Source organism: Somniosus microcephalus, unplaced genomic scaffold (assembly GCF_052327205.1).
Source record: "Somniosus microcephalus isolate GS21.2 unplaced genomic scaffold, FLI_Smic_1.0 unresolved_chr1, whole genome shotgun sequence".
Classification (NCBI taxonomy): Eukaryota; Metazoa; Chordata; class Chondrichthyes; order Squaliformes; family Somniosidae; genus Somniosus; species Somniosus microcephalus.
This window is the reverse complement of record NW_028225179.1, coordinates 127,692,946-127,749,866: the sequence shown is the minus strand read 5'-3', so window position 1 is coordinate 127,749,866 and position 56,921 is coordinate 127,692,946. Positions and strand designations below refer to the sequence as shown.

The 56,921-nt window shown below is 50.6% G+C and overlaps 1 protein-coding gene across 1 annotated transcript; it reads right to left on the bottom strand.

The window, feature by feature from the left end:
* Nucleotides 1-25,249: 25,249 nt before the first annotated feature.
* Nucleotides 25,250-55,555, bottom strand: LOC147095836 (zinc-binding protein A33-like). Its single transcript, XM_085974840.1, has 7 exons — nucleotides 55,410-55,555; nucleotides 52,874-53,320; nucleotides 42,094-42,189; nucleotides 37,587-37,820; nucleotides 31,540-31,562; nucleotides 29,933-30,048; nucleotides 25,250-29,126 (listed from the first exon to the last, which is right to left on the bottom strand). The coding sequence occupies exons 2-7, from the start codon at nucleotides 53,261-53,263 to the stop codon at nucleotides 28,585-28,587; spliced, it is 1,401 nt and encodes a 466-aa protein (XP_085830966.1). The 5' UTR covers nucleotides 53,264-53,320; nucleotides 55,410-55,555; the 3' UTR covers nucleotides 25,250-28,584.
* Nucleotides 55,556-56,921: the final 1,366 nt, after the last annotated feature.

Sequence of the window (56,921 nt, the reverse complement as noted above, 5' to 3'; positions counted from 1 at the left end):
GACCGATTGCGCCCCCTACGGGAGCTGCCCCTGCCCAACACTCCCAAAGCCCTGAAAAGGTGCCTGGGGTTATTTTCTTATTATGCCCAATGGGTCCCCAACTACTCCGACAAAGCCCGCCCCCTCTTGAAAGCATCCTCTTTCCCGCTCTTTGCTGAGGCCCACGCCGCCTTCAAAAGCATTAAGCAGGATATTGAGCGGGCCACGCTACAGGCAGTGGACGAGAACACTCCATTTCAAGTGGAAAGTGATGCGTCTGACTTCGCCTTGGCGGCCACCCTCAACCAGGCGGGGCGGCCCGTAGCTTTCTTCTCGAGGACCCTCCAAGGGCCCGAGATCAGACACTCCTCCGTGGAAAAGGAGGCCCAAGCCATCGTGGAGGCAGTGCGCCACTGGCGCCACTACCTAGCCGGCAAACGCTTCACCCTACTTACCGACCAGCGGTCGGTAGCGTTTATGTTCAATAATAAACAGAGGGGGAAGATTAAAAATGATAAGATTCTTAGGTGGCGGATCGAGCTCTCCACCTTCGAGTACGACATCATTTACCGGCCAGGGGCCCTTAACGAATCCCCTGACGCCCTCTCACGAGGGATGTGTGCCAGCGCCACCGGGGATCGGCTACAGACCCTCCACAACGACCTCTGCCACCCAGGGGTCACGCGGCTGTTCCACTTCATAAAGTCCCGTAACTTACCCTACTCGATTGAGGAAGTTCGGTCCCTGACCAGGAACTGCCGCACTTGCGCTGAGTGCAAGCCTCGGTTCTACCGCCCAGATAGAGCCCACTTAATCAAAGCTACACGGCCCTTTGAGCAGCTCAGCTTAGATTTCAAGGGCCCCCTCCCGTCCGTCGACCGCAATGTTTACTTCCTGAACATTGTGGACGAATACTCCCGGTTCCCATTCGCCTTCCCCTGCCCAGACATGACCAGCGCCACGGTCATTAAATGCCTCAACAGCCTGTTCTGCCTGTTCGGTATGCCGAGCTACATCCATACGGATAGGGGGGCGTCCTTCTTAAGTGAAGAGCTACGCCAGTACATGCTGTCCAGGGGGATCGCCACGAGCCGTACCACCAGCTACAACCCCCGGGGTAACGGCCAAGTGGAGCGAGAGAACGGGACAGTATGGAAAGCAGTCACTCTAGCTCTAAGGACCAAGGGCCTCCCTATCTCCCACTGGCAGGAAGTCCTCTCGGATGTGCTCCATTCGATACGGTCGCTATTGTGTACGGCCACTAATACCACGCCTCATGAACGAATGTTTGTCTTTCCCCGGAAATCCACCTCAGGCGTATCCATGCCGTCATGGCTCTCCACCCCAGGTCCGGTACTCGTGCGAAGGCATGTGAGGGGCCACAAGACGGACCCTCTCGTGGAGCCAGTACACCTACTCCACGCCAACCCCCAATATGCATATGTCCGGCACGCCGACGGAAGGGAGGACACCGTGTCCATAAAAGACGTCACCCCAGCCGGCATCGACAACAACCACGGCAATAGCGGCAACGACGATCACAGCAACTCTTACCCACCCACTACTCTTTCATCACCCCCGGAAGAACACTGACCAACGGCACCCCCACCAACTACCCCTTCAACAACCCTGGCGGCACCCCCGGCAGAGACCCAGGAGGCTACCGGGGACACCCAGCCGACACCGCAACAGCCACGTCGGTCGCAGAGGACTATCAAACCCCCGAACAGACTAAATCTATAGAAGGGGTGAATGTGATGAAATATTTCCATTCATCACTGCCTGTGACTGAGATCGGTTTCAGTGTCATTTCCCTTCCCCCAGACCTCATTGTATTGTGTACTGGAATGTGCTGTATTGTATACTGGAATGTGCTGTGTGTAGGGCTCCGCCCATACCTGGCCCCGTTTGTAAGCTAGCTTCAGTCTAGCCACAGTCTCCAGAAGGACGACATCTCTCTCGCTTACGTGTTTCGTTCTAAGTTAATAAAAGCCTTGTTTTGTTCTGCTACCTTCGAGTCTCGGAATTATTGAGGCACATCAGAAGGGCGGCCATTTTGTGAGGTCGGCGGGAAGTTTGAATCGCGGCGGCCGAAGGAAGGAAGAAGGCGAGATTGTGGGTTTAAAATTGCAAAAAAAGGATCCAGCGAGGAGATGCACGTGAAGCTGGAGGTTCTCATCGCTCGGGCTGTGTGTGCGTGGTGTGAGGAGACGGAGACTCCTTCCCCGCGCTCCTTTTCTCCCTCCCTCTCCCACCCCCTCACTCTTTCCCTCCCTCACCCTCCCTCTCCCTGCCCCTCTCTCCCTCCCTGCCCCTCTCTCCCTCTCCCCGCTCCGCCCCGAGCCCCCGTGCGCGGCCTAGCGCCTCAGGCCCGGCCCGACTCACCTCAGCTGAGCTCCCACTCTGACCCGAGCCCCCGTGCACGGCCTAGCGCCTCAGGCCCGGCCCGACTCACCTCAGCTGAGCTCCTGCTCCGACCCGAGCCCCCGTGCTCTGTCTCTGTGTCCCTGCAGGATTAGCCCCCGCCCACACACGCCATGAAACACCCCCCGTGACGCACCGCGCTTCCCCCGTAGGATTGGTCAACCATCACGTCACTCAACGCTAATGAGCCGTAGGATTGGTCAACCATCACGTCACTCAACGCTAATGAGCGGATACGTCACTCAACGCTAATGAGCGGATTTTTACCATTTTTTGAAGGTTTTTCCAAAAAGTAAATATGCCTACGACACTCCCCTAATCATAAGCTTTCTTTTGATATAACATATGTGTAGGTACGCTCTATAACTTTTGAGTTAAGCGCGGACATACAGACAGACAGACACCACCATCCATTTAGTATATAGATTATTAAGAGCAAGAAGATAACTAAATAAAGATGAGGGTCTATTGGAGACCATGAAGGTAATCTATGTATGGAGGCGGAAGACATGGGTATGGTCCTTAATTAATACTTTGCGTCTGTTTTCACAAAAGAGAGGGACGATGCAGTCATTGCAATCAGGGAGGAGTGTGAAATATTAGATGAAAAATACACATAATAAGAGAGGAAGTATTAAAGGGTTTAGCATCTTTTCAAGTGGCTAAATCTCCAGGCCCAGATCAAAAATGTATCCCAGGCTGTTAAGAGAAGCAAGAGAGGAAATAGCAGAGGCTCTGACCATCGTTTTCCAATCCTCTCTGGCTACAGGTGTGAAACTGGAGGACTGCTAACATCGTACCATTGTTTAAAAAAGGAGAAAGGGATAGACCGAGTAATTACAGGCCAGTCAGCCTAATCTCGGTGGTGGGAAAATTATTGGAAAAAATTCCAAGGGACAGGATGAATCTTCATTTTGAAAAACACAGATTAATCAAGGACAGTCAGCATGGTTTTGTTAAGGGGAGGTCGTGTCTGACTAACATGATTGAATTTTGAGGAGGTAACAAGGAGGGTCGATGAGGGTAGTGCATTTGATGTAGTGTATATGGATTTTAGCAAGGCTTTTGATAAGGCCCCACATGGCAGACTGGTCATGAAAGTAAAGGCCCATGAGATCCAAGGCAAAGTGGCAAGTTAGATCCAAAATTGGCTCAGAAGTAGGAAGCAAGGTGTTATGATCGAAGGGTGTTTTTTTGACTGGAAGGCTGTTTCCAGTGGGGTTCCGCAGGGCTCAGTACTAGGTCCCTTGCTTTTTGTGATATGTATCAATGATTTAAACTGGAATGTAGGATGTATGATTAAGAAGTTTGCAGATGATACAAAAATTGGCCGTGTGGAAGAAGAAAGCTATAGACTGCAGGAAGATATCAATGGACTGGTCAGGTGGGCAGAACAGTGGCAAATGGAATTCAAACTGGACAAGTACGAGGTAATGTATTTGGGGAGGGCTAACAAGGCAAGGGAATACACAATAAATGGTAGGACACTGAGAAGTGCAGAAGATCAGAGGGACCTTGGAGTGCATGTCCACAGATCCCTGAAAGTAGCAGGACAGGTAGATAAGGTGGTTAAGATGGCATACGGGATACTTGCCTTTATTAGTCGAGGCATAGAATGTAAGAGCAGGGAGGTTATGCTTGAACTGTATAAAACACTAGTTAGGCCTCAGCTAGAGTACTGCTTGCAGTTCTGGTCACCACATTACAGGAAAGATGTGATTGCACTAGAGAGGGTGCAGAGGAGATTTACGAGGATTTTGCCAGGACAGGAGAATTTTAGCTACGAGGAAAGATTGGATAGGCTGGAGTTGTTTTCTTTGGAGCAGAGTAGGCTGAGGGGAGACCCAATTGAGCTGTATAAAATTATGAGGGGCCTAGATAGAGTGGATAGGAAGGAGCTGTTTCCCTTAGCAGAGGGGCCAACAACCAGGAGGCATAAATTTAAAGTAAGTGGTAGGAGATTTGAGGGGAACTTTTTTCACCCAGATGGAGGTGGGGGTCTGGAACTCACTGTCTGAAAGGGTGGTAGAGGCAGAAACTCTCAGCACACTGAAAAAGAACTTGGATGTGCACTTAAGGTGCCGTGGCCTAAAGGCTATAGACCAAGACCTGAAATGTGGGATCAGTCTGGATAGCTCTTTGTCGACCGGCGTGGACACGATGGGCCGAATGGCCTCCTTCCGTGCTGTAAATTTCTATGATTCTATCAAAGAGGCTTATAATGTTGCCAAAAAGAGTAGTAAGCCTAAGGATTTTATAATTCAGCAAAGGAGGACCAAGAAATTGATAAGGAAAGAGAAAAAAGAATGAGAGTAAATTAGCAAGAGACATAAAAACAGATTGTAAATGTTTCTATAGATACGTAAATAGGAAGAGATTAGTGAAAGTAAACGTGGGCCCATTAGAGGCAGAGACAGGAGAAATTATATTGGGCAATAAAAAAATGGCAGACATTAAAGAAATACTTTGGGCTGGATTTTCCAAGCCCTGTGGAGGCGGGTTTGGAGGCGGGAGTGTGGGGAAAATTGCAGAATTGGGGGGCACGAACCCTTCCCGCCCCCATGCCCATTTCCCAGGAGGCGGGTACCCGACTTGCACTGGGAGCCGCCTCTCTGAGGCGGGAAGGGGATTAGTGCTAATTAACTGCCTGTTAACAGGTAGTTAACAGGCAGTTTTTGACCTAATCCCTATTTTTAGCCCTGAAGTGTGGGTTGCCCGATGGCTCCAAACCATGCCAAGTTAGCGAGGTGGACCGTCAGGCTGAAAGGCTTGGAGGGTTCGAGATGTCCGGTGTTCAGGTGCATGATGGGTGCGTGAGTGCAGAGGTAAGTGTGTTTGGTGTGTGTAAAGTGTTTAAATAAGTTTTACTTACCTTTACTTACTAATGCAGGCTTCTTTCCTTCAGGTCTCGGGAGTCCCTCATCTCACCGGCACAGAAAGCAGAATGGCCACGAGCTGTCAAAAGTTGCAGCATTCTGCTTTCTGTTCTGGAGAGATTTCTAACTGAGTCTGTGGAGAAGGACTCAAGTTGGAAGTCAGATTGTCAGTGTTTGACAGCTTCGCAGAGCTGTCAAGTCAAAAGCTCTTGACAGATGAAATGTCAATCCCTGATGTCACCTGTAACCGGGTGCCCCTTAATTGGCCTGCTGAGTCCGCTGGGCGGGCTCAACAAGGTCAATCAAGGGAAAGTCGCGTGGGTTGGCCACAAATCGATGGAGGCGGGACTACAACCCAAAAAGTGGGAGTCCCGCCTCCATCACGTCCCCATTGACAAAATCCCGCCCATTGTATCTGTCTTCACGGTAGAAGACACAAAAAATATTCTAGAAATAATGGGAACCAAGGGTCCAGAGAGAATGGGGAACTTAAAGAAATCAATATAAGTAAAGACATAGTACTGGAGAAATTAATGGGACTAAGTGGCGATGAATCCCCTGGACCTCACGACCTGCATCCTAGGATTTTAAAAAGAGGTTGCTGCAGAGATATGGATGCACTGGTATTAATCTTCTAGAATTCCCTAGATTCTAGAACAATCCCCAAGGATTGGAAGGTAGCAAACATAATCCCGCTATTTAAGAAAGGAGGAAGAGAAAAAATGAGAAACTATAGGCCAGTTAGCCTGACGTCAGTAGCAGGCAAAATGCTAGAATCTATTATTAGGGACGTGGTAACAGGGCAACTAGAAAATCGTAATATGATTAGGCAGAGTCAACATGGTCTTATGAAAGGGAAATCGTGTTTGCCAAATCTGTTCAGAGTTTTTTGAAGGTGTAACTGTTAGGATGGATAAGGGCAACCCAGTGGATGTAGCGTATTTGGATTTTCAAACAGCATTCGTTAAGGTGGCACACAAGAGGTTATTACAGAAAATTAGGACTCATGGGACTGGGGGTAGCATATTAGCATGGATTGAGGATTGGTTAATGGACAGAAAAGAGAGAGTAGGAGTAAACGGGACTTTTTCGGGTTGGCAGGCTATAACTAGTGGGGTACCGCAAGGATCAGTGCTTGGGCCTCAGCTATTTACAATCTATATATTAATGACATGGATGAAGGGACTGAGTGTAATGTATCCAAGTTTACTTACGATACAAAGCTAGGTGGGACAGTAATCTGCGAGGAGGACACAAAGGGGGAGAAATACAGTAGGTTGCGCCTTAAGAGGGCGCTAAGTGGGTCGCAAGCCAACTGGCGCCCGGGCGCAGCACTGCCCACGCCTCCCGCTAAATTCCGCAGGACGTTAGTGGTGGCACTAACCGTTATCGCAGCGCCGCTGCTGTCATCGGTGTGCGCAGCGCCCCGCTGACACCCCGGCTGCGATATTTGGCAGCGCCCCTTGATTTACCGCCGGACGCTATGTCCGACGGGTTCGGGGGGGCCTACCTGTGGCCGGGGAGGTGCAAATTAAAGGCGAGGTGCGGGGAGACCATTTTTGTTGTTGGCTGCCTGCCAGCACCTGCCTGCGCTCCCGTCCCTGGCCTCCTGAACCCCCCCCCCCCCGCGGAGTGCCGGCTGCGCTCAAAGAGCCCGGCACTTCTCCTCGGTGCCGGGCTCTTTTGCCTGCACTCCCGATCCTCGGGGGGCCCAGCTGGGCCCCAGATCGCGCTGCACAAGGCCCCTCCCCTTTAAGGGGAGGAAAGCCTGCAATACCGCAGCGTGACGTGCCGCAGCGTGTGGCGCTGCGACACGTAGCGCCACGATATTCACTCGCAGCGCCCCAAGAGGGATGAGGGGCGCCTCCAGTAACGCCGCGCTTCCCTTTGGGGCGCAACAACTCAATTTCCGGTGCGGGGGCGCAAATGTTTCCGGGGCGCTGCTTTTAGCGCCCTGGCGAGGCTGGCGCCCCAAACGGGGCTATACTCAATTTCTCTCCCAAAGAGCCCACAAAGGGATATGATAGACTAAGTGAGTGGGCAGTAAGGTGGCAGATGGAGTATAATGTGGGAAATGTGACACAAAGTTAGGTGGGAAAGTAAGCTGTGAGGAGAACGCAAAGAGGCTGCAGAGAAATAAAGACAGGTTGACTGAGTGGGCAAGAACATGATAAATGGAACACAATGTGAGGAAGTGTGAAGTTACCCACTTTGGTAGGAAAAACAAAGAAGCAGAATATTTTTTGAATGGTGAGAGACTGGGAAATGTTTGCATTCAGAGGGACCTGGGTGTCCTTGTACATGAATCACAGATAGTTAACATGCAGGTATAGCAAGTAATTAAGAATGGAAATATTATGTTAGCTTTTGTTACAAAGGGATTAGAGTATATAAGAGTAAAGAAGTCTTACTACAATTATACAGGGCATTGAGGAGGCCACACCTGGAGTACTGTGTACAGTTCTGGTCTCCTTACCTAAGGAAAGACATTCTTGCTTTAGAGAGAGAGCAACAAAGGTTCACTAGACTGGTTCCTGGGATGAGGCGATTGCCCTATGAGGAGAGATTGAGTAGTCTAGCCCGATATTCACTAGAGTTTCGAAGAATGAGAGGTGATCAAATTGAAAGGGGCTTGACAAGGTTAATGCTGGGAAAATGTTTCCCCTGGCTGGGGAATCTAGAACTAGGGGTCACGGTCTCAGAATAAGGGGTCGACCATTTAGGACTGAGATGAGGAGAAATTTCTTCAAAGGTTTGTGGATCTTTGGAATTCTCTACCCCAGAGAGCTGTGGATGCTCAGTCGATGAGTATATTCAAGACAGAGGTCGATAAGTTTTTTGGGAACTAAAGGATATGGTGATAGTGCGGGAAGGTGGAGTTGAGGTATAAGATCAGCCATGAGCAGGCTCGAAGGGCTGAATGGCCTACTTCAGCTCCTATTTCTTCTGTTCTTATGAACAAAGACTGGCAATGTCTCTTGTGGTGCAGAGTTAATAAAATAGCTAAAGAGGTTATCACGAATTCCCTCGTACCTCAGACTCGGAGCTTTATGTTCATGGCCATGTGCTTCTCTGATACACAGATAGGCCTAGACTGGGCACTCCTGTCCTTTGAGATACTGCCGACTATTTGTGAAAGTGTTGGGGAGGAGGAAGGAGGGGAGCTGCCTTTGTCACTGAAGGATATCTGGCGATGAGGTCGGGTGGGTAAAGTCGCTTTTTTTAAAATGAGTTTTTATGGGATGTGGGCGTCGCTGACAAGGCCAGCAGTTATTGCCCATCCCTAATTGCCCTTGAGAAGGTGGTGCTGAGCTGCCGCCTTGAACCGCTGCAGTCCGTGTGGCGAAGGTGCTCCCACAGTGCTGTTAGGGAGGGAGTTCCAGGATTTTGACCCAGTGATGATGAAGGATCGGCGATATACTTCTAAGTCAGGATGGTGTGTGATTTGGAGGGGAACTTGGAGGTGGTGGTGTTCCCATGTGCCTGCTGCCCTTGTCCTTCTAGGTGGAAGAGTTCGCGGGTTTGGGAGATGCTGCCGAAGGAGCCTTGGTGAGTTGCTGCAGTGCATCTTGTAGATGGTACACACTGCAGCCACGGTACGGCGGTGGTGGAGGGAGTGAATGTCTAAGGTGGTGGATGGGGTGCCAATCAAGCGGACTGCTTTGTCCTGGATGATGTTGAGCTTCTTGAGTGTTGTTGGAGCTGCATTCATCCAGGCAAGTGGAGAGTATTCCATCACACTCCTTCCTTGTGCCCTGTAGATGGCAGAAATGCTTTGGGGAGTCAGGTGAGAGACTCACCGCAGAATACCTAGCCTCTGACCTGCTCTTGTCGCCACAGTATTTATGTGGCTGGTCCAGTTAAGTTTCTGGTCAATGGTGACCCCCAGGATGTTGATGGTGGGGGATTCGGCGATGGTAATGCCATTGAATGTCAAGCAGGCGGTGTTTAGACTCTCGCTTGTTGGAGATAGTCATTGCCTGGCACTTCTGTGGTGCGAATGTTACCTGCCACTTATCAGCCCAAGCCTGAACGTCGTCCAGGTCTTGTTGCATGTGGGCATGGACTGCTTCATTATCTGAGGAGTTGTGAATGGCACTGAACACTGTGCAATCATCAGCGAACATCCCCATTTCTGACCTTATGTTGGAGGGAAGGTCATTGATGAAGCAGCTGAAGATGGTTGGGCCTAGGACACTGCCCTGAGGAACTCCTGCAGTGATGTCCTCGGGCTGTGATGATTGACCTTCAATCACCACAACCATCTTCCTTTGTGCTAGGAATGACTCCAGCCAGTGGAGAGTTTTCCCCCCAGATTCCCATTGACTTCAGTTTTGCTAGGGTTCCTTCATGTCACACTTGGTCAAATGCTGCCTTGATGTCAAGAGCAGTCACTGTCACCTCACCTCTGGAATTCAGATCCTTGTAATGAGGTCTGGAGCCGAGTGGTCCTGACGGAACCCAAACCGGACACCAGTGAGCAGTTGTTGGTGAGTAAGTGCCGCTTATTTAGATAAAAAGAAAGAAGTGGATCGTGCCCATTACTATAAGGCACAGTAGGGATGGGAGGGGAAGACTTGTCCTCCTCACCCGACGGGCTTGCGAGATATATGATCCTGACAGCTGGAAGTGCATTCAACACAGAACTCCTGTCTGCTCACACCCTAGTGAGATAGATTTGGGGACACTGTACAATTTGGCTTTAGTTACTCTACATCCACGAAAGGAAAGGAAACCATGCCCTGAAATCTCGAAGGTCTGGTAAATGCAATCGAGAATATATAGCAGACAGTTTTCCTTCTAGAAATGACCATTTCACTCCCAGTGTTTAAGCGAGGCGACGTATTCCACCACCGTAATAGCCACTGCCCGTAATAGCGGGACCCTGCAAGAGGAAGTGCTCATAGAGCACACCTGACCTGTTGGTCTATAGCCTGGAAGAACGAGAATGGTTTGAACATGATAGAGGCCGGAATTTTATCTTGGGAGGCGGGGGTTCGGGCTGCAATGCGGTCAGAAAACCCGGGAGAATGGGTTTCCCTCAGGCCCTGCTGAATAAAACAGCAGAGCCTGATTAACTTTTTATAAAATCTGTTTCCCGCCTGCAGCCAGCCAGATGGAGAGGCTGGCCGTCTGTCTGGTGGGTAGGCATGGGGAGCAGAGAGGAGGAAGGATGGGATGGTCGGAAGATGAGGAAGGCCTGGATCGTCAGAGGATGAGGAAGACTAGGATCATCTGAGGAGGAGGAAAGCCAGGATCTTCGGAATAGGAGGAAGGCTGGGATCTTCGGTGGAGGAGGAAGACCGAAATCTCAGAGCTCGAGCTGCTGTAGCTGGCGACACTTCCCGCACACGTGGTTGTCCAGGGCACGAGAAGCGTCCAGGACTTCCCACAGGGCTGAGCTGCCCTTTCCTGCCTCTATTTAATAGACTATTAACTAACTTAGCAGTTAATAGTCTAATACTATCTTTAACTTCTCTTGTTAGACACGGTTGGACCACTTTTCCTGTGGGATTTTTGTGCCTTAAAAGGAATGTATATTTGTTGTAAATTATGTATTAATTCTTTAAATGCTAGCTTTTAATGTAGTTTCCCAATCTACCTTAGCCAACTCGCCCCTCGTAGTTTGCTTTGTTTAGATTTAAGACCCTAGTTTTGGACTTAACTAAATCACTTTCAAACGCAATATAAAACACTTTCAAACTCAATATAAAATTCTATCATATTATGGTCACCCTTCCCGAAAGACCCCATTACTACTACTTAATTAACCCTTTCTCATCGCACAATACTAGATCTGTTCCCAGTTTGTTCCTCAACACACTGATCTAGAAAACTAACTTGTATACATTCCAAGAACTTGACCTCCACACTATTACTACAAATTTGGTTTGCCCAGTCTATATGTAGATTAAAGTCCCCCATGTTCACTGTATTACCCTTGTTACATGCGACTCTCATTTCCTGATTTATGCTCTGCCCTATATTACAACTACTGTTTGGGGGCCTATGGACAACTCCCACCAATGTTTTCTGCCCTTTGCTGTTTCTTAGCTCCATCCAAACTGATTCTACTTCTTGATTTTCTGAGCGAAGATCCTTTCAAATGATGGCAAAGTCTCTTTTCTTCCCCCTCCTCCTCCTGGAGTGTCAGCTGTGGCTCAGTTGGTAGCGCACTCGCCTTGGAGTCAGAAGGTTGTGGGTTCAAGTCCCACTCCAGGGACTTGAGCACATGAAGCTAGGCTGACACTCCAGTGCAGTGCTGAGCGAGTGCTGCACTGTCAGAGGTGCCGTCTTTCGGATGAGTCGTTAAACCAAGGCCCTGTCTGCTCTCAGGTGGATGTAAAAAATCCCATGGCACTATTTTTAAGAGCAGGGGAGTTCTCCCCGGTGTCCTGGGCCAATATTTATCCCTCAACCAACAAAACCAAAACAGATTATCTGGTCATCATCACAATGCTGTTTGTGGGAGCTTGCTGTGCGTAAATTGGCTGCTGCGTTTCCCCTCATTGCAACAGTGACTCCACTTCAAAAAGTACTTAATTGGCTGTAAAGCCCTTTGAGGCATCGGTTGGTCGTGAAAGGCGCTATATAAATACAACTCTTTCTCACCCCTCACTAACGCACTCTCCCCGACGGTGCTCTTCTCCAACGCGCACTGCCTCCACTGACGACACTCCTCTCCAACGCGCGCGCGCGCACTCTCTCCACTGACGGCGCTTTTCTCCAACGTGCGCACGCGCACTGCCTCCGCACTCTCTCCACCGACGGCGCTTTTCTCCAACGCGCGCACGCGCACTGCCTCCGCACTCTCCACCGACGGCGCTTTTCTCCAACGCGCGCACGCGCACTGCATCCACTGACGCCGCTTTTCTCCAACGCGCGTGCGCGCACTCGCTCCACTGACGCCGCTTTTCCCCAACGCGCGCACGTGCTCTCTGCACTGACGGCGCTTTTCTCCAACGCGCGCACGCGCACTCTCTCCACTGACGGCGCTCTTCTCCAACGCGCGTGCGCGGCTTCCACCCGCCGCCGGGCAGCTGGGCACGAGGCGAAGGTCGGGCTTGCGCTTCCCCACCCCGACTCCGGCCTGAATCCCCCCCTTTCACCTTCCCCTGGAAGAGAAGCTAGAAATCCCACTATTTTACTTAACAGTTAAAAAGCCCACTTACTTCTATAAATACTCTGAAAGCCGTTCACACGCGCGAAGAGACTTGTCCGAGCGGTCACATGGCGACCGACGCGAAGAGGCCTGACTGCGCATGCCCAGTCTCGGGAGCGCTGGGACTATTCCCCACTCGCCTCAATCTGCAGGGGGGACCGCTGACGTCATGCCAGTATCACCGGCCGTCCCCTGTATACTGATGGGAGAAACCAACTAGCGGCCCCCCCTTGAACTCTTCTCCCCGGCCCCTAGGGAACCTCGAACCCCCGCTTGGGATGCCCTTGAGCAGAGCGTCATTGAATCTTATTTGCAGCACAACCACTTTGACCACTTTCACTCACGCTGTGCAATAAATGTCCCATAAAGAAACCATGTTTCCTGTCAACCCACAGATCATTTCCCTTCAGGACTTAATCCTCATTGCATTAACATTACCGCTTAACTTATCGAAACCATTATGTACTTCTCTAAAAGGTTCCTCAACATTGTGCATGTTTTGCACTCTCAAAATCTCTTGTACTGCAAGTTCTCTAATTCCATCAATCCAGCCACACTCAAGAAGCTCAACACCATCCAGGACAAAGCAGCCAACTTGATTGGCACCCCATCCACCACCTTAAACATTCACTCCCTCCACCACCAGCGCACCATGGCTGCAGTGTGTACCAGCTACAAGATGCACTGTAGCAACTAGCCAAGGCTAAGTCATAGAGGCACAGAAGGAGGCCATTCAGCCCATCAAGTCTATGCCGGCTCTCTGGATTGCTCTGCAGTCAGTCCCATTCCCCTGCTCTATCCCCGTAGCCCTGCAACTTTATTTCCCTCAAGTGCCTATCCAGTCTCCCTTGAAAACATTGAGTGTGTCTGCTTCCACCACTTCCATCGGCAGTGAATTCCAGGTCCTCACCACTCGCCGCGTAAAAACATTTTTCTTCACATCCCCCCGTATCTTTTGCCCAAAACCTTAAATCTGTGTCCCCTAGTCCTTGTACTATCAACTAGTGGGAACAGCCTTTCCCCGTCTAGCCTATCTAAACCCATCATAATCTTGTACACCTCTATCAAATCAGCCCTCAACCTCCTTTGCTCTAATGAAAACAAATCCAGCTTCTCCAACCTGTCCTTGTAGCCAAGATTCCCCCCAATCCCCAGAACCATTCTGGTAAATCTCCTCTGCACCCTCTCAAAGGCCTTCACATCCTTCCTAAAGTGTGGTGACCAGAACTGGACGCAATACTCCAGTTGTGGCCTAACCAGCGCTTTATAAAGGTTCAGCATAACTTCTCTACTTTTGTACTCAATACCTCTATTTATGAAGCCCAGGATCCCATATGCTTTGTTAACCACTCTCACTATATCCTGACACCTTCAGGGTCCCTGCACACTCTTTAAAACTGTGCCATTAAGAGTATATTGCCTCTCCCTGTTCCTTCTGTCAAAATGCTTCACCTCACACTTCTCTGTATTAAATTCCATCTGCCACTTGTCTGCCCATTCAGCTAGCCATTCTATGTCCTGTTGCAGTCGATTGATATCATCACTTTGCCACACCCCCAAGTTTGATGTCATCGATAAATTTAGAAATTCTACTCTGTATTCCAATAGCCAGGTCATTTATATATATCAAAAAAAGCAGTGGCCCCAGCACTGACCCTTGGGAAACACCACTCTCTACCAGCCTCCAATCCAAAAAACAGCCATTTACCACAACTCGCTGTTTTCTGTCCTTAAGCCAATTCCTTATCCAAGCTGCCACTGACCCACCTATTCTATGAGCCTCAATTTTGTTAACGAGCCTTCTATGTGCTACTTTGTCAAACACCTTCCCAAAATCCAGCTAGACAACACCCATTGCATTCCCTTCATCAATCCTGTTTAATTAGATTAGTCAAACACGATCTGCCTTTTACAAATCCGTGTTGGCTCTCCTTAATTAGCTTAAACCTCTCCAAGTGCCCGTTAATTTTTTCCTTGATTTTCGTTGATTATTGCTTCTTCATCAGCACCTGCCAAACCCACGACTTCTACCACCTAGGACGAGGGCAGCAGGTGCATGGGAACACCAGCACCTGCAAGTTCCCCTCCAAGTCACACACCATCCCGACTTGGAAATATATCGCCGTTCCTTCATCATCGTTGGATCAAAATCCTGGAATTCCCTCCCTAACAGCGCTGTGGGAGTACCTTCACACAGACTGCAGCGGTTCACGGCGGCGGCTCACCACCACCTTCTCAAGGGTAACTAAGGATGGGCAATAAATGTTGGCCTTGCGAGCAACACCCACATCCCAGGAACGAATAAAAAAAAATCATGGGTATATCTCTCACACCTGCCTTTTCTCTAATAGGGCGAAATTCCCCTTTCTTTGTTCTGTATCATACCTGTTCCAAAAGGCAGTTCCTGCTCCAATCCCTCCAAGGTCACTCCCCACTTTTCCATGACCTGTCCCTGTGATCTCTGTGGTGAACTAGTCTGAGTCAACAAAGGTATATAATGCATGCAAATCAAATTCTTCTAGAACCTTATGCATTTCATATTCTAAATTACTAACAATCAGTAGTGTTCTTACAATAATCATAGGACTGAACGTCCCATTCTGACAGATTAATTCTTACAGCAACATCTACATATTGGATCATTGTTCACAAACTCCTGGGGTCTCCGAGGCAACAATTTCGCTCGGGGTCCATCTTCAAGGGTTGGGCAACCAGTTCCTCCTCTTGTCCAAAGGGTCACAGTCAGGAGGTTCAGCAGTGTCTGCTTCCACATTTTGGATTACTGATCTGGAATAGAACCAGAATCCCCCTTGAACAGTTTGAGCTGGTTTGTGTGAAAGTGTCTCTCAGTGGGTCTCTTTCCACCAGTAACACAAATCTTACACACCGACGAACTGATTTTATCTGCGATATAATAGGGACGCTGCCATTTAGAGGAAAGTCCATGTTCCCTCAGCAAGGAACTGAAGTGACATCATCTTGTTTCCCACTTGCCAATCATTTTCTTGGATCACTTTATCAAAGCGGAGTTAGGATTTCTGTTCCGCCACCCAGAGTTGATTTGCCACCCACAATATTGAGTCTCTTACACTATCGTTCCATGTACCTAGTCACCGTAACTCTTTCTATCATTGGTCCTGGAATGTCTACCTTGAGATGTTCGGACAATTTCATGGTTTTCCCAGTGATCGCCTCTAGTGGGGAGCACTTTGTGGAGGTGGCTGCCATCAGCACTAAGGGCAGTTTACTGGTATAACTCGGAGGTCTATCGGCATGCAGGGGAATTTCCTGGTGTGGCTCTGAGAGCCACCAGCACCAAGGGGAGTTTACTGCCCGTCTTTCCCATTATTGGTCAAAAATTTCTGCAGCATGGTTTTCAGTGTGCGATTTGCCCTTTTTTTTTTTTTAAATGAGTGGCGAAGGCAGTATGCCATGGATTCTAATTCTATCTGGTCTGGATATCTCTTGAGAACATCCACCATCTTTTAAAAAAAAACAAAGCCACTGCATCAGCTAACACCGTAACCTCCTCCCTCATCTTTCAGCAATTGATTAGTAAGATGAATCTGTAATGTATATACCTTTAAGGGGGGAACTATGTTTTACAGCTCATGTATACTGCAGTACCGGCAGTGACCACACCTGTATATAGCACTGAGTAGTAATCTGTACAGATCAGTTGCAGTGAGCCACGTTGAGTAAACACCTGTTGTACAGTTCTCCGCAGTCTGTGTCTTATTATACACGGACGCAACATTGGCGACGAGGCAGGTTCGAACCTACCTGCAACTCTGCATCACCTCCCGGGGATTCGTTCCTGGAGATCAGTGGATTGGAGGTCAAGGCCAGAGACTCGGGCGTCGACCACGGGCAACCGCCCAGTCATCCAGCAGAGACTCGAGAATTGCGGGGGAGGCTGTTGAGAGCCAGGCTTGGCTTTCCAGTCGAGGTGGTCCAGCGAAATGGGCTGGCAACAGGTAGTGTGCAGACCCTTCCCGGACAGCGGCGGGCTAGAGCCCGACCGAGCGGCACAGCAAAGGGCCGAGCAGCGTCGACGGGGGAGAGAGAGAGGGCAGAGCGCACAGGGTGCAGCCGGTGTTCAGGGGCCGAGCAGTGTCGGAGAGAGGGAGAGAGAGACGCGCAGAAACCCGCGAGGCGCCGCCATTGCCACGAGGACCGCCGAGAGCGGCGTTGGCAGCAGCGCAGGAGAAGCGCGCGAAACCTACAGGGCACTGCCATTGCAACGAGAACCGCCGGGAGCGGCATTGGCAGCAGCGGGGGAGGAAGGAAAGCGCGGGAGACACCATTTTAAACCACACCCAAAATGCCGAAGAGTGGCAGTATCACCGCATTTGACAATGAAGTCGAAGATTGGACTACAAGGCAAATGAGGTGTCAGATGACAAGAAAGCGTCGGTATTGTTAAATTTAATGGGTGCAAAGACGTATGGTTTATTACGAAATCTAGTAACCCCAACGAAGCCAATGGAAAAGAGTTTTGAAGACATAGTAACGATACTAAAGGAACATTTAAACCCCACACCGCTGCTGATAGCAGAAAGATTCAAGTTTCACAAACGGAACCAGTATAAGGATGAAAGCAATGCTGATTATTTAACAGAACTGCGCAAACTATCGAAACACTGCCAGTTTGGAGCGGGACTGGCAGATACCTTAAGGGACAAATTTGTGTGTGGGCTTCAAAGTGAAGGAACCCAGAAATGGCTTTTATCTGAAAAGGACCTTACGCTGGAAAAGGCTTTCAGCATTGCAGTATCATATGAAGCAGCAGCACGGGGCGCTGCAGAGATACAACAGAGACCGCAAGAATATGGCACAAACGAAATGTCATATGGAACAGAGAAGTGCTATCGCTGCGGCAGAACAACACACGACCAGAATGATTGCTGGTTCAAAGAAAGTGTGCAGACAGTGTGGAAAAGTAGGACACATAGCACAAGTCTGCAGGTCGGGAAAGAAAACCAGCAATAAGAAACCTACCAAAGGAAAGTACAAGAAGGTACATAAGATGACGGAGAATAGTTCAGACGAACAAAAAAGAGTGATAACGACTCCGAAAGCAGGGAACTGAGTCGTCTGAAACTACATAATGTGATCACAACGGAGGATCACCGAACCATTTGGGTCACTCTCAAGTTAGGAGTCCAGGTAAAGATGGAATTGGACACAGGATCAGCCCTAACAGTCATAAACCGACAGCGATAGTATCGTTAGGGGGATAGATAGAGTTCTTTGCAGCCGAGAGCGAGAGTCCCGAAGGCTGTGTTGCCTGCCCGGTGCCAGGCTTAAGGACATCTCCTCTGGACTGGAGAGAAACTTGGAGTGGGAGGGGGAGGATCCAGTTGTCGTGGTCCATGTTGGTACCAACGACATAGATAGGACGAGGAAGGAGGTTCTGCTGCGGGAGTTTGAGCAGCTAGGGGCCAAATTAAAAAGCAGAACCACAAGGGTAATAATATCTGGATTATTACCTGAGCCACGAGCAAATTTGGCTAGGACAAATAAAATTAGAGAGTTAAATGCGTGGCTCAAAGACTGGTGTGGGAGAAATGGGTTTTGCTTCCTGGGACACTGGCACCAGTACTGGGGCAGGAGGGAGCTGTTCCATTGGGATGGGCTTCACTTGGCCAGTGCTGGGACTAGAGTCCTGGCGGATCATATAACTAGGGCTGTAGAGAGGGCTTTAAACTAACTAGTGGGGGGGACGTTCCTAGAGAGCAAATAATAAAAATGACAACAGAGAAGGTCATAGACTTAGGTAGCAGTGGGGAAATTAAAAACCAGAGCGTGTCAGGAAGGGGCAGAAGGTATGGAGTAAAAGGTAAAGTAATAAAAAGGGCAAAAGCAGGAACTAAGTGTCACAAAACATATTTGAAAGTTCTCTATCTGAATGCACGTAGCATTCGTAACAAAATAGACGAGTTAATGGCACAAATAACTACATAGGGGTATGATCTTGTGGCCATTACAGAAACATGGCTGCAGGGTGGCAATGCCTGGGAATTAAACATACCAGGTTATTTAACGATCAGGAAGGACAGGCAGGAAGGAAGGGGAGGTGTGGTGGCTATGTTAATAAAGGAAGGAATCACTGTAATAGAGAGAAATGATATTGGGTCAAAAGATCAGGATAATGAAACAGTTTGGGTGGAGATAAGGAATAATAAGGGGAAAAAAACACTAGTGGGCGTAGTCTATAGGCCTCCGAACAGTTGCAACTCTGTTGGATGGAGTATCAATCAGGAAATAGTTGAGGCTTGTAATAAGGGAACATCTATAATTATGGGGGATTTTAACTATCATATTAATTGGACAAATCAAATTGGGCAGGGCTGCCTTGAGGATGAGTTCATTGAGTGTATTAGGGATGGGTTTCTTGAGCAGTATGTAACTGAACCGACCAGGGGGCAAGCAACCTTAGATCTGGTCCTGTGTAACGAGACAGGATTAATTAAAAATGTCCTAGTAAAGGATCCCCTTGGAATGAGTGACCATAACAAGGTTGAATTCCATATTCAATTAGAGGGTGAAAAGGTTGGATCTCAAACAAGCGTGCTAAACTTGAATAAAGGAGACTATGAAGGTCTGAGAGTGGAATTGAGTAGAGTGGATTGGGAAAATAGATTAAAGGGTAAGACGATACATGATCAGTGGTGTACATTTAAGGAGTTATTTTACAACTTCCAAAAAAAAAAAAATTCCACTGAGAAGAAAAGGGCGTACAAGAAAAGACAGCCATCTGTGGCTAAGTAAAGAAATTAAGGATAGTATTCGACTAAAAACAAGGGCATATAAGGTAGCCAAATCTAGTGGGAGGATAGAGGATTGGGAAAACTTTAAAAGACAGCAAAAAATAACAAAAAGATTGATTAAGAAAGGGAAGATAGATTATGAAAGTAAATTAGCAAAAAATATAAAAACAGATAGTAAGAGTTTTTATAGTTATATAAAAAGAAAAAGGGTGGCTAAAGTAAATGTTGGTCCCTTAGAGGATGAGACCAGGAAATTAATGGTGGGAAATATGGAGATGGCAAAAACACTGAATGAATATTTTATATCAGTCTTTACAGTAGAAGACACTAAGAATATCCCAACACTGGACAAACAGGGGGCTAAAAGGGGGGGAGGAGCTACACACGATCAAAATCACTAAAGAAGTGGTACTCGGTAAAATAATGGGACTCAAGGCGGATAAATCACCTGGACCTGATGGCTTACATCTTAGGGTCTTGAGGGAAGTGGCGGTAGGGATTGTGGATGCATTGGTAATAATTTTCCAAAACTCCCTGGACTCAGCAAAGGTCCCGGCAGACTGGAAAACAGCTAATGTAACATCCTTATTTAAAAAGGGCAGTAGACAGAAGGCTGGAAACTATAGACCGGTTAGCCTAACATCTGTGGTAGGTAAAATTTTGGAGTCCATTATTAAGGAGACAGTAACAGGACATTTGGATAATCATAATTTAATAGGACAAAGTCAGCATGGTTTTATGAAGGGGAAGTCATGTTTGACAAATTTGCTGGAGTTCTTTGAGGAAGTAACGTATAGGGTGGATAAAGGGGAACCAGTGGACGTAGTGTATTTAGACTTCCAAAAGGCATTTGACAAGGTGCCACACAAAAGATTATTGCTTAAGATAAAAAATCACGGGATTGGGGGTAATATTCTGGCATGGATAGAGGATTGGCTATCTAACAGAAGGCAGAGAGTTGGGATAAATGGTTCATTCTCAGACTGGCAATCAGTAACAAGTGGTGTTCTGCAGGGGTCAGTGCTGGGTCCCCAACTCTTTACAATCTATATTAACGATTTGGAGGAGGGGACCGAGTGTAACATATCAAAGTTTGCAGATGATACTAAGATGTGAGGGAAAGTAGTGAGTGAGGAGGACATAAAAAACCTGCAAGGGGACATAGACAGGCTAAGTAAGTGGGCAGAGATTTGGCAGATGGAATACAATACTGGAAAGTGTGAGGTTATGCACTTTGGCAGGAAAAATCGTAGAGCAAGTTATTATCTTAATGGCAAGAAACTGGAAAGTACTGAACTACAAAGGGATCTGGGGCTCCTGGTGCACGAAACTCAAAAGGTTAGTATGCAGGTGCAGCAAGTGATTAAGGCGGCCAATGGAATGTTGGCTTTCATTGCTAGGGGGATAGAATATAAAAATAGGGAGGTATTGCTTCAGTTGTACAAGGCATTGATGAGACCGCACCTGGAATACTGCGTACAGTTTTGGTGTCCATACTTAAGAAAAGACATACTTGCTCTCGAGTCAGTACAAAGAAGGTTCACTCGGTTAATCCCAGGGATGAGGGGATGGACATATGAGGAGAGGTTGAGTAGATTGGGACTCTACTCATTGGAGTTCAGAAGAATGAGAGGCGACCTTATTGAAACATATAAGATTGTGAAGGGGTTGGATCGGGTGGATGCGGGGAGGATGTTCCCGATGATGGGTGAAACTAGAACTAGGGGGCATAGTCTTAGAATAAGGGGCTGCTCTTTCAAAACTGAGATGAGGAGGAACTACTGGTCCATGGAATATGCTGCCCCAAAAAGCTGTAGAAGCTACATCATTACATAAATTTAAAACAGAAATAGACAGTTTCCTAGAAGTAAAGGGAATTAAGAGTTACGGGGAGCGGGCAGGAATTTGGACATGAGTCTAGGTTTGGATCGGTCATGGCCCTGTGGGTAGCAGAGCGGGCCCAGGGGCCGTGTAGCCTGATCCTGCTCCTATTTCGTGTGTCTAATTCTGTTAGATTCAGGAGATGGTTCTGTGATAGTAGATTGGCGGTTAGGATCAGATCAGCCATGATCTTATTGAATGGCGGAGCAGGCTCGAGGGGCCGATTGGCCTACTCCTGCTCCTATTTCTTATGTTCTTATGACTACGAGCGGCTATGCTCACACATACCCTTGAGAGACACAAAAATTATTTTGAAGACGTACACGGGGCAAAAAGTCTACCCCAAAGGAAAAATAAGGGTGACCGTTATATATAACGGTAAGGAAACACCAAAACTAGACCTGTATGTATTGCAAGATGGAGGACCACCATTACTGGGACGTGAATGGATCCAGAAAATACAACTGGATTGACATTCCATACAGGCACTGACTGTGGCTGACAAAAAGGATGACGACGTCACACCTGGGCGACTGTCAAAGGTCCTAACTGATGTGAAATAAGTGTTCCAGCAAGGACTCGGAACACTAAAAGGCATGACAGCGACGATTAAAATTGAAGAAAACGCAAGCCCCAAATTTTTTTAAGGCCAGACCGGTACCTTATGCGATCCGCCCAGCCGTCGAAGCAGAGCTGGAGAGTCTGGAACGTTCAGGTGTACTGTCCAAGGTAGACTGGAGTGAGTGGGCTACACCCATCGTCCCGGTGATGAAAAAGTCGTTGAGCAGCACGCCTGGGGAACCAAGGAAGGTTCGCATCTGTGGGGACTTTAAGGTAACAGTGAACCCGGTCCTTCACACCGTACAATATCCACTTCCGCGGATTGAAGATATTTTCGCCTCGCTATCTGGAGGGAAATGCTTCACTAAGATTGATCTGGCCCAGGTGTATCTGCAAATGGAGGTAGAAGAAGCATCAAAAAAATAGCTCACAATCAACACCCATAAAGGTCTCTACCAATACAACCGGCTGGTATTCGGGGTAGCATCAGCTCCGGCTATTTGGCAGAGGGCAATGGAACAAGTCCTGCAAGGGATCCCAGGGACCCAGTGTTATTTGGACGACATCCTGGTCACGGGCGAAAATGAGTGATCACCTTGCCAACCTGGAGCAGGTGCTCACTAGATTGCAGGAATATGGGCTCCGAGCTAACCGCCCCAAATGCGAGTTTTTTAGAAAACAGATCTCGTATTGTGGCCACGTTATCGATAAAGAGGGGTTACATAAGTCCCCAGAGAAGATTGAGGCAGTAGTCAAGGCTCCAGCACTGGAAAATGTGTCACAACTGAGGTCGTTCCTCGGGCTGGTAAACTACTACCTTAAGTTCTTGCCAAATTTGTCTACAATACTACACCCACTGAACACCCTACTGCAAACTGGGGTGCCATGGAAGTGGAGTGACAAATGTAGACGAGCTTTCCAGAAGAGCAAAACACTAATCACATCGAAAGAGGTATTGGCCCATTACAACCCGGCATTACCAATTCGGTTGGCATGTGATGCGTCACCCTACGGCATTGGAGCGGTGCTGTCGCACAAATTCTCGGATGGCTGAGAGAGGCCAATAGCCTTTGCGTCACGATCTCTAACCTCAGCTGAGCGTAACTACGCCCAGATTGACAGGGAGGCCCTCGGCCTAGTGTGGGGAGTGAAAAAGTTAAATCACTATCTGCACGGGCAGAAATTCACCTTGCTGACTGATCATCAGCCTCTTGTCTCCATTTTTAATCCAAAGGGGGGCGTTCCGGTGATGACTGCGCAACGACTACAAAGATGGTCACATTTTCTAGGGGCGCACCACTATGAGATTGAATATAAGGGCACGAAACAGCATGGAAATGCTGATGGGCTATCACGCCTGCCACTGCCTACTGCGGAGGAAGCACCAGCAGTGGATCCTGTCGAAATATTCCATTCGACTATAGTTGAATACCTACCGGTAACTAACGCTTGTATCGAAAAGGAAACCTGAAATGACCAGACACTGTCTCGGGTATATGATTTGACTGTGAAGGGATGGCCAGCACATGGCGACTCACTGTTGCCAGCATTCTCGACAAGTAGAGAACAGCTGTCAGTGTGCCAGGGGACCTTGATGTGTGGATCCCGAGTGGTAATTCCACCCAAGTTAAGGGATAGAGTGCTCAATGAGCTTCATGAGGGTCATCTGGGGGGATAAAAATGAAAAGCCTAGCCAGGGCTTATGTGTGGTGGCCAGGAATCGATAAACAAAATCGAGGACCTGACCAAGGGCTGCTCAGGATGCCAGAAAGTCCAAAATGCACCACCACAGGCCCCTCTACACCCATGGGAGTGGCCCACATCTCCATGGCAACGGGTGCATATTGATTTTGCTGGTCCATTCATGGACTCAATGTTTTTAATAGCCGTGGATGCACACTCGAAATGGCCTGAGGTCATCAAAATGTCCTCCACCACCACGGAGAAAAGTATTGCAGTCCTACGGACCATTTTTGCCAGGAATGGCTTGCCAGAACAGATTTGCTCCGACAACGGACCACAGTTTGTGTCCGAAGAGTTCCGGAGGTTTTTGAAAAAGAATGGGGTAAGGCATTACACATCCGCCCCGTATCATCCAGCCACAAATGGATTGGCCGAGAGGTTCGTACGAACCTTTAAGAAGGCAATAAAGGCTATGTACAATGACAACATTCCGCTGCAGCACAAGGTGGACAATTTCCTGTTCGCCTACCGGAATGCGACATATGCAGTCACCAACCAGGCCCCAGCCATGATGTTCTTTAACCGAAGGTTAAGATCTCGCCTGGATTTGCTCAGACCAAACGTACGAAGAGATGTTGAGAGTAAGCAATTCCAGCACATCCATGAGAAGCCAACAAGGAGCTTCAAATGTAGGGCAACCAGTCTTGGCCCGCGACCACCGAACAGAAAAATGGCAGCCAGGAACGATATGCACACGGCAGGGCCCACTAATGTACACAGTGGACGTTGGGGAGAGCATTGTGAGATGCCATTCTGACCAGATCCTAGTGTCACAGGAACAAGTCAACCCCATGCCTCGCCCATACGTACCTGGTGATGAACCCGACGTACAGGTCGCATCTATCCCAGAAACAGTAGCATCGGAAGCTGATGAACCAACCGACGACAGGGGGCCAGAATCGCCTCCGCACCAAGAGCAAGACACTCGGGAAAGGCGCTATCCAGAAAGGATCAGGAAGCCTCCCCAAAGACTGAATATATAAATAGATTATTTTCAGCTAATGTTGCATGTTAAAAGTGTTAATTGTAATTAGTTTGATATTTAATTGTTAAATGAGTGTTATGGTACTGTTAATCTAAAAGGGGAGGAATTGTAATGTATATACCTTTAAGGGGGGAACTATGTTTTACAGCTCATGTATACTGCAGTACCGGCAGTGACTACACCTGTATATAACGCTGAGTAGTAATCTGTATAGATCAGTTGCAGTGTGAGCCACGTTGAGTAAACACCTGTTGTACCGTTCTCCGCAGTCTGTGTCTTATTATGCACGGATGCAACAGAATCGAGCAACCATTCTTAGTCATATCATCCCGGAGAAGACCCTCGATATCCAGTATCCGTGCGAGCACGAATTTCTGTACACCTTCCCACACCCCAACTTGTGTTTTTAGAGAGGAAAGCCTCCACTCTATGCCTGAAGCTCTTCTTTGGGTTTTCCTGCTTCAAAGCATTGTCTCACAGCATTTCATATTGGAGACTTCTGACCAGCACCTTGCTACATGGTTTGCCATAGTTATTGACTTGGAGCAGTGCCAGGACCACCTCCGAGACCTGTATGTCTATGTCCTCTGGTTATCGACCCACCCCCCAGAGGAAACAGTGTCTCCTTATTTACTCTATCAAAAGCCTTCATAGGTCCACCACCATATCATAATTCAGTCAGTGCCAGTATGTCGAAAGGTTCTCCCCTTCGGGCATTGTTCACATGAAGGGATTGAAAAGGGGCATGGCCAGATGGGATGAAGAGAAAGCAGAGACGGCTGAAAAGGAAAAGTGGGAGCAAAGTGGGGGGGGGGGGGGGGGTTCGGAGTGGCAGCCATAATACAAACATGAACGGACGCAGAGGGAAATATAAATTACATTCGATAGGAAAACTTTATTTAACATTACAAAGAAACCCTTCAAAACTACAAGGAACGGACATTCATCGAGAGTTTATTACAATATCAGGTGGGACTGTACATCTGTTCAGAGTACGTTGAAACTTCCTCCTCGCACCATTGTTAAAAAGTGTCTTTAACCAGCTGCCTCAGTTTGCCTGACCCAGTATCTGTCTGGCGTGTCTGCTGAATAACTTGCATTTATGAAGTGCCTTTAAGGGAGTAAAATGTCCAAAAGTGCTTCACAGTAGTGTTATCAATCAAAAATATTCCTCTCCTCAGTCTTGCGGATGTAGGTTCGCGCCACACAATTCTAAACCTACGATTGGCAGTCCACCAATCGCAATGAAAGCTGCTTTAAAAGGGGCATGTAGCTGCCTCCACCACGTCTTTACCCAGTCCACGGCTGGGTCAATGCTATCCTTCTGTGATACGACACCTTGCGCCATTTCGCATCCGTCTCTACAATCAATATTTTCATAACGCAGGAAAAAACAACCATGAAAACCGCTTTGCAAAGTTTGCAGCACAAATTCTCACACGTCCAGAAGTGGCTGTGCTCGGACAGCTGAGCAGCTTTCAGGCAGAACGGGTCAATTCAGGACCCCAAGTCTACCCATTAACTCCCAACATTACAGCTGCTTTACGAAAACTAGGGAGATACCGAATTGTTTCTGACTGTTTTGCACTTGAGACTCAAGTTAATGTAGCGTCTCGCTCATACCACCTAATGTAACTACCTGCACACAGAGGCGGTAGTGTTGTGGCACAGCACAGGTTGGCTGCACCCACTGGCGAGCCCCAATCCTAACCACACTGCCATGGGGATGTCCCTTCCGGGAAGTTTGGGGGTAGATGAGGATTATAAATAAGTGGGAGAGTCATCCAGATTACTGAGGCATCTCTTCGGGTTTGGTTATATAAAGAGACTGGAAGCTTTATTCAGGAAGATACCTGGTGGAGGGAATAACTCAGGAAAGGGGGGAGAAAACAGAACAATTCCACAAGGAAGAAAATCGTAACTGGGTTAGAAGAGAGTACGAGGAAGAAAGAGCTCTGTCGGAGGGCTGGCTTTGAATGTACTTCAATGTCTGTAAAGCATTTTGGGACGTCCTGAGGTTGTGAAAGGCGCTCTATAAATGCAAGTCTTTCTCGATTTCTCTTTGAAACTGGCTGCTTATAATACTGCAATGGGTATTGAGCTTAAAATAAGTTAATTATTCAACAGGACAACAAGCATCAGTTGAAGTTTTCTCCTTCTGATGCATCTGTGGAAACAGAATGACTATTTCTTCTACTTAACCACCAGCGGTAACAGAAGTATTAACACACAAGCAGCGAACTCGAGATGGATTTATGTATTAAATCACCATTCTGAATAGCAACATGTTTGATCAAATTTCCAGTGCTGACCAAAACTTCAATAACTTTAAATTTCTTACTTACATTCAATATTCTCCACCCACCTCCCACAAACTCCAGTGTTTGGAACCAACCTGTAGATAGTGAACCATCAAAGACTCCGTCTGTGCAGTGACTTCTGATCTCCTGACTCTAATGTCATCAAGGCACATTCAGACTTCCAGCAAATGCACTGACTATGTAGGGACATAAAAAGCTTTTGATAATTATTTTCTCCCGTCTGGATAAAGGCAAGGGATATTAATATTGGGGAATGGAGCACTCTCCCCATTTCAGGTACTCCCCCCATTTCAAGTATAAAACAATTATTTACAGGGTTAAAGCTCCCTCCACTCTGCCTTGACAATGCACTTCACCTCAAATCTCAGTAAAGCACCACCAGGGGGTCACTCTTCAATCACCACTCCCCCTCCCCTCCCCATTACCCACACCAGTCATCCTGTGGCCTGCAGGCCTCAGCGGAGTGATGTAGGCCCATTACCTACAGATTGGCCAATCAGGTCTGCCAGATGCACTTCACAAAGCATCTGCCAAATGGGCAGAAAAAGCCTTCATCCCATCAGCTTGCCCTCGTTTAAAACGCAGGACCCAGAGGTAAAAAGCTTTAAGCTAATGCACACCACCCTGTAAATCCCTCCTATTTGTCTAGTGCTTATTTTCACCCGAGGGTTGCCTTTGAAAAAAGTGCTTTCTGCAGGAGTGGACAGGAGGAGAACTAATGCAAAACTGATCTAAACATAATTAGATTATTAATTATGTCTTCACATTGTCGTCAACCCAATTGTACTTGGCTCCTGCATCCACCATCACTAAAGTCTAGTTTGGGAGTGTGCATTCTTCAGCTGATTAACTCAAGGTCCTTCCATTTACTTAAAAAGTGAGCTCAGGGCGCCCTCTATTGCTGCCCGCAGTATACTTCGCTTCATACATCAAGGAAACTCCATTCTAGCAAATCTCCTCTTCTGTTACTGTGTTAACGCTTTAAAGATTCAGGTTAGATGGAGCTTGGGGGGAAGGACACATGGGAGCTGGTGGCCGGGGGCGGGGTTGACCTGCCCCGAGGCCCCTGCCACCGCCAGAACTTTGCGGACGGTTTATCGGAGAGGTCATGGGTACATCGCTTGCGTTTTTCCCCATAATCAAATCAGGGGCTGCGTAGAAGGCCCTGCTCCGCCGGTGACACGTGGCCTCAGAAAAGTCCCCCCTCCCTCCAATTGTGTACAGTGGTGGTTTTCAGTCTGGGGTCCATGAGGTCAGAAAGTAAAATCTGCATTGCTGCCAGTGCTCAGAGAATTCCGACACTGTCACGGCTCACCAATTCCACTCGTGGCATCACAAGAGGTGGGGGGCGATTGCTACACCAGTGCGCTCACCCGCGGAAAACCTCTTGCTGGCGCTGGCACAGAAGCATGGGGCCAACGCTAGACAACAGGCGCACAGAGGAACCCAGATCCTGTGCTGTTATTTTTTTTGGATCCCTCAACCCCCACAGCTGCAGGGAACTAATTTTATAAACCACTGCTCTACGTAGTGGCCGGGATTTCCCGCCTCCGTGTGCCTGGTGCGCACACGGGGAAATTCCGCACCCCCTCCTCTCTCTCACACCCACCCCCCAACCTGCGAGATCACAACCTTTAAATTTAGTGATAGGAAGATAACAGAGTGACGGTGCAGATTTGATCAGCCCGAGATCCTGATGGGAACCAGAAGCACCGAAGTGAAAATTCCCCGCCAGTACATCAGAAAAAATACTGATTGGGGTTCATTAATCTGCCTGAGGGTAATGTTACAATTCAACAGAAGGGACTTTCCCTTCAAGAAGAACCATCACAAGTTTCCCCCGCCACCCCACCCCACCCTTCCCTGCAAATTAATCTTGTCATCCTATCCGATTACACAGCCTCAGTGGCACTGATTTGCCTTCCTTCTTGTTGTGAGGTTTGAAGAGGGGATATAGCTTCTCCGTGAACTTCGCCTGCAAGGTGTCGATACAACATTGGGTGTCGGTGTCGTAGAAGGACAGCCGCCCCTCTTCGTAGTTCAGGTATACGCGGATGACCACGGGCTTGATGCGGAGTTCGAGGGTCTGGGTGTCGGGCGCGTCGACGTTGACCAGCTCCCCATTCTGCAGCTCCACCACCCAGTACCCGTCCTGCGGCGTCAGCTGTTTGGTTGTCAGGCGGTTGGCGGAGGCACTGGTTACCCCGATGAGGCAGGCGTTGTTGCTGCCCAGCTCCACGTCCCAGTAGTGCTGCCCCGACAGGAAGCCGCTGCTGGCCAGGACGCAGAGCCAATGGTTGAAGCGATGGGGCACGAGCGAGTTCGCCCGACGTTTCTTGCCTTCAATCACGCTGGTGAGGTCCTCGGACAGGACGAGCCGTGGGTGCGCTGTCTTGGGGTCCAGCTTCAGAAGCTCCTCAACTGGAAGACACAGATCCTCAATTAGTAGAGATACTCACTTTCCCTTACTGCAGAGCTCGCTCAGTGTGTGTGTGCAGTACTGGGAGACACACCCTCAGTTACTAGACACACTCACAGTCCATTACTACAGAGCTCACTCACTGTGTGTGCAGTACTGGGAGACACACCCTCAGTTACTGGACACACTCACAGTCCATTACTACAGAGCTCACTCACTGTGTGTGTGCAGTACTGGGAGACACACCCTCAGTTACTAGACACACTCAGTCCATTACTACAGAGCTCACTCACTGTGTGTGTGCAGTACTGGGAGACACACCCTCAGTTACTAGACACACTCAGTCCATTACTACAGAGCTCAGTCAGTGCGTGCGACACTGGGTAATGCAGCCACCAATTTTTGTACAGCAAGTTCCCACAAACTGTAATGTGATCATGAACAGATATTCTGCTTTTCAGTTGGTTGAGGGATAAATATTGGCCCAGACACCAGGGAGAACTCCCTTGCTCGTCTTCACAAGAGTGCCACGGGGCCTTCTACGTCCACCCGAGAAAGCAGACGGGCCCTCGGTTTAATGTCTTATCTTAAAGATGGCACCTCCGACAGTGCAGCGCTCCCTCAGCACTGCACTGGGGAAGAGTCAGCCTAGATCTTGTGCTCAAGTCTCCGGAGTGGGACTTGAACCCACGTACTTTGACTCAGAGACGAGTGTGCTACCCACTTAGCCACAGCTCACTATAACCACTATGTAACAAATTCAGTTACAGCTCACCGCCTGCATGCAGGAGACAGGCTGGTCACGTACCTGGCACAAATGCTTTAAGCTCGTCCCAGATTTTAACGTAGCGGAAAGGCGTGACAATAGCGTCAGTACAGAGCTCAGTGGGAACATCCGCTGGTTTGGCATGCTCCTGTTTACACCTGGAATGGAGAACTGGAGTAACATCAAGAGCAAAGTATGACAACTTAGTGCTTTACAAAAACAAAATCCCCCAAATTGCTCCGCTCCTCTCCTGAATCTGGGGACTCTTGCTGGGGTCTGGTTCCCCAGGGATGGGCAGCTCTCTGGCACCATGCCCAAGTGGCCACTCGTTACGTGCAAGCTTCAGACAGTGAAATGTTGGCAGGGTGCCAGGCTAAGAGCATCGGACCAGGCCTGAGACTGTCCTTATTAAGGAGAAAAAGGATTAGTGCCTTCCACGACCTCGGGACACGTCCAAAAGCGCCAATTAAGTACTTAAAGAAAAAAAAAGTGTAGTCACCGTTGTAAATTATGAAACACGGCCGCCAATTTCCGCACAGTGAGATCCCACAAACAGCAATGAGATAATGACGTGATAATCTGTTTTTAGGTTTTGGTTGAGGGATAAATATTATAGAACTCCGAGTATTGTGTACAGTTTTGGTCTCTTACCTAAGGAAGGATATACCAGCCAGAGAGGGAGTGCAACGAAGGTTCACCAGGCTGGTTCCTGGGATGGGGGGGGATTGTCCTATGAGGAGAGACTGAGTAGACTAGGCCTATATTCTCTGGAGTTTAGAAGAATGAGAGGTGATCTCACTGAAACGTATAAAATTCTTACAGTGCTCGACAGGGTCGATGCAGGGAGGATGTTTCCCCTGACTGGGGAGTCTAGAACCAGGGGTCACAGTCTCAGAATAAGGGGTCGGCCATTTAGGATCGAGATGAGAAGAAATTTCTTCACTCACTCAGAGGGTGGTGAATCTTTGGAATTCTCCACCCCAGAGGGCTGTGGAGGCTCAGTCGTGAGTATATTCAAGACAGAGATCAATAGATTTTTGAATATTAAGCGCATCAAGGGATATGGGGATAGTGCAGGAAAGTGGAGATGAGGTCGAAGATCAGCCATGATCTTATTGAATGGTGCAGCAGGCTCAAAGGGCCAAATGGCTGACTCCTGCTCCTATTTCTTATGTTATGTTCTTTGAAATCGTGCCATGGGATCTTTTACGTCCACCTGAGGGGGCAGACGGGGCCTCGGTTTAACGTCTCATCCGAAAGATGGCATCTCCGACATTGCAGCTCTCCCTCAGCACTGCACTGGGAGTGTTGGCCTGGATTTTGTGCGCAGGTCTCTGGAGTGGGACACATCCTTCTGACCGAGAGGCTGGAGTACCAATTGAGCCAAGGCCGACACCACGTGTGCTTCCCGGCCAGGGCTACTGGGTAGCGACCGGGAGCGGGAACCCGGACTGATTAATCTCCTCCTCAACTCTCAGGTGCTCAGGCCAACCACAGCGCTGGGGTCACGACCCCAACCCACTCGGCACAGATCAGGGATCGAACCCGGGAGCGCCATGGGCTGCGCGGCTCAGGGCTGTGAATTTATCCAGTGGAGCCAGCAATGGGAACTCAGGAGCACATGTTCAGAAGGTATTCAAGGCACGTACCTGTCCAGCAGCAGTTTGATATCCTAAAGAGAAGGGGGGAAAAAAAAAATCAGGTTATAATCGCCACAATTTGACGATTACGATCAAGAATAAAATAAGTGATCTCCATTGAGTGTATATTAATGAGTTAATCAGCAAGGGACATGCAGTGCGATCGCCATTAACCACACCCAGTAGACCTTTACAGCACAGATTGAGGTTTCCTGACCCAATGCACAGCCTCTCCCTGTACCCTTTTGATTTCTGACCAGCACTCCAGTGCAGTGCCGAGGGAGCGCTGCACGGTTGGAGGTGCTGTCTTTCAGGTGGGACGTTAAACCGAGAGCCCCGCCTGCCCCCTCAGTAAAAGGTCCCGTGGCATGAAGATGAGCACGGCAGTCCTCCCCAGCGGCCTGGCCAATATTCAGCACTCAACCAGTTATCACTAAAACAACAAATGACCTGGTCATTTCTCACGTTGCTGTTTGTGGGAGCTTGCTGTGCACAAATTAGCAGCCACTTTTCCCTATAACAACAGTGACTACACTTCGAAAAGTGCCCTGGGGCTTCTGAAAGCGCTTTGGGGACATCCGGAGGTTGTGAAAGGCGCTATTTAATTGCAAGTCACTTTTTTTCCCCTTTATCTTTTTCAAATATTTACCCACTTTCTCCCTTTTAAAAGCTATTAAGGATTCTGCTTCCACCACCGTTTCAGATAGGGCATCCAATGTCCTGATAACCCTCTGCATTAAATAAAAAAATTCTCCCAATCTCTCCACGGGTTTTTTTTTGGTGATGTATCTAGTTACCAATGTTCCCTGTAATTTCCACCCCCCCCCCCCCCCCCCCCGCCATGCACGGTCCCTTTAACTGGCTGCACAGCCCATTCAAATTTATGTGCATGGGCGGTTATTTCTGTTGAAAAGCCAATGAGCGGACTGCGCTGGAGATCCAGCAGCTTAGCAGATCAATAGATTTTTGAATATTAAGGGATATGGGGATAGTGCAGGAAAGTGGAGATGAGGTAGAAGATCAGCCATGATCTTATTGAATGGTGGAATAGGCTCGAAGGGCCAAATGGCCGACTCCTGCTCCTATTTCTTATGTTCTTATGTTCTAAAAGGCATTTAACAGAGGTGTAAAGATAGCCGAACGAGGATATTAGCAGGGAGTGGCCAAAAGCTCTCGAAGAGGTGGTCTTTAAGGAGGGCCTTAAGGGAGGAGAGGCAGTTGGAAAGCGTGAGAGGTTTAGCGAGGGAATCCCAGAGCATGGGGCGAAGGCCACTCAAGGCACGGCCGACAATGGTGGGGGCGAGGAGCTGCACACAATGCCACAGTCAGAGAATGGAGAGCTCTGGACCGGGGAGGGGGGTTACAAGACTGGAGGAGTTTACAGACGTAAAGCAGGGTGAGGCCATGAAGCGATTTAAACAAAAGATTGAGAATATTAAATGTGTGTTGTTTGTGGGACTGGGAGTCAATATAGGTCAGCGAGGACAGGGGGGTAATGGGTGAGTGGAACAGGGCGTAGTTCAGAATAAGGGCACCAGAGATCTGGATGATTTGAACTCTACGGAGGGTGGATTTCTAAGAACATAAGAATTAGGAGCAGGAGTAGGCCATACGGCCCTTCGAGCCTGCTCCGCCATTCAGTAAGATCATGGCTGATCTTCGACCTCAGCTCCACTTACCTGCCTGATCCCCATAACCTTTGATTCATCGAAAGTCCAAAAATCTATCTCTCTCAGCCTTAAGTATACTCCAAGACTCAGCATTCACAGCCCTTTCAGGTAGAGAATTCCAAAGATTCACAACCCTCAGTGCAGAAATTCCTCCTCATCTCAGTCTTAAATCACCCTGAGACTATGCCCCCTAGTTCTAGACACTCCAGTCAGGGAAACAACCTCTCAGCATCTACCCTGTCAATCCCCCTCAGAATCTTGCATGTTTCAATGAGATCACCTCTCATTCTTCTAAACTCCAGAGAGTATCGGCCCAATCTATTCAGTTTGAACTCTATGTAGGGTGCAAGTTGGGAGGCCAGCCTCAGAATAGTTGAGGCCAAAGGTGACAAAGACATGGATGAGGTTTTCAGCAGCAGATGAGTCAGAGTCAGAATGGCACAGAAGCAGGCCATTCGGCCCATCAAGTCCGTGCCGGCTCTCTGCGGAGCAATCGAGTCAGTCCCATCCCCCGCTCTACCCCCGTAGCCCTGCAAGTTTATTCCCCTCGAGTGCCTATCCAGTCTCCCCTTGAAAACATGGAGTGTCTCCGCTTCCACCACTTCCGTCGGCAGCGAATTCCAGGTCATCACCACTCGCTGTGTAAAAAAGTTTTTCCTGACATCCCCCCTGTATCTCTTTCCCAAAACCTTAAATCTGTGTCCTCTAGTCCTTGTACCATGAACTAGTGGGAACAACCTTTCCCGGTCTAGCCTATCCAAACCCGTCATAATCTTGTCCACCTCTATCAAATCACCCCTCAACCTCCTTTGCTCTAATGAAAACAAATCCAGCTTCTCCAACCTGTCCTTGTAGCTAAAATCCCCCATCCTCGGAACCATTCTGGTCAATCTCCTCTGAACCCTCTCAAGGGCCTTCACATCCTTCCTAAAGTGTGGTGACCAGAATTGGACGCAATACTTATGATGCAGGTGGGTAGTCTGTGTGATGGAGAGAACAGGGGGTCGGAAACGAAGCTCAGGGTCGAATGCCGAGGTTGCGAACAGTCTAGCTCAGCCCGAGAGTGGCCAGGGGGCCGGGGGGGGATGGAATCAGTGACAATGGTACAGAGTTTGTGCTGGGGAACGAAGGTGATGACTTTGGTCTTAGCAGTATTTGGATGGAGGAAATTGCAGCTCACCCAAGACTGATGTTGGGCAAGCAGTTTGACAACAGAGGCAGTGGAGGGGTTGAGCGAGATGGTGGAGAGGTAAGAGTTGGGCGTCGTTAACGTACATGTGGAAATTGACCCCATGTCTTTGGATGACGTCGCCAAGGGGCAATATGTAGATGAGAAAGAAGAAGGGTCAAGGACAGATCTTATGGGAACTCCGGAAGCAACAGTGCAGGGGCGAGAAGAGGGGCCATTGCTGAAGATACTCTGGCTATGATTTGAAAGGCAAGATTAACCCCACTGAGCTGGACAACAGAGGCGGTGCATTGGAGAAGGATGGTATGGTCAACCATGTCAAAGGTGGGGACAGGTGGAGGACTGATAATGCACCGTGGTCATAGTCACAGAGGATGTCATTTGTGACTTTAATTAGGGCCATTTCAGTGTGGTGGCAAGGGCCAAACCCAATTGGAGAGTCTCAAAGGTGGTGTTGCGCACAAGATGGACATGGCTTTGAGAGGCAACAACACATTTAAGGACTTATTTGCGGAAAGGGAGATTTGAGAGTATGGGCCGGTAGTTTGCAAGGACAAGGGTGTTTTTTTGAGATAGGAGGTAATGACGGTAGTTTTGAAAGGAGGGGGACACAATGCTTGAGGAGACGGAACCATTTTCAATGTCAACCAGCATGGGGGCCAGGAAGGGTTGTCGGGTGGTCAGCAGTTTAGTGGGAATGGGCTCAAGGCAGCAGAAGGTGAATCTCATAGTTGTGATGAATTCAGAGAATGCATGAGGGGAGATGGGAAAGAAACTGGAGCGAGACACAGGTTCAGGCTGGAGCAGCGGGAGGTTGGGAAGAGGCCTGGGTTGGTGGGCAAGGGGAAGGCTGAGGGAAAGCAGCAGAGGCAGCTGAATGGATAAACTCAACCTTAAGTGACAAAGAAGCCCTTGCACCGGACATTGAAGGCGAGGGTTGAGGGGTCGGGGAGAGGGGTTTAAGGAGACAGCTGATAGCGGAGAAAAGAAGCCGAGGGTCTGTGTGTGTGTTGCAGCAACCAGAGCAAAAACACTGGTTGGGATTGTTCTCTGCGGGCTGACTGGCACCATGCACACAACGCAGTGGGAAGAGGCCCTCGTCCCTATACAAGCGGCACAAGCCGAATTTAGCAACAGTCTGAAACTGTCACAGAGCACATGTGCCCTCAATTAGTCACATATAATGAATGTTGTGGACAGGGTAAAGGCCGACTGTCAGGGAGTTACAGGGCAGTAGCTTGATCCACCGGCTCTGGCGATACCTTGAACCAAAAGAGCAAAGCTTGAGCCTTTTCCCTGCAAGTCAGCAGAGCAGAGACAGTAACTGAAGGACTATCCCAGACCGCAGAGAAGGGGAGGACAGTAATTGAATGACTATCCCAGAGTTGGCCCCAGCGTCCCACATACACAGAATAGGGACACTAACCGAATGATGATCCCAGACACACACACCCAAAAAGAATAGGGACAGTGACTGAATCACTGAAGGCAATCAAGGGATATGGGGAAAGGGTGGGAAAGTGGAGTTGACGTATAAGATCGGCCATCAAAATCATGAGGGGTCTGGACAGAGTCGATAGACAGAAACCGTTCCCATTGGCAGAAGGGTCGAGAACCAGAGGACACAGATTTAAGGTGATTGGCAGAAGAACCAAAGGCGACATGAGGAAAAACTTTTTTACGCAGTGAGTGGTTGGAATCTGGAATGCAGTGCCTGAAGGGTGGTGGAGGCAGACTCAATCGTGGTTTTCAGAAGGGAATTGGATAAGTACCTGAAGGAAAAAAACTTGCAGGGCTACGGAGAAAGGGCGGGGGAGTGGGACTAGCTGAGGTGCTCCTGCAGAGAGCCGGCACGGGCTCGACGGGCCGAATGGGCTCCTTCTGTGCTGTAACCATTCTCTGATCTTATTGAATGGCAGAGCAGGCTCCAGGGGCCGTATGGCCTACACATTCTCCTATTTCTTATATTCTTATGACTGTCCCAGACACCTCTCACTCGCAATGACTGTCCCAGACCTCGCCCATACATACACATCCCCTCAGCCATGCACACCCTGCGCCCCACGCACGCAACAAGTATTTATATAGCGCCATTAACGCAGTAAAACATCTCGCACAGACGGGTTAGTGCGGTGCTCGTCGAGCTGGCTAGTCGGCTAGGAGACGAATGACCGGCGAATTTGCGTTTTTTTTGTGGTACTATCTTGCTGAGGAACGTTGACCAAGATACCTGAAGAACCTAAAAGGGGTGGACCCACAACACAACGCGGGTAATTCTAACCTAACTCGCCGGGCGGGTGTCCCAGGTGATTTTACACGCCGCCTGATATTAATCTCCACTGACTTCAATGGAGAGTAAAATCGGGGCGGGGTATAAAACCAGCGTTGCCCCCCCCCCGATCCCGTCAGTATCCCAACGGGCGGGTTCAGTTAAAATGGCCCTCAATGTATAACTTGGAACAGATTGGCAATTTCACTCTGGGAAGCCATAAGGCTGATGTGCAAAGTGGAACTGTCATTGGGCTGCCCGTCTGAGGTCAGGGCTGAGGCACATTACTGAACTGGGGAGAGGGAGGTTTACGATGTAGCTGGTCAGCGCTTGGTACAAGAAACTGAGACATATGCCTCGCACTGACATACTTACCTCAGGTGTCAGCTGTGGCTCAGTGGGTGGCGCTCTCACTTTTGCGTCATAAGGTTGTGGGCTCCAGCTCTACTCCGGCGACTTGAGCACATAATCTCAGCCGACACTCCCAGTGCAGTGCTGAGGGAGCACTGCGCTGTCGGAGGTGCTGTCCTTTGGATGAGACGCTAAGCCGAGGCCCCGGCTGCCCCCTCAGTCGGGCGCCAAAGATCCCACGGCACTATTTGAAGAGGAGTTCTTCCGCAGTGTGCTGGCCAATATTATTATCTTTCAACCACATCTGGTCATAATCACATTGCTGTGTGTGGGATCTTGCTCTGAGCTGCGTTTCCTACATTACAACAGTGGCTACACTTCAAAAATACTTAATTGGCTGTGAAGCGCTTTGGGACATCCCGCGGTCAGGAAAGGTGTGATTTAAATGCAAGTTCTTTCTTTTTTCAACCAGTAAAAGTTCCCCCAAAGAGACACCGAGCAAAGAACACAGGCACAAGAGGAGCGGGAGGTGAAGGCACGTTCATTCCATGTTTCCCATGGGCTGCCTGCCTCTTACCTGAAGCAGCTCCAGAGGCTCCCCGAAATTCAGCTGCACCTGCACATCCTGGACGGCTCGCTCAATCGTGGAGGTTTCCTGGCAGATCTTCACCAGGTTGTCTTGCAAGGGCTGAATGGTCCTGCACACTTCCTCCTCAATCTTTGACACCAGCTCTTGTTTCTTCGTGTCTAGAAATTGATAGATGGCGACCAGGTCAGCCTCAACCTGCTCCTTCAGCATTTTGCCTTGCTCCTGCGTGAAAATAATGACCCGGCGGCATTACATTGCAGAAATGTTTGGTCTCACCCTTGCCCCGCCACCCCACCCACCCAAATTTCTGTGAGAACTGGCCGCCCTATTGGAACCCAGCTCAGGTGGCTACATGTAACCCAGGGCAGCTAGTGTCGGCAGGGTATTAGACCCTGGAGACCATCACCGGCGAACCCAACCTTTTCTTAACGGACTGCCAAATAAAATTGAATAAATAAAAAACATCTATCCATCCATCTCCTGCAGTTGGCAATGGTCTTGCAGCCATCTACCTTCTCAATAATAGCGAGGTGAACTGAAGAGGAGGAACCACTTCCTTACCTTGGAATCATTACCAATAAAAAGACTATCAATTAATGAGGTGCAGGATTGCAAGTTCCTCATTGTTTGTACCTGCAAGTAACATATAATGTGACCAAAAGTGTGCCATTACCCAAGAAAGTGTGCAAACCTTGCAGAATTAGTCAATAAAAAGGTTGAAAAAAAGATAAGATCTGGATGAAGGAGGCCATTCTTGGTTGACTGATCCAGAAAGACCATTTCCTGAAGGGTTCCAGGGATTCCCCTTCAGTTCCCTACCTGAAGCCCATTCCGTGTTCAGGGCTCTGTTTGAAGAACATCTTGATGCCTACCCTCAATTTGTCTTCATCAGTTTAGTTTGAAGTAGTGTTCAGGAAAAACCCTTTTCGATGCTGTTGAATTTAGGTTATTTTTACATGTCTGTGCGAGGTCACCTCTCAGTCGCTTCCTTTCAAAGCTGAAGCGAGATTATAAAAAGGACGAATCCCACCCAAAGTGTTAACCTACTTATCTCAGGTCAGACGCTAATGGATGTGCTGTGTATTTCCTGCATTGGTGTGCATGGGAACAAAGAGCCATCCAGCCAACTCAAAAATCCTACCATATATTAATCTGTCTCTCACACCCTCTGGAATTTGCTGTCTCGATTTGCCATTCTCTATTGTTATTTCAGATTTTGCGTGTTCACGATTTTTTTCATTTACGTCAATTTAAAAGAAAGTGTAAAATAAATGATAAAAGGTGTTAAGACTGAGAACCAAGATGGCGCGGAGGAATCATAGAATCGTACACAGAACGAGGCCATTCGGCCCATCGTGCCTGTGCTGCCTTTTTGAAAGACCCATCAATTAGTCCCACTCCCCCGCTCTTTCCCCATAGCCCTACAAATTTTTCCTCTTCAAGCATTTATCCAATTCCCTTTTGAAACTTACTATTGAATCTGCTTCCACTGCCCTTTCAGGCAGTGCATTCCAGATCATCATAACTCGCTGAGTAAAAAAATTCTCTTCATCTCCCCTCTGGTTCTTTTGCCAATTACCTTAAATACTGGTGCCCTCTGGTTACCAACCCCCCTGCCACTGGAAACAGTTTCTCCTTATCTACTCGATCAAAACCCCTCATAATTTTGAACACCTCTATTAAATCTCCCCTTAACCTTCTCTGCTCTAAGGAGAACACTCCTAGTTTCTCTAGTATCACCACAAAACTGAAGTCCCTCATCCCTGGTACCATTCTAGTAAATCTCTGCACCCTCTCCAAGGCCTTGGCATCCTTCCTAAAGTGCTGCCCAGAATTGGACATAATACCCCAGCTGAGGCCGGACCAGTAATTTAGCATAACATAGGAGCTTAGGAACAGGAGGGGGCCATTCAGCCCCTCAAGCCCGTTCTACCATTCAATGAGATCATGGCTGATCTGTATCTTAACTCCATCCATCTGCCTTGGCTCCATATCCTTTTATACCCTTGTCTCAGATTTAAGATTAACTGAGCTAGCATCTACTGCTTTTTCAGAGTCATAACGACACAGAAGGAGGCCATTCGGCCCATCGAGTCCATGCCGGCTCTCTAGAGCAATCCATGGTGTGGAGATGCCGGAGTTGGACTGGGGTGGACAAATGTAAGAAGTCACACAACACCAGGTTATAGTCCAACAGCTTTATTTGAAATCACAAGCTTTCGGAGCGCTGCTCCTTCTTCAGGTGAAGTGGAGAAATGCATAAAGACACAGCTTATATAGTCAGAGAATCATGTCAGATGTTTACAGGTAACCTTTCCAACTGCCATTTATCACACCTCGGCAGAGAGATAATCACAGCAGTCAAAGGTGTGAATGGTGTCCAAACAGGTCAGTCAGGGAAACATTACATCAAAGAACAATGAGGTGGGGTCACAAGGGGTCAAATATTGCAGATGCTGGGGTCTGTATGAAAAACAAAAAAAGACAAAAAACATTTTTTTTGGCTGGAAATCACAGCAGGTCCGGCCGCATCTGTGTAGAGAGAACAAGCCAATGTCGACTCGAGTCTGGATGACCCTGCGTCAGGTGGGGTTACATGTAGCGTGACATGAACCCAAGATCTCGGTTGAGGCCGTCCTCATGGGTGCGGAACTTGGCCATCAGTTTCTGCTCGACGATTTTGCGTTGTCGTGTGTCTCGAAGGCCGCCTTGGAGAATGCTTACCCGAAGATCGGAGGCTGAATATCCTTGACTGCTGAAGTGTTCCCCGACTGGGAGGGAACAATCACCAGGCAGGAGTGTTCCCTCCCAGTCGGGGAACACTTCAGCAGTCAAGGACATTCAGCCTCCGATCTTCGGGTAAGCATTCTCCAAGGCGGCCTTCCAGACACATGACAACGCAAAATCGTCGAGCAGAAACTGATAGCCAAGTTCCGCACCCATGAGGACGGCCTCAACCAAGATCGTGGGTTCATGTCACGCTACATGTAACCCCACCTGACGCAGGGTCATCCAGACTCGAGTCGACATTGGCTTGTTCTCTCTACACAGATGCGGCCGGACCTGCTGTGATTTCCAGCCAAAAAAAATGTTTTTTGTCTGTTTTTTTGTTTTTCATACAGACCCCAGCATCTGCAATATTTGACCCCTTGTGACCCCACCTCATTGTTCTTTGATGCAATGTTTCCCTGACTGACCTGTTTGGACACCATTCACACCTTTGCTGTGATTATCTCTCTGCCGAGGTGTGATAAATGGCAGTTGGAAAGGTTACCTGTAAACATCTGACATGATTCTCTGACTATATAAGCTGTGTCTTTATGCATTTCTCCACTTCACCTGAAGAAGGAGCAGCGCTCCGAAAGCTTGTGATTTCAAATAAAGCTGTTGGACTATAACCTGGTGTTGTGTGACTTCTTACAATAGAGCAATCCAGTCAGTCCCATTCCCTTGTTCTATCCCCGTAGCCCTGCAAGTTTATTCCCCTCGAGTGCCTATCCAGTCTCCCCTTGAAAACATAGAGTGTCTCCGCTTGCACCACTTTCATCAGCAGCGAATTCCAGGTCATCAGGTGTAAAAAAAGTTTTCCCTCACATCCCCCCAGGATCCCCCTGGACGTGGGAGAAAGTTCCACACTTCCACCACCCTTTGCGTGAAGTGTTTCCTAACTTCTATGCTGAATGGCCTGGCTCTGATTTTAAGGTTATGTTCCCTTTTCCTAAATTCCTGCACCAGCGGAAAAATGTTTCTCCCTGTCTACCCTATCAATTCATTTCAAAATCCTAAATACCTCAATCAAATCACCCTTAAGCCTTCTATATTTCAGGGAATGCCAGCCTAGTTTACGTAACCTCTCCTCATAATCTAACCCTCGGAGCCCTGGTAACAATCTGGTGAATCTGCGCTGCACTCCTTCCAAGGCCAATATATCCTTACCAAGATGCGGTGCCCAGAACTGTACACAGTACTCCAGAGGTGGTCTACTCAGGGCTTGGTATAGCTGTAATAAAACTTCCTCCCCTTATATTCTAGCCCTCTAGATATAAAGGCCAACACTCCATTAGCCTTTTTGATTATGCTTTTGTACCTGACTACTACATTTTAGTCATCTGTGTACATGGACCTCTAAACCTCCTTGGACCTGCACTGTTCCTAGCTTTTCACCATTTAAATAGCCAGATCCATCCTTTTTTGGTCCAAAATGGATAACTTCCTTGCTTTTGTACTCTAGGCCTCTTGTTTATAAAACCAAGGATCCCCTATGCTTTTTTTTTTAATAAAACAACCTTCTCAACTTATCCTGCCACCTTCAAAGAGTTGTGTATATTAGGAGAGTCTTGTGCATTAAATAGTTGCTGGAGTGCTCCTTTAAGGACACAACATTTAAAGGAGCAGTGTTGCTGCACTGGAATATTCGGGTCGACTCCAAAACCGTAGCTCAAAATGTTCACTACCTAGAAAGCCAAAGGATGAGAGACAGCCACGTGACACTCACCTTGATTTTACAAATCTTTGCCTCTTCCTGGCTTTGACTTTGACAGGCCTGTTCCTTCTGGGACTGCAGGAAGTCTATGGCTTGTTCCAATTTTTCCTGCGGGAGAAACATTCAGCAAGCTGCGTAAGGATAGGCTCGGACGGATTATTAATATATAAAACAGAATAAGCCAGTTGGCATTTTCGTCAGAACAGCTCTGCTGAAAGGTCATCGACCTGAAAACGTTAACTCTGTTTCTCTCTCCACAGAGGCTGCCCTGACTGACCTGCTGAGTGTTCCCAGCATGGTCTGTTTTTTATTTCAGATTCCCAGCATCCGCATTGTTTTGCTTTTGTTTTGGCATTATAGAATATTGAGCTAGAGTTGTTAGGTTAAAACACACTTCAGAAAGACACAGATGTACCAGATAGGATTTTAGCACAGCAAGGGGGAAGTGCGAAATGCAAGTTCTTACTTTAGGTAGGGGCCGCACAGCACAATGCGCTCCTAGCTGACTAGTAAGCGGTAATCTTACAGCAAGGTGTTACTTGGCAGCTGGTGTGGGCAAAGCAGAAATATCACACTGGTGCCCGCCCGAGGTCGGGGCCGAGTCGAACTTAGTTTATGCAGCACCTGCCACGTAGCAAATGCCCTGGAAGGAGTGGGCAGAAGTGAGGGAAGGTGACCGACGTGGAAAGTGGGGTAAAGGCCTAGCTGAATGGCAGAACAGGCTCAAGGGGCTAAATGGCCTACTCCTGTGGCTATGTATTCATGAGGCCTTTGAAGTGGGAGAGAGATGTGACTGGGCAAAGAGATTTTGGGAAAGAATTCCAGAAGCAGGGTATGGTGGAACAGAGGAGGTAGCACGCAGCAGACCAGAGTGGGAAGAGCAAAGAGTGTATGCTAAGTTGGAGAAGATTGGAGGTTGGGTGGAGCGAGAGATTTCAGGACAAAAACCAGAGACTTTGAAGTTGACATACTGGGAAGCCGGGGCAATGGGACTTTGTAAAGGATAGGATACAGGGCACAGAGTTCTGAATGTGTTGTGGCTTGTGTAGGTTGAAGCATAAGATACCATTGAAACCATTTGTTATCTAAGGGCTTGTCCATAAGTGGAGATTGCTGCTACCAGCTTCTTCCAACCATTGCAGTCTGGGCTCTCACTTGTGCATCAGCGGCAGTAAGGCCCGCGATGTTAAGCAGCACTTTTATATGGTCGGTCCCATCTTGCTCTGGGTCTGCCTTGTGGCCTCTTCCATGCTGGTGGTGGTTTGACGGTGAACTCTCTGCCAGGGTCAGACTCGGTGCGATGCATGAGCTGCCCATACCAGAGGAGTTGGTAACGACCAAACCAACCGAGAGCGCGGCGGTTGATTCGCCAGGTCGCGTACAGTCTCATTTAAGTTTTCGTCCTGAGGCTGAGCCTTTAGTAGCGCGCAAAGCGATCCTGAAGCAAATCCATCGATTTGTCTACTCCTTACTTTGGTGCATAACCGTGCTTCTGAGCCACCTTTAAATATGGAAACCACACCTTGACGTGAAGGTGGTACGGCAATGAACATCGCCGCGGTGTGGTTGGCGTAGGGGCAAAAGTAGACAACGCTCCAGAGGTGAAAGTTAAGCACCATGGGCAACCGACAGGATGTGGGGTTTGAAGCTCAGCTCAGGGTTGAACAGGACACCGAGGCTGGGCACCTGCAGGTACCATCGGAGCAAGCAACTGAGGAGAGATGGGAGTCCGTGCCCCAGCCACGAACTTCTGGCAAGAGACAAACAGAATTGGTCTTATCTTGGTGAGCTCACGTAGTTCTGGCTCATCCAAGACTGGAAGGACCTTTCCTCTGCACCTAACCATACTTTACACTGGTGGCCAAAATTGAAAATGCCAGTTCCCCAGCACAATGTACAAAACAAAGGTTATCTACAGCGATAGCAAAATACTGCGGATGCTGGAAATCCAAAATAACAACAGAAAACGCTGGAAAAACTCAGCAGGCCAGGCAACATCCGTGGAGAGAGAAACAAAGTCAACATTTCAGGTCGAAACCCTTTGTCAGAACTGAGAAAAAAAGCAGGAAATGAAACAGATTAAAAGGCCAGTTTGGGGGCTGGGAAATGGGGGAGGGGATGAAAGAACAAAAGGGAAGGTCTGGGAGAGGTTAGGAGACATTAAGAGATATTCAAGGCGAGACGAGGTGGTAATAGGACAGGTAAAGAGACAAAGGATGGCTCTAGATGTAGTGTGAAATGCGTTGGCAGAGTGAGAGACAGCTGCCATGTGGGAGAGAAAAAAGGAAAAGGCACAAACCAAAGGTGTGGATAAAATATATAAAAATATAATAGGGGCCGAGGTTATGGTCTGAAATTGTTGAACTTGGTATGAGTCCGGAAGCTTCTGACCAGGCTGTGGGAACAGGGAACACTCCATTTAGGATGCGTTGGTCATGATCTTCCAAAACTCCCTTGACTCAGGAATTGCCCGCTTGTGTGTCAGCCAGTGGCTCAGATGGTAGCACCCTCACCTCGGAGTCAGAAGGTTGTGGGTTCAAGTCCCACTCCACGGACTTCAGCACAAAAATCTAGGCCGACACTCCCAGTGCAGTGCTGAGGGAGTGCCGCACTGTCGGAGGTGCCGTCTTTCGGATGAGACGTTAAACCGAGGCCCCGTCTGCTCTCTCAAGTGGACGCAAAAGATTCCGCGGCACTATTTCGAAGAAGAGCAGCGGAGTTATCCCCAGTGTCCTGGCCAATATTTATCCCTCAATCAACATTACTAAAACATTATCACATTGCCGTTTGTGGGACCTTGCTGTGCGCAAATTTCCTACATTACAACAGTGACTACACTTCAAAAAGTACTTAATTGGCTGTAAAGCACTTTGGGTGGTCGTGAAAGGTGCTATATAAATGCAATTCTGTCTTTCTTTTTCTTGGATTGGAAGACTGTCCAAGTCACTATTATTAAGTGTAGGAGAGATAAACAAGGAAATGATAGGCCTATTAGTCAATCGCCAGCTACTATCTGTTATTAGGGACAAATAGGAGCTGATCAGAGAGAGACAGCAGGGCTTTGTAAAGGGTAAGTCTTGTCAAAAGAACCGAGTTGAATTTTTTGAGGAGGTAACAAACGTGGTAAATAAGAGCCATCGAGGGAGATATCAGGAAGCACTTCTTCACACAAAGAGTCATGGAAATCTGGAACGCTTCCTCCCTCAAAAAGCCTTTTGAGGCTCGGGGATCAATTGAAAATGTCAAAACTGAAATTGATGGATTTCTGTTAGGCAAGAGTATTAAAGGTTACAGAACTAAAGCAGGTAGATGGACTCAAGATACAGATCAGCCATGATCCAGTTAAATGGCGGAACAAACGTGGGGGGTGATTGGCTGACTCCTGTACCTATTCGCATTCATTCTCTTCTGTACGCATAGACTGCGTCCCTGTACACCATAACCACCTCTCCCAGTCCCTTACACACCGCACGCCCCTCTCCCAGTCCTCCTGTACACCGTACCGCCCTCTCCCAGTCCCTGTACACCGTACCCGTCTCCCAGTACACCTTACCCCCTCTCCCAGTCCCTGTACACCGTACCCCCTCCCCCATTCCCCCTCTCCCAGTCCCTGTACACCGTACCCGTCTCCCAGTACACCTTACCCGCTCTCCCAGTCCCTGTACACCGTACCCCCTCCCCCATTCCCCCTCTCCCAGTCCCTGTACACCGTACCCGTCTCCCAGTCCCCCTGTACACCGTACCCACTCTCCCAGTCCCCCTGTACACCGTACCCACTCTCCCAATCCCCCTGTGCACCGTACCCACTCTCCCAGTCCCCCTGTACACCGTACCCCCTCTCCCAGTCCCCCTGTACAGCGTACCCCATCTCCCAGTACACCGTATCCCCTCTCCCAGTCCCTGTACACCAAACCCCCCTCTCCCAGTCGCTGTAAACCGTTCCGTCTCCCAGTCCCTGTACGCAGTACCCCCTCTACGCCGTACCCCCTCCCCCTCGGCGCCGTACCCCCTCCCCCTCGGCGCCGCACCCCCTCCCCCACTCCCCCTCTACGCCGTACCGCCTCTACGTCGTACCCCCACTCCCCCTCCGCGCCGCGCCCCCTCCCCCCACTCCCCCTCCGCGACGCGCCCCCTCCCCCCCCTCCGCGCCGCGCCCCCTCCCCCCACTCCCCCTCCGCGCCGCGCCCCCTCCCCCCACTCTCCCTCCGCGCCGCGCCCACTCCCACTCCGCGCCGCGCCCCCTCCCCCCACTCCCCCTCCGCGCCGCGCCCCCTCCCCCCACTCCCCCCTCCGCGCCGCGCCCCCTCCCCCCACTCCCCCTCCGCGCCGCGCCCCCACCCCCCACTCCGCGCCGCGCCGCCCCCCTCCCCCCACTCCCCCTCGGCGCCGCCCCCCTCCCCCCACTCCCCCTCCGCACCGCCCCCTCCCCCCACTCCCCCTCAGCGCCGCGCCCCCTCCCCCCCCCTCCCCCTCGGCGCCGTACCCCCTCCCCCTCGGCGCCGCACCCCCTCCCCCACTCCCCCTCTACGCCGTACCGCCTCTACGTCGTACCCCCACTCCCCCTCCGCGCCGCGCCCCCTCCCCCCACTCCCCCTCCGCGACGCGCCCCCTCCCCCCCCTCCGCGCCGCGCCCCCTCCCCCCACTCCCCCTCCGCGCCGCGCCCACTCCCCCCACTCCCCCTCCGCGCCGCGCCCACTCCCCCTCCGCGCCGCCACCCCCCCACTCCGCGCCGCGCCGCCCCCCTCCCCCCACTTCCCCTCCGCGCCGCCCCCCTCCCCCCACTCCCCCTCCGCGCCGCCCCCTCCCCCCACTCCCCCTCCGCGCCGCGCCCCCTCCCCCCACTCCCCCTCCGCGCCGCGCCCCCTCCCCCCACTCCCCCTCCCCCCACGGCGCCGCGCCCCCTCCCCCCACCCGCGCCGCGCCCCCTCCCCCCACTCCCCCTACGCGCCGCGCCCCCTCCCCCCACGCGCCCTCCGCGCCGCGCCCCCTCCCCCCACTCCCCCTCCGCGCCGCCTCCCCCCCTCCGCGCCGCGCCCCCTCCCCCCTCCCCCCTCTCCCCCTCCGCGCAGCGCCCCCTCCCCCCACGCGCCCTCCGCGCCGCGCCCCCTCCCCCCACTCCCCCTCCGCGCCGCGCCCTCTCCCCCCACTCCCCCTCCGCGCCGCGCCCCCTCCACCCACTCCCCCTCCGCGCACCCTCCCCCCACTCCCCCTCCGCGCCCCCTCCCCCCACTCCCCCTCCGCGCCCCCTCCCCCCACTCCCCCTCCGCGCCGCGCCCCCTCCCCCCACTCCGCGCCGCGCCCCCTCCCCCCACTCCGCGCCGCGCCCCCTCCCCCCACTCCGCGCCGCGCCCCCTCCCCCCCACTCCCCCACTCCGCGCCGCGCCCCCACTCCCCCTCCGCGCCGCCTCCCCCCACTCCCCCTCCGCGCCGCGCCCCCTCCCCCCACTCCCCATCCGCGCCGCGCCCCCTCCCCCCACTCCCCATCCGCGCCGCGCCCCCTCCCCCCACTCCCCATCCGCGCCGCGCCCCCTCCCCCCACTCCCCCTCCGCGCCGCGCCCCCTCCCCCCACTCCCCCTCCGCGCCGCGCCCCCTCCCCCCACTCCCCCCTCCGCGCCGCGCCCCCTCCCCCCACTCCCCCTCCGCGCCGCGCCCCCTCCCCCCACTCCCCCTCCGCGCCGCGCCCCCTCCCCCCACTCCCCCTCCGCGCCGCGCCCCCTCCCCCCACACCCCCTCCGCGCCGCGCCCCCTCCCCCAGTCCCCCTCCGCGCCGCGCCCCCTCCCCCAGTCCCCCTCCGCGTCGCGCCCCCTCCCCCAGTCCCCCTCCGCGTCGCGCCCCCTCCCCCAGTCCCCCTCCGCGCCGCGCCCCCTCCGCCAGTCCCCCTCCGCGCCGCGCCCCCTCCGCCAGTCCCCCTCCGCGCCGCGCCCCCTCCCCCAGTCCCCCTCCGCGCCGCGCCCCCTCCCCCAGTCCCCCTCCGCGCCGCGCCCCCTCCCCCAGTCCCCCTCCGCGCCGCGCCCCCTCCCCCAGTCCCCCTCCGCGCCGCGCCCCCTCCCCCAGTCCCCCTCCGCGCCGCGCCCCCTCCCCCAGTCCCCCTCCGCGCCGCGCCCCCTCCCCCAGTCCCCCTCCGCGCCGCGCCCCCTCCCCCAGTCCCCCTCCGCGCCGCGCCCCCTCCCCCAGTCCCCCTCCGCGCCGCGCCCCCTCCCCCAGTCCCCCTCCGCGCCGTACCCCCTCCCCCAGTCCCCCTCCGCGCCGTACCCCCTCCCCCAGTCCCCCTCCACGCCGTACCCAGTCCCCCTCTATGCCGTACCGCCTCCCCCAGTCCCCCTCTACGCCGTACCCAGTCCCCCTCTACGCCGTACCCCCTCCCCCAGTCCCCCTCTACGCCGTACCCGCTCCCCCTGTACGCCGTACCCCCTCTCCCAGTCCCCCTGTACGCCGTACCCCCTCTCCCAGTCCCCCTGTACGCCGTACCTCCTCTCCCAGTCCCCCTGTTCACCGTATCCCCCCCCCAGTCCCTGTACACCTTAATCCCCCCTCCCAGTCCCTGTACATTGTACCCCACTCTCCCAGTCCTCCTGTAACATAGAAACATAGAAGATTGGAGCAGGAGTACGCCATTCGGCCCCTCGAGCCTACTCCGCCATTTAATGAGATCATGGCTGATCATCCAAATTCAGTACCCGGTCCCTGCTTTCTCCCCATATCCCTTGATTCCTTTAGCCTTAAGAAATATATCTAACTCCTTCTTGAATATATTCAATGAATTGGCCTCAACTGCCTTTTGTGGTAGAGAATTCCACAGGCTCACCACTCGGTGAAGAAATTCCTCCTCATCTCTGTCCTAAATGGCCTACCCCTTATCCTTAAGACTGTGACTCTGGTTCTGGACTCCCCCGCCATCGGTAACATCCTTCCAACATCTAGTCTGACTAGTCCTGTTAGAATTTTCCAAGTTTCAACGAGATCCCCTCTCATTCTTCCAAACTCCAGCGAATATAAGCCCAATCGACCCAATCTCTCCTCATACGTCATTCCTGCCATCCCAGGCATCAGTCTGACGAATCTTCGCTGCACTCTCTTCATGGCAAGAACATCCTTCCTCAGATAAGGCGACCAAAACTGCACACAATACTCAAGGTGTGGTCTCACCAAGGCCCTGTACAACTGCAGCAAGACATCCTTGCTTCTGTACTCGAATCCTCTCGCTATGAAGGCCAACATACCATTTGCCTTCGTAACCGCCTGCTGCACCTGCATGCTTACCTTCAGCGACTGGTGCACAAGGACACCCAGGTCTCGTTGCACTTCCCCTTCTCCCAATCTATTGCCATTCAGATAATAATCTGCCTTCCTGTTTTTGCCTCCAAAGTAGATAACCTCGCATTTATCCACATTATAGTGCATCTGCCCAATCACCCAACCTATCCAAATCATACTGGAGTTTCTCTGCATCCTCCTCACAGCACACACGCCCACCCAGCTTTGTGTCGTCTGCAAACTTGGAGATATTACATCTAGTTCCCTCGTCTAGATCATTAATATATATTGTGAATAGCTGGGGTCCTAGCACCGATCCCTGCGGTACCCCACTAGTCACTGCCTGCCACTCAGAAAAAGACCCGTTTATTCCAACTCTTTGCTTCCTGTCTGCCAACCAGTTCTCTATCCAAGTCAGTACCTTACCCCCAATCCCATGTGCTTTAACTTTGCACGCTAATCTCTTATGCGGGACCTTATTGAAAGTCTTCTGAAAGTCCAAATACACCACATTCACTGGTTCTCCCTGATCTATTCTACCAGTTACATCCTCAAAAAATTCCAGTGGATTAGTCAAGCACGATTTACCTTTTGTAAATCCATGCTGACTTTGACTGATCCCGTCACTGTTTTCCAAGTGCTCTGCTATTACATCTTTTATAATGGACTCTAGCATTTTCCCCACTACCAATGTCAGGCTTACCGGTCTATAATTTCCTGTTTTCTCTCTACCACCTTTTTTAAATAGTGGGGTAACATTAGCTACCCTCCATTCCATGGGAACTGTGCCAGACTCCGAAGAATTTTGGAAGATGACCAGCAATGCATCTACTATTTCTAGGGCCACTTCCTTAAGTGCCCTATAATGTAGATTATCAGGCCCTGGAGATTTATCGGCCTTCAATCCCGTCAATTTCCCTAACACCATTTCCCTACAAATACTGATTTCCTTCAGTTCCTCCCTCTCATTATACCCTATGTTCCCCGACATCTCTGGGAGGTTATTTGTGTCCTCCTTTGTGAAGACAGAACCAAAGTATGTATTTAATTGGTCAGCCATTTCTTTGCTCCCCAAAGATGTGCGGGTTAGGTTGATTGGCTATGATAAATTGACCCTTAGTGTTAGGGGGATTAAATACGTGGGGTTACGGGGATAGGGTGGGATATGTGTTGGTGTAGGGGTTACGGGGATCAGGTGGGATATGTGTCGGTGCAGGCTCGATGGGCCGAAATGGCCTCTATCTGCATTGTGGGGTTTCTGTGATTTCTGTGATTATAAATCCCCCCCGATTCTGACTGCAAGGGACCTACGCTTGACTTCACCAATCATTTTCTCTTCACATATCTATACAAGCTTTGAGTCAGTTTTTATGTTCCCTGCAAGCTTACTCTAATACACTATTTTCCCCCTCTTAATTAATCCCTTTGTCCTCCTTTGCTGAATCCTAAACTGCTCCCAATCCTCAGGTTTGCTGCTTTTTCTGGCCAATTTATATGTCCTCTCCTTGGATCTTATGCTATCCCTACTTTCCCTCGTTAGCCAAGGTTGCACCACTGTTTTTGTTTTATTTTTATGCCAGACAGGGATGAACAAATTCGTCCTGTACACCTGAACCCCCTCACGCAGTCCCCTTGTACAACATACCCCCGTATCGCCACGCCCCCCCCCGTACACCGTACCCCCTCTTCCAGTCCCTGGACACCATACCCTCCTCTCCCTGCCCACTGTAGATCCTGACCCCTCTCCCTGCCCCCTGTATATCCCTGCTCCCCGTACTTTCGCGCCCCCTGTATATCCCTGCTCCCCGTACTTCCGCGCCCCCTGTATATCCCTGCTCCCCGTACTTTCGCGCCCCCTGTATATCCCTGGCCACTGTACTTCCGCGCCCCTCCCCTTGCCCCCCCGTACCTCCGCATCCCCCGGGCGCAGCCGCGCCCCTCCCCCCGGCCGCAGCCGCGCCCCTCCCCCCGGCCGCAGCCGCGCCCCTCCCCCCGGCCGCAGCCGCGCCCCTCCCCCCGGCCGCAGCCGCGCCCCTCCCCCCCGGCCGCAGCCGCGCCCCTCCCCCCGGCCCCTGTATATCCGCGCCCCTCGCCCTGCCCCCTGTATATCCGCGCCCCTCTCCCTGCCCCCTGTATATCCGCGCCCCTCTCCCTGCCCCCTGTATATCCGCGCCCCTCTCCCTGCCCCCTGTATATCCGCGCCCCTCGCCCTGCCCCCTGTATATCCGCGCCCCTCTCCCTGCCCCCTGTATATCCGCGCCCCTCTCCCTGCCCCCTGTATATCCGCACCCCTCTCCCTGCCCCCTGTATATCCGCACCACTCTCCCTGCCCCGTATATCCGCACCCCTCTCCCGGCCCCCTGTATATCCGCACCCCTCCCTGCCCCCTGTATATCCACACCCCTCTCCCTGCCCCCTGTATATCCGCACCCCTCTCCCTGCCCCCTGTATATCCGCACCCCTCTCCCTGCCCCCTGTATATCCGCAACCCTCTCCCTGCGCCCTGTATATCCGCACCCCTCTCCCTGCCCCGTATATCCGCAACCCTCTCCCTGCCCCCTGTATATCCGCAACCCTCTCCCTGCCCCGTATATCCGCAACCCTCTCCCTGCCCCCTGTATAATCCGCAACCCTCTCCCTGCCCCCTGTATAATCCGCATCTCTCTCCCTGCCCCCTGTATAATCCGCATCTCTCTCCCTGCCCCCTGTATAATCTACATCTCTCTCCCTGCCCCCTGTATAATCTACATCTCTCTCCCTGCCCCCTGTAAAATCTGCATCTCTCTCCCTGCCCCCTGTATAATCTGCATCTCTCTCCCTGCCCCCTGTATAATCTGCATCTCTCTCCCTGCCCCCTGTATAATCTGCATCTCTCTCCCTGCCCCCTGTATAATCTGCATCTCTCTCCCTGCCCCCTGTATAATCTGCATCTCTCTCCCTGCCCCCTGTATAATCTACATCTCTCTCCCTGCCCCCTGTATAATCTACATCTCTCTCCCTGCCCCCTGTATAATCTACATCTCTCTCCCTGCCCCCTGTATAATCTGCATCTCTCCCTGCCCCCTGTATAATCTACATCTCTCTCCCTGCCCCCTGTATAATCTGCATCTCTCTCCCTGCCCCCTGTATAATCTACGTCTCTCTCCCTGCCCCCTGTAAAATCTGCATCTCTCTCCCTGCCCCCTGTATAATCTACATCTCTCTCCCTGCCCCCTGTATAATCTGCATCTCTCTCCCTGCCCCCTGTATAATCTGCATCTCTCTCCCTGCCCCCTGTATAATCTACATCTCTCTCCCTGCCCCCTGTATAATCTGCATCTCTCTCCCTGCCCCCTGTATAATCTACATCTCTCCCTGCCCCCTGTATAATCTACATCTCTCTCCCTGCCCCCTGTATAATCTGCATCTCTCTCCCTGCCCCCTGTATAATCTACATCTCTCTCCCTGCCCCCTGTAAAATCTGCATCTCTCTCCCTGCCCCCTGTATAATCGACATCTCTCTCCCTGCCCCCTGTATAATCTACATCTCTCTCACCTTATAGAGGACAGCAGCCTCCTTGATGGGGATAAAGCTGTGGCCCCGGTGCTCGCTGACACACGAGCAGTCCAGGCAGAAGAGCTTGCGCCGCTCCTCGTGCCGCTCGCAGTAGAAGGCGGGGTGGGCCTGGCGGGGCTGCAGGTTCAGCTCCTTCACCCCCTCCACGATGTTGGCTAGCATGCGGTTGGGCTTCAGCTTCTTCTCGTGGAACTCCTCCCGGCACTCGGGGCAGGAGTAGAAGGCGTCGCCCTGCTCCCAGCTCCGGGAGATGCAGAGCCGGCAGAAGTTGTGCTCACACTCCAGTGCCACCGGCTCCTGGAAGAAATCCAGGCAGATGGAGCAGGTCACTTCATTGAAGAGTCGGCTGAGGTGCTGACCAGTAGCCATTCCCAAACCAATTTGGATAGGACGTCCGTCCAATTTTGATCCTTCTCAAATATCCGCCTTAAAAATAAGTATACGTATGGCAAAAAATGAATATACATGCTCAATATAATTGTCCTTCCCATTCACCTTCATTTCTGATTAAGTGAAACAGTTAATATACATATTACTTACATAGAAACATAGAAGATAGGAGCAGGAGTAGGCCATTCGGCCCCTCGAGCCTGCTCCGCCATTTAATGAGATCATGGCTGATCTTCCAGCCAAGGCTCAGTGGGTAGCACTCTCGTGCCCGAGTCAGAGGGTTCGAGACCCATGCCAGAGTTTGAGCACATAATCTAGGCTGGCACTCCAATCCAGCACCGAGGGAGTGCTGCATAAAAACATAAGCAATAGGAGCAGGAATAGGCCACTTGGCCCCTCGAGCCTGCTCCGCCATTCAATAAGATTAAGGCTGATCTTGGGCTCAAAGCCACTTCTCCGCCCGCTCCCCACAGCCCTTCAACTCCCTTATCTTGCAAAAATCTGTCTGTCAGAGGTGCCGTCTTTCGGATGAGACGTTAAACCAAATTCCCCGTCGGCCTTCTCAGATGGGCGCAAAAGATCCCACGGGACTATGTTGAAGAGGAGTACGGGAGCTCTACCCAGTGTCCAGGGCCAATATTTATCCCTCAACCAACATCACTGAAAACAGATTATCTGGTCATTACCTCACTGCTGTTTGTGGGACCTTGCTGTGCACAAATTGGCTGCTGCAGTTCCTACACTACAACAATGGCTACAATTTAAGTACTTCATTGTCTGTAAAGCACTTTGGAACATCTCGAGGTCGTAAAAGGCACTACATAAATGCAACTTCTTTCTTAGGCAAGCTGGCAGCATAGAAAGAGGCCATTGGGCCCATTGTGTCTTTGCTAGAGCAATCCAAATTAAATTACACTGCCCCACTCTCGCCACACAATACAAATCTAATCTCACTGCCCCATTTTCTCCCCATAGTCATGTATCTTTGTCTGCTTCAAATATTTATCCAATTTGCCCCAAGATGCAATAGTCTCTGCTTTAAGCTCGCCGTGGCAAAACATTCTGTGCTCCAACAACGCTCTATGTAAATAAATTTATGCTACCCTCTCAACAACAATTTTACATTGATGATGCTTTGTCACTGACACCCCAACAGGAGAAACAGGTTCCTCATTCACTGTCAAAACCCTACATAATTAAAAAAAAAACCTTTATTAAATCTCCTCTTGGCCTTCCCCTCTCCACTGAAAACAGTAACAATATCTCAAGTCTCCCCTCATAACTATGGCTTCCTACAAGATAGTTAACATACAAAATTTGCTAAATTATATGTACCCACATATATACAATATATATCTCATTACTTAGTTTATTGGTATATTTTGTATCAAACACACTAATTTACACACTCTATGACTAAGTTCTGATGAAAGGCCATCGACCTGATACGTTAAATCCCACAGATGCTGCCCTGACCTCATGCGGAGTGTTTCCAGCATTCTCTGCATTTATTACAGTAATAAAGTGAAATCTTTGTGACAGCTCAACATTTCTTGTTGGGGGGGGGGGGGGGCGGTGTTCTTCAAAGCAGCCTTGATTTCCCAGATTTAGCCCTCGCTTTGGGGCTGGGCCCTGGCCCACAAGATAACCTTCCTCAGCACAGCTCTGGAATCTGTGTTTCCGACAGCTGCTGTTGAAAGCGACATTTTACGCAATTTCTGCAACAAATAATTGAAAAGCCCCTCAGGCTTTCGATTTTTTCCCCCTCCCCTCGAAGCACGTTTTCCCCCCCCCACAAAGTTTGCAGTACGGGTCTGCAAATCACCAGCTTCATGCATGACCACATTTCCTGGGCACGCAGACTCTCCACACACAACTTTGCAAACAAATTAAAAGTTTATCAATTTAAAAGCAAACTTTGGAATCTCCTGGGATGTGCATTCAAATCAATGCAGCACAGCCTCTGTCTATTGCACACGCCATGTTCACAACACTTTGCAAACTACAGGGGAAAAAGTTGCTTTCACTTTCATTTCTCACTTTAACGCAATAAAAATTCACGACTTTCGTATTTGACTGGGAAGGACGGGCTGCTCCACAGCGCGAGGCTGTTTTTAAAACCAACCTTCTTTCATTCGCTGCCACAATGTTTCCCTCCTGCCCTGGCTGTGAAAGTGACGAAATCCCTCCCCCTGGGATTGTGGGCTGCACAGCCTGCAGCAGCGATTCCCGCCGTCAAGAAGGCCACGGCGCTGTAGTACCGATCCTTGCCACCAGGGGCAGCACGGCGCTGTAGTACCGATCTCCGCCACTACAGGGGCCACGGCGATGTAGTATCGATCCTTGCCACCAGGGGCACCACGGCACTGTAGTACTGGTCCTTGCCATCAGGGGCACCACGCCACTATACTACCAATCCCTGCCACCAAGGGGACGCCGTGGCGCTGTAGTGCCGACCCCTGCCACCAGGGGTGCCACAGTGCTGTAGTACCGATCCCTGCCGCCAGGGGTGCCATGGCACTGTAGTACCGATCACTGTCACCAGGGGCGGCACGACGCTGTAGTACCAATCACTGTCACCAGGGGCGCCACAGCACTGTAGTACTGATCCTTGCCACCTGGGGCGCCACGGCACTGTATTACCGATCACTGCCACCTGGGGCGCCACGGCACTGTAGTACCGATCCCTGCCACCTGGGGTGCCACGGCACTGAAGTACCGATCCCTGACACCAGGGGCGCCACGGCACTGTAGTACCGATCCCTGCCACCTGGGGTGCCACGGCACTGTAGTACCGATCCCTGACACCAGGGGCGCCACGGCGCTATAGTACTGATCACTGTCACCAGGGGCACCACAGTGCTGTACTACCAATCCCTGGCGCCAGGTGGGGGGGAGGGGGGCGCCACGGCACTGTACTACCAATCCCTGCCGCCAGGGGCGCCACAATACCGATCCATCCTAATTCCCAGTTGAGGACAGGATAGGGGCTTGGCTCTGACGTCTCACACAGTGTCCACTGTCCAGTCTTACTCACTGTCCAGGCTCACACATGAAAAGTGGCCACTTGGACAAGGGACCAACAAGTGATCATCGACTGTGGAACTGTTTCCCAAACTCTTTTAAAAACGAATTCTTGGGATATGGGCATCGCTGGTAAGGCCGGCATTTATTGCTCATCTCTAGTTGCCTTTGAGAAGGTGGTGGTGAGCCGCCTTCTTGAACCGCTTGTAGTCCGTGTGGTGAAGGTACTCCCACAATAGGGAGTTCCAAGATTTTGACCCAGCGACGATGAAGTAATGGTTATATATATCCACGTCAGGATGGTGCGTGACTTAGAGGGTAACTTGGAGATGCTGGTGTTCCCATGCCCCTGCTGCTCTTGTCCTTCTAGGTGGTTGATGCTGTACCAGCCCTGTGAGTGTTTGTTGGTACAGTGTCGAGGGAGCTTTACTCGGTAAAGGGAGGTGATGTTGAACAAGCCTCGGCAAGTTGTTGCAGTGCATCCTGTACATAGTACACACTGCAGCCACGGAGGGAGTAGCTGTTTAAGGTGGTGGATGGGCTGCCAATCGAGCAGCCTGCTTTGTCCTAGACAGTGTCGAGCTGACTGCACGTTAAGGAGATGAGGGAACAA

Bases quoted from the DNA above. Each gene is read 5' to 3' on its own strand.
- LOC147095836 (XM_085974840.1), bottom strand. From the start codon at position 53,263: ATGGCTACTGGTCAGCACCTCAGCCGACTCTTCAATGAAGTGACCTGC. The intron at 37,821-42,093 runs GTGAGTGTCACG...ATTTTCACGCAG, and splicing joins CAAAGATTTGTAAAATCAAG to GAGCAAGGCAAAATGCTGAA. The intron at 29,127-29,932 runs GTACGTGACCAG...TGTGTCTTCCAG, and splicing joins GCTTAAAGCATTTGTGCCAG to TTGAGGAGCTTCTGAAGCTG.